This window comes from Equus asinus, chromosome 9 (genome assembly GCF_041296235.1).
Source record: "Equus asinus isolate D_3611 breed Donkey chromosome 9, EquAss-T2T_v2, whole genome shotgun sequence".
In the NCBI taxonomy this organism is placed as follows: Eukaryota; Metazoa; Chordata; class Mammalia; order Perissodactyla; family Equidae; genus Equus; species Equus asinus.
Genome location: NC_091798.1, coordinates 60,123,878 through 60,195,966, shown reverse-complemented (window position 1 = coordinate 60,195,966; position 72,089 = coordinate 60,123,878). Strand labels below are relative to the sequence as shown.

Below are 72,089 nucleotides of genomic sequence, written 5' to 3'. Positions count from 1 at the left end.
GCAGTGAGCCATTATAGAGGCTAAGCAGTCAGGCACACTATTGTATTTCAAGCCTTCCACATTAGCCACATCAGCCACAGCAGACAACAAACCTCGACCTTCCATGACCTTTCACATCCAGGCAGGCAAACAGAGAAGGTGTAGCCATTAGTGACCTGCCTACCCTGATGGATTCGGACTACAAGGAGATGTTAATAGACGACCTTCTTCCCCTCTCTCCTACATCCCACCACCCCAACCTCCAATGACTCAGACTAACGAGCTGTCAATACCGCCACCACCTCTCAGCCTTCCAGTGTACTCGCTGTCTTCCCAATTCTGGTAAGTGAAACTACACTGTACGAACATTATTTCTACTTTATGTAGGCTGTGTGTTTATCATAGCATTCCTGCTTTTACTATACGTTATGTTATTTTAGGTTTTATGTGATTTGGTAGGCTACTTTTCAGGTCTGGGTATGCTCAAAAATTTTTCCCATGTAAAGTAATGGCAATTGCTTCTTCTTTTTACACCATTTCAGTTCACAAAAGTTTTCATAGGAACTTTGATTTTGGTTAGTAGGGGAAACCTGTACACATTTCCTATTTTTGCAGCTCACCCAGAATTCACATTCTCTCAGGACAGCTACTCTCTTAGAAGCTTTAGGAGTGTAGTTCACTTAAAGTAGCCTACTTAAAGCAAGAACCCCTCCTTGGGGTACTAGCATTTTGAAAAGGACACTTGTGAACCCAAATGGATCTTAAAATTGTAGAAGTATGCAGAGCAGAATTCTTTTAGCAGGTAGATTTCTGGGTTCCCCTTGTGTATTTGGTCTAGCCTCTCTTTACTTCCCTAAACAATACAAGATGAGGAGGCAGCAACTAGGTCTTCAAATTCTGATAATTTTCTCACAACCTCCCTCTTTGGTATGGTGTTATCATTTTACTCATCACATTGTCACAAGTTAAAAATCTTATGTCACTGTAAAAGAATCTATTGATTTCCTTTGTTGTCTCATTTCTTGAAGTTGTCAGGGCCCTGACTCTAGCTCTTTAGGAGCAATGGATGAGAAGGATTCTGAAGATTCTTTAAGAATCAGCTTCCACCCATTGGTAGCCTCCCCCATGACATCCCAGCCCAGCCCACTCAAATATTGCCCAGCAATTCTGGCAGAGAAGCCCAATTTCTTGGAGAGATGAGGGTATAATTGGTAACTCAGAGCAGAGAGTCTGTTCTGAGGATTTTTTTGTAGCCTAAAAGAGTTTCCCAGGTGTGGGACAGATGAGGAAGGCCAGAGTCACCCCAGAAATGAGGCCACTGTCAGCAGCACGCTTCTGTCAGCACATCAAGAGCAGCTGGGAATGATCCCTATGTGTTGACAACCTTTGCTGCAGCTTCAGTCTCAGAACTTCTTCCTGCCCTAACCTTTGTCCATGTCTAACTGGCTCCCTACGTGGGTGTCCATTCAGTCAAACCAGGAGTAGCTCCAGCCTCACCAGTAATTCCTTGGCCTCAGCCTCAGTCTGCCTGACAAGTTCAGAGATTATCCAACCTCTACATCTATCCATTTCATCTCATTTTTATCAGTTATTGCACTGTCTGATGACCACATCTCTCCCAAACTCCTTACAATCACATCTAGGCCATCGTGTATATGCCACATTGGGGCAGATTTCATCCAATAGCCATAAGATGAAAAATCCATCTCCACTTGCTGCAGCAGAATGGGCCTCTATATTATTGTTTCTTAGAATATGGCCCACAGATCACAAGAATAAGAACCACCTAGGAAACTTGTTTAAAATGAAGATTCCTGGGACACATTCTCAGAAATTTATGTTCACTAGTTTTGATGTAAAACATAAGAGTCTGCATTTTTAACAAATCCTAGAGGTGATTCTTATGCCCACTAAGTTTGAGAACCATGGTCTTATTGGTCCTTGTCCTCCAACTTTCTAAAGATGAGGTGACATCACAGGTGTGGGTCCCAGCCATGTTTCCTCCAATTATGTTAGTGTCAATTCAGTAGGACACATTGGGCAGAAAACCCAAAACTTATAGAGCTCTTTAGCTCAGGCCTGAGGATATGGCTTTATGGCTGATGGATTACCCTACCAGTGTTGTGAGAATTGCTTTTTGAGAAATTTACCAACCTGGTTTACAGCCTCATGAGCCACATCCTAAGTGAGGGACCTTGGTACTGAGTTCTCTGTCACCACCCAGACTGATGTCAGATAGGCCAGGTTCTTGTCAGTCACAAACATATGAGACTCCACCCAAAGTCTTAGGAGCCATGCTTTATCAGAGAAGGAGCAGTCAGATCGCTTCTAACCCAGTAGTCCATCTGGGTCCCCTATTGCCACCCCAACCTGGGTCTAGAGCCCTCCTACCCCCTCTCCCAGCTCTGGGGACAGTGCCTCAGACACCGTTACAAAGCCCCTGTTGGCCAGGCCCTAATCACCTGAATGATCTTCTGGTGCCTTACTTCTTACAGAGCCCAGGAAAGGAAATTTGCTTTCACAACCTTCACTCCTTTGGTGCTTTCGCATCCTGCCTCAGTTCCAGACTCTACATCAAAGCTGTCTTCTTGGGGCCGGCCCGGTGGAGCAGCGGTTAAGTTCACACGTTCTGCTTCAGCTGCCCTGGGTTCACCGGTTAGGATCCCAGATGTGGACACGGCACCGCTTGTAAAGCCGTGCTATGGTAGGCATCCCACATATAAAGGAGAGGAAGATGGGCATGGATGTTAGCTCAGGGCCAGTCTTCCTCAGCAAAAAGAGGGGGATTGGCGGCAGATGTTAGCTCAGGGCTAATCTTCCTCAAAAAAAAAAAAAGTGTCTTCTCTCACATCCACCTTATATCCCCACACAAGAGCTCCCAGCCACCTCCTTGGGCACTCAGCTTGAAGACCCTCTTCCTACCCTGCATTGGGATGAATTATTATTGATGATTCTATCTCTGGCAAGGTGACCTCAAATTCCCGAGCTGCTTCAACACCTTCGAGGTGTTCACAGCCCTAGGAACCTCATGCCGTCTGTCCTCCCACAGGAATCCACTGTGTCCTAGTGTGGAATTCTGTGAGCTGATTCTGCCCTAGGATCAGCTCCACCTCATTTCTTATCCTGACTTCCTAAGCATCTAGTGACTGTGTCCACTGTCCTGTCTGGCTCTTCTACTGGCGTTATTCTCTGCAACTAAATTAGTTCTTCAAAGCCTGTCCCATACTAATTAGGTAAGTCTCATGCTAAGTCTCAGTCACTCTTCCTGCCCCATGTGGCCAGAGGAGCCCACCATACTTAGAATCCAATTGAGTTACGATTCCTAGTCAGAAGGGGATAAGGCCCTTAGTGTCAGTTTCGTGAGTTCTGAAGTCTTGTGGAGCATGCCTGAGCAACTGTCTGAAGACTTATATTGGTGGTGGATCTGTGTTATAGATGTTAAGGTTCTCTCCTTGAGAAGTATGGATTGAATCCTCAGTAGCGGGCTGGCATTTTTAACATGCCACCCAAAGTCTTGAGCACTGAAGCTGAGTACTGCTGTGCATCCATCCTATTTAGGCTCAGTACAACCAATCGGTTCACCATGATTTTATCTTATTTGGGCTTAAAAATTAGTTTAATACTTTGTTATTTTACCTAAGTGTTTCTCCATGCCTCTTGGATAGGCTTCAATTCCTTAGTCTAGGGCACCTGATCCAAGAACCCCAAAACATCCCTTACTTTCTAGGTTCCTATGCAAAGTAACCCTAATATTGGTCATTTGTGGAGGACAGGCATATTTTATCCATCCATTCATTCATTGATTCATTCAGTCATTCCTTCTTTCAACACATATTTTTTGCCAACTATGTGCTATGCTCAGTGATAAGCCCTGGGAATACAGTGTGTGTGAACAAGATCATGTCATTCGTGTCCTCCTGGAGCATCTGAAGCACCTCATCTGGGCTGGGGAAGGGAGTGGGAGGGGAGGGATTTCCAGAGGCAGTGATGATTAAGCAGAAGTCTGCAGAGTAAGTCGGAGTTTTCACAAGTAAGAGGTAGTATAAACAAAGTTCCAGGCAGAGTGAAAGACTCAGAGGCAAGAGAGGGCCGGGCTGCTGAAGAACTGACAGAAGTTCCACATGGCTGGGAAACAGCCTGAAACAGGGGAGTGGTGAGAAAAGAAGACAAAGAGTTTTGAAGGCATCAGGTCATGGAGCATCTTAGGAAGCCATTTAAGTAATTTGAACTTGATGCTATGACCGTACAGCTTTCCTCAGGTAGAATTCAAACCTGATCAAATGGTGCAGGGCCAGGTCTAGCTTTTGCTAGCCTAAACGGTGCCAAGTAAACATCAACTTCTGCTTTTACTGAGAGCAGGTGGGACATGATGCTGAAAGCTGTCCAGCTAAGTCCCTGGCCCCATAGCCAAAGGGCTATCCCAGTACAAGTCTTTTACCTAGTCTCAGGGTCTGCCTTCTGGATCAGTGAGACAAAAAAGCAATTTGTCCATGTTCCACTTCTCTCCCAACAAACAAACAACAGCACACACCCAAACACTAACCCAGTGCATCTATTCAGTAGGTTCTGGTGCTATAATCTCACATTTTCCCCACCTGGAAGAGCCCCACCTGCTAAAGTTATACCATGTCTGACCTCAGAATAAACAATAATATCCAGGGTGTGTTTTCTGGGTCAAAACCTGTCCTTTAGTTACAATAATGTAACTCATCTCTGAGTCTGACCAAGCTGGACCTTGGGCAGGATGACACAGCCTCTGCCCTAGTTTCCAGACCAAACCAGATACAGGGCACGCAAATCCAAATGTCCTTAGTCTACTCATCAGAATAGCAGGAGCCGCCGACCTCGAGGGAGGGATGTGTGAGCTTAGACCTGAAGGAGGTGTGGAAGTCGTAGCCAGATGCAGAGGAGGGAGAAGAGGTTTCAGGCATATGCAATATCTTATAGAAAGTCCTGAAGGAGAAAAGGGGCATGGCAGTTCAGAGCTCGCACCTGAGGACTCTGGTGCTGACCATGGGTTTCCGATTTCTTCCTCAGTTTCCTTGGTTGCTAATTAGTATTATAATTTGTTGCTGCTGACAATAACAGTGTATTATAATTTGTTGCTGCTGACAATAACAGTGAGCATTTATCTAGTGTTTCTGTGTGCAAGGGGTTGTGCAGAAGAGCTTTAGGGGGCTGGCCAGTGGCGCAGCAGTTAAATTTGCACGTTTTGCTTCGGCGGCCTGGGGTTCACCGGGTGGGATCCCAGGTGCAGACATGACACTGCTTGGCACACCATGCTGTGGCAGGTGTCCTACATATAAAGTGGAGGAAGATGGGCACGGATGTTAGCTCAGGGCCAGTCTTCCTCAGCAAAAAGAGGGGGATTGGCAGCAGATGTTAGCTCAGGGCTAATCTTCCTCAGAAAAAAAAAGAAGAGCTTTAGGATTGTTGTTTTATTGATGTTTCACAGCAAACACTGTAAGAACTAGTACACAGATGGGGAAACTGAGCAATTGGGAAGTTGAGTAACTGGAGCAAAATCACATGGTCACTCAGTGGTAGGTAAAATTGGTATCTAGACTCAAGAACTCAATCTCTTAACGATGGTGCTACACTGCCTCCCCAATGTATTTCCTCAAGTTGGCACTTTCCCTGTCCCCTAGGTCCTTAGGTCCTGGGTTGAGCTCCCTGAAGGACTCTTGCCTCTCTGGAACCTGCCCCACGGCCTTCAGCTAGCAGGCCTACCCCTCCACCACTGGGGAAACACCCCTGAGAACGCATCCTCCACTTTGGTCCTGCTCGTGGTTTATATCCTGAGCTGTTTCCCTTAATTGCTTTCCACCTGCCTTCTTACCATTCCTGACTCTTAGACTCCTGCTCCCAGGATTCACAGCCTATTTCTAGACTTATTTGTCCTTCAGATCTGACATGTGACAATTTGTCACTGGATGTCTGTGGATGGCTCATATTGACTATGGTTTGCACTTAACCCTTTCATTTTGCTATTTCTGTCTTCTTTGAGTAAACACCTCACCCCGGAAATTCTACTCTGAACCTTGCCCTCTATGACTGGTTCCCATTAGGGTGTCCATGCCAGTGTAGAGACTAGATGTCAGGCCTTGGTCTGTGGTCAGGGTAGAATCAGCAACATCTTTGTGCCCAGCTAACTTCACCTACAAGGTAAAAAGGTCCTGGGGTGGCATTACTGAGCCCCAGGGGCCAGATGGCAGAGATCATGGTAGGGGTACTTGACATATTCTGTGCTTTGTTACCCATTCACCAAATCTTTACTGAGCACAGTGCTAGGCATTAGAGATCTAGTCTCTTCTCACATGGAGGGTAATGGACATTCACTGGTTGCCTGCCCGGTAATCGTTCTTCCCTCCCTCTACTCCCTAACAGCACCCAGTCCTCACTATGGAGAATGCTTCTTCTCTCATTTTATATTAGCCTTGAAATTTCAGTGGGGTGGTGGACACCATCCCCACCTCCAGAGGTGGGGGAATGGTGAAGGCCCAGTTGGTCTATGCCAATAAAGGTAGTTACATAACACATTTCTTCTGGTGTGATGTGGTACGCAGATATGAAGTCTGGAAACGCCAGACATTTTGCCATGATAAAGGAAGCCCAATGAGCGCGGAGCTTACACAAAAGAGTGAACCTGGTCAACAGGTCAAGGAGCCTAAATCAAACACTCCCGAAGTTCACTCTACCTCTGGACTTTTCAGTTATATAATTCAATAAATTCCCTTTAAGTTTTAAGCAAATTTAAGTTAAGTGTTTCATTGCTTGAAAACTTGAAACCCAGCTGATACACGGAGCTTAAATCTCAAGGCCCAGTAGCCATTCCCCCTTCTTTGGATAATAGCATTCATTTTCTTTTGGGAGACAACTCTCCTGCCTACTAAGTATACTAAGTTTTCGACCAGCTTATGGAAAAGGCCTGCATGGCAGAGATGTTAGTCGTCCTCTAATATCCATTCACTTTCTTCCTTAGTAACGCAACTCCCAGTTTTAGCTGGGCACAGCTTTCCTTGCAGTTAGGTGTGGCCATGTGATTAAGTTTTGGCCAATGGTATATAAGCAGAGTGTTGTGTTCAATTTCAGGGAAATACTTTTAAGGGGAGATAATGTCCTTCTTCCTCTCATGTCTGGCTGGGATACAGACTGATAGCTAGAGTCGGAGCAGCCATATTGGGCCATTAAGTAGAAGTCATGAACTGAGAAAGAGATAGGTGTTTGGGTCCCTGGCACTGAGAAAGTACATACAAGCCAGAGACCAGTTAATTCTGGATTTCTTTTATCTGAGAGAGAAATAAACTTCTTTCTGTACCACACTTTTATTTTGGAAATCAATTTGGGGACTTTCTGTGGATCTGGTGGTAAAGAGGAACTTTTCCTGCTGGATTTGAAACTGGGAGAATAGGAGCCTAAAGCTACTGGGTGCTACCACCTGAAGTGAGCCTACCAGAGACAGACATGAGCCTACATGAAGGAGACATGGAGAGACACGAAGGCGAGCCTGCTGCCACCATTTAAGCCCCCAGATCCTGCCATTTCAGAAGCCAGATATCCCCCAGCCAGTACCACTGTGCTATGTACCTCCAGACCTGTTGAGTGGTGCTCCCTGGAGTTAGACAACATGCTAACCTGTGCCAGCCTCTCAGGTATGTAAGCCAACACAACCCTCCTCCTACCTCTTTTGTTTTTTGTTTAAGCCAATTTGAGTAGGTTTCATTCATTTGCTATCAAAAGATTTCTTTTTTTTTTTTTTTTTTTGATGAAGATTAGCCCTGAGCTAACTACTGTCAGTCCTCCTCTTTTTTGCTGAGGAAGCCTGGCCCTGAGCTAACATCGTGCCCATCTTCCTCTACTTTACACGTGGGACGCCTACCACAGCATGGCGTGCCAAGCAGCGCCATATCCGCACCCGGGATCCGGGCCGGCAAACCCCGGGCCGCTGAGAAGCAGAACGTGCGAACTTAACCGCGGCGCCACTGGGCCGGCCCCAAAAGATTTCTTAAAAACAGTAATAAATAAACATAATATATATAAATTGAGATAAGCACTAGAAGGAGAAACAGGATGTTCTTGAGAGAGTATGACAGGGGGCCTGACCTATTCTTTTTTTTTTTTTTTTTTTGAGGAAGATTAGCCCTGAGCTAACATATGCTACCAATCTTCCTCTTTTTGCTGAGGAAGGCTGGCCCTGAGCTAATATCCGTGCCCGTCCTCCTCTACTTTATATGTGGGATGCCTACCGCAGCATGGCTTGCCAAGCAGTGCCATGTCCACACCCGGGATCTGAACTGGTGAACCCTGGGCCGCCAAAGCAGAATGTGCAAACTTAACCACTGCACCACCGGGCCAGCCCCTGACCTATTCTTAGGGGTCAGAGTGGGCTGTTCTGAGGAAATGACGTTTGAAGAGAAAACTAGAAGAGGAGCAGTTAACTAGTGGAAATGAGTAGAGCAGGGAGAAAGAGTAGTCCAAATGGAAGTAATCACCATTTACCGAGGGCCCGTTCTGAGGTAAAAAAAAAGAACTTTGCACTTGTGAAAGTAAAAGAAAGCCAACATGTGTGGAATGTAGTGGATGAGAGAACCTGGACTCAACAAGCCCGGAGGCAGGCAAGGGCCAGACCAAGCAGCCCATGGCACTGTGCTCTCATGGGGTATCCAGAGTCACGATGGGTGCAAAGTAGGTTTCACCTGGCGGAGAATGGTGATGAATGTAGTAGCTGTGCTGCCAGGGAGTAGAATAGTTTAAAGACTGTCCTATTAACCCTCCCAGACTGAGGCATTCATCTCCTCACCGATCATCCTACACCTGCTCTTGCCTCCTCCACTTAATTTTCCACTCAGCTACCCAGAGAGAAAGGAACGTACATCATGCTACTCCTCTAAATTCAGTGGCCTCTCACTGCTCTTAGGAAGAAATCTACAAACGTTGATGTGGTTTACAAGGCCTCCAGGATCTGGTCTCCACCCACTCTACATCCTGATTCTTACCATTCTCCTCCTCTGGGTCTTGTCATCCACCATCTTGGTATTGCAGTCTCTGTCACACGCTTGCTCATCTTTTGGCTTCAGGCCTCACACACATTCCTTTCCCAGCTAATGCCTACTTAACCACACCGCCTTTGGGTCTCCACTTAAATGTCTTTTAGGGCCAGCCCAGTGGCGCAGCGGTTAAGTGCACATGTTCCACTTCCGGGCCCTGGGGTTCCAATCCCGGGTGCAGACATGGCACTGCTTGGCAAGCCATGCTGTGGTAGGCATCTCACATATAAAGTAGGGAAAGATAGGCACAGATGTGAGTTCAGGGCCAGTCTTCCTCAGCAAAAAAAAGAAAAGAAAAGAAAAGTCATTCATACTTTCTCTAACCTTGAAGAGTGAGTTGGGTCTCCCTAATACATATTCGCATCAGCCCTTGCTCCTCACTGTTGTCATGCCTTGGTTACTATTTGTTAATCTGTGAACTCCATGGGCTTGTGCCTATCCTTTTCTGTTACCTAGAGCCGAGTAGTAGTGCCATGCAGTAACTCTGTCCAATATTCTGTGTGCTCTGGGAGATAGGTGGGGAGAGGAAGTTAGAGGAAGAAAGAATTTCTACAACAGTTTTCTATGTGTTGTTCATGGAGTCCAGTTTCTCATCATCAACAAGAATTTGCATGAATGAAGAATTTTGAGAATGAATTCTTCTGAAGAGAAAAACATAGGTCATTTCTAGAAGGCCTTCTAATGCTAAAACTCTGCACTCTCTTTGCCTCCAGGCCCTAATTGTGCTACATTTTTGTAATGTTCTTATGGCTGCTAAGCTTAGGGAGTTAGCACATCATGCTAGAGATAGGAGCACAGGCTTTAGAGGCAGACAGTTCAGTTCAACACACATGTATTGCATGCACTAGGTTCAAAATAACACAAGTGGGGCCAGCCCCATGGCCGAGTGGTTAAGTTCACGCACTTGGCTTCAGCGGCCCAGGGTTTCACCGGTTTGGATCCTGGGCGCGGATGTGGCACCGCTCATCAGGCCATGCTGAGGCGGCGTCCCACATGCCACAACCAGAAGGACCTTACAACTAGAATATACAGCTATGTGCTGGGGGGCTTTGGGGAGAAGAAGAATTAAAAAAAAAAAAAAAAGATAGGCAAGAAAAGTAAAATAAGACAGAGTCCCTCTCCTCATGACCTTAGAGTCTGATGTAGGTAACAGACACACAAACAGTTAATTTCAATCTAATGGGCAAGCTATGAGAAAAGTATGCAGAGTGTTACTGAGGCAGCCACCACTTACTAATTTTGTGTCTTTGTGCAAATAGCAACCTCTCTCAGGCCCCAGTCTCCTCAACCATAAAATGGGGCCAAAGTTCCTACTGCCAAAGGATTGCTTTGAGAACTAAGTGAGATAACGTCTATAAAACACGTAACACAGTGTTTTACACACAGAGGCACTCAGTAAATGGTATCCATTGGATTATCTAATAAAGCCAGAACCCAGAGTTCTTGTTCTATCTGTGCTGGCTAAATTTGTATGATTCTTCCACCACAAACTGAATTTTCACATAACCCTATGCACTGTAATAATTGTAACAATAACCTACTGTCATACTTGTCCTTGTTCACAGGAGAGACTGGACAAGAAATGATGACTCTATTAGCACAAATCTGTGACTACTACTTGAAAAACGCCTCAGAGAACATTCTGTGCTGACATTGGGCCCAGACCATTGTTTTAATATGTGAAGAACAAAATGTCCACGTTATCGCTGTAACTTCTTCCCCCATCATCTCCTCACTTCTGTCCACTGGTCCTTTTTTACTCTATTGCCAATGTTATCTCTGGCTGCTATTCCAATGACATTAACTCATCTATTCCCTATATTCAGAAATCTCAAAGATTCCCTCTGAATCAGAATCAGACTCACAATTATGTTCTAGGCTTCACCTACTTGGTGTCCTTACCTTTGCCCCTTTCTGCTATAAATCATTAAACTAAAGATCTCTCTCTTTTGCCCATATTAGCCTTCTCATGACGTTGTCCAAGGCTCCCACCCAGGACAGCCTTGCATGGAAGTGGTCTCCAAGATTGTATAATTGAAATGCAGCTGCCAAAATTCCCCCAAAGAGTCTTCCATATGCTAGTCACCATGCTTTAGATTAGCTCTTGGGGATTTCTTCTTTTTGATTAAAAAGCTGACTAACCAGCTGGGGGCCCTGCCATGGCCTCTGTCATGCTGTAATCTGCACTAGTCAAGGGAGTTGTAGGAAGAACCCAGGGGGGCCCAAGAAACCTAGAAATGAACTCAGTGGCCATTGAGGGTGTCGCTGTGAACTACACCTTGGAAGAGGGGGCTTTACTGGATCCTTCACGGAAGAAACTCTACAGAGACGTGATGTGGGAAACCTTTAAGAACCTGTCCTCAATGGAAGTCATGTGGTAGACAGACTTCATGAAGGGAAAGAGAGTAGTCAACATGGAGAGAACTTCAGCCTTATTACAGATCACAATCTGAAAAATAAAACTGTTGGAGTGGATCTAAGTGAATGCAGTGCACGTGGAAAAGTCTTCATGCATCATTCATCCCTTAATAGGGATGTAAACAGCATGGAAAAGACTTCAATTGGCCCACATCCTAAAATGTGAAAAATCCCACTGAAAAGAAATATAAATGTAAGTACTATGAGACAGCTTGGTGGAGCCTAGTTTCATGTGAATTATTATTTTCATATTTGGGCCTTTGCTTGTTGTCCATCCTTCTGACTGGTATTTGGTGAATAGACTTTGAACTAAGAAGAGAGACCTGTGATAGGACAACAAAATACAGAGTTGGAGACAGCCTCCCCATGAATAATGTTAGGAACTAGGTTTTCCATTATCTATGCCCTTTATGGTCCCATGTTAAAATTTACCAATAGCTTCACTTGCATGAGCTTGGGAAGGCAGTGGCAAAAACACATTGGTCATATTTTGGAACCACCATACAGAGAGAGAGACAGATACATAGGAGCTTTGAGGATACCATCTTTCAGCCCACTTTCTGGATTCTTACCCTTCCAATCAAGAGCATCCTCAAAACTACCACCAACTATTTGGTTACCATTTTCTTAGAGGTTGAGGTTTCCACTGATGTCTTCACAAGATCCACATCAAAGATCCACCAGAGTTTAGATATTTATGTAGGCCTTCTTGTGTCCACCAGGAAATTAATTCAGACTTTCATGCTTGGGAGTATTCTCTGATACCCCTCTTCTCTAGATTATATCCATATAAGGTCTAATTTGTATAGTAATCATCTTATGCTGTGAATAGTGCTAGTGAGTGTGTTTTCCTAATTCATCATGACATCTACAATGGTGCAGTCAAAAAGACGTCATGACACCATGTCTTCTCAGACAAGGGAAACAAAAGAAAGAATAAACAAGTGGGACTTCATGAGACTAAAGAGCTTCTACAAGGCAAGGGAAAACAGGATTGAGATGAAAAGACAACCCACCAACTGGGAAAAAATATTTGCAAATCATATATCTGACAAAGGGTTAATCTCCTTAATATAGAAAGAACTCACACAACTCAACAACAAAAAATCAAACAACCCGATCTAAAAATGGGCAGAGATATGAACAGACATTTCTCCAAATAAGATATACAGATGGCCAATAGACACATGAAAAGATGCTCAACATCACTGATCATCAGGGAAATGCAAATCAAAACTACACTAAGCTATCACCTTATACCTGTTAGAATGGCTATAATAACCAAGACAAAAAGTAACAAATATTGGAGAGGTTGTGGAGAAAAAGAAACCCTTATACACTGCTGGTGGGAATGCAAACTAGTTCAGCCACTATGGAAAACAGTATGGGGATTTCTCAAAAAACTAAAAATAGAAATACCATATGACCCAGCCATCCCACTACTAAGTGTCTATCCAAAGAACTTGAAATCAGCAATTCAAAGAGACTTTTGCACCCTTATGTTCATTGCAGGATTGTTCACAATAGCCAAGATGTAGAAGCAATCGAAGTGCCCATTGACTGGTGACTGGATAAAGAAGATATGGTATATATACACAATGGAATACTACTCAGCCATAAAAAGAGACAAAATCGTCCCATTCACAACAACATGGATGGACCTTGAGGGTATTATGTTAAGTGAAATAAGCCAGACAGAGAAAGACAAACTGTATGACTCCACTCATAGGTGGAAGATGAACAAACACATGGATAAAGAGAACTATTCAATGGTTACCAGGGGGAAGGGGGTGGGGGTGGGCACAAAGGGTGAAGGGGTGCACCTATAACATGACTGACAATAATATATGACTGAAATTTCACAAGGTTGTAAACTATCATAACCTCAATAAAAAATTAATTAATTTGAAAAAAAAAAGATATCATGAGAGTCATGGAAGCTTGTTTCTCCGCTGCACTGTACAGTGGCTGCCTTGACCCAGGCCTTCCATGACCTTCCTCATGACAGGAAGACTGCGAATGTTCCCTGTTGCTTGTAGCTGAATGTAAACCCTCAATATGTTTTCAATTACATTTGATTGTATGTGATTAAAAGTATGTTCACTTTGGGGTGAAAAAAAAAATAGAAGAAGTTGACTACCCAAATGCAAATCAGATTTGGTTGGCTTTTTCTCATTGATGAGATTTGTCTATTCTAGAGAAACCTCAACTTAAAGAAATGCTAGTGGAATTTGTTTAAAGCATTCACTGTGAACTTTTTTCTCAGTTCTTTGATTTCTTCATACTTCATCATTGAGATAATCATCTTTCAGATGACCATTCCCAATGGATTCTCCTTACTTCTAGATGCCATCATCTTATGAGTATGAGCTCACTGCTGGGGAAATGACCCATGATCTGATATATAGTGGTTAATATCTTTGTGCTTAAAAATTGGGGTGCCATTTTATTAGCTTTATAAACATTTGGGTTGTGCTTATTCTGCTATGAATTTCTCAAGATACCTGAAATGTTGACACGTGGGCTACACAAAAATTAACATCTTTGCTCTGGTAGCATTATTCTAAGAATGAGCCCCAAGGACCCTCATCCAGAAGGCAGAACCAAGAGCCTGGAGGGAAAAACCTAGAGTTCAGACGGTGAAGCAAAGAGTGAGGGAGAATTATTCCCAAGCCTTGAAACCTATTGAACTTGGTCCAGCTGGATGTCAAAACTGCTTTGGACTGATAATTCCTTTGCACCTTCCATTTACCCCCTCTTTGAACTGAAATGCCTGTAACTTATCTTCTGCCTGTCCCACCGTGTATGTTGGGAATGGGGCACAGATAAGTTGTCTTTTTAGTTTCACAGGTCCACAAATACAGAGAAATTGTGCCCAGAATTAATTAGACCCAAGAGCATCAGAAGCACATAATTTAGATGGTATTTTGGACTTTTGAGCTGACTAAGATGAGATGTTTTACTTCAAACTGATGCTGTAAAGTGATAAGGCCCTTGGGAACCCTTGGAGGAGGTGCATGTATTTTGCATGTGGGACAGACATAGATGATTGGGGGCCAGAGGGTGGACCAAAGTAGTCAGATTCTACCCCAAAGTCCCTCAGTCTTGTATAATCACCTCCCCTTTGAGCGTGAGTGGAACCTATGAATATGATGAAATATCACTCCCAGGATTATGTTATGTTAAATGTCAAAGAGAGATTATTCAGGTAGGCCTAATCTAATTGTATGAGCCCTTTAAAAACGGGTGGAAGCAGAAGTCAGAGAGATTCAAAGCATGAGAGGATTTACCGTGTGGAAGATTCTCGTGCTGGCCTTGAAGGATTCTCTTGCTGTGATGTTGTGAGAGACCCTGTGAAAAGGAATGCCAGCAGCCTCTGGGAGTGGAGAGTGGTCCCCAACTGACAGTCAGCAAGAAAGCAAGGACGTCATTCCTACAGTCACAAGGAACTATCTTCTGCCAACAACCTGAATGAGCTTGGAAGCAGATTCTTCCTAAGTCAAGCTTCCAGAGGAGAATGCAGCCAGCTGACATTCTTATTTCAGCCCTGAGCAGCTCCTAACTGTGAGCCCAGCTCTGCTCTCCAGACTTCTGACACACAGACCTGTGAGCTAATAAATGGGTGTTACTTTAAGACACTAAGTTTGTAGCATTTTATTACATAGCAAGAGAAAACTAATACAATTCTTACATACGTATTGACTGTTCGATATAAGTTTGTCTTTGTATAATTGAAGTCATTTGTTAATCAAATCATCAATTGCTCATTGTCCTGTTAGTTACAATGACTCAACCGCTAACAATCACATATCCCTGCTTTCAAACTCAATCAAATCACACGTTTCTATTTCCCTTAAATCCCCAAGGGAAATTCTAATTCATTATATCATTACAGCAGTGGAGCTGAACTCAATCAGAATTCTATAGGTGAGGAGTTTCATGAGGGACTTGGGTGATAACAGAACGTGGCAGGCCAAGAATGGTTGATGCAGACAAAAGAGGGGTTGGCAGGTGCTCCAAGTCATGTGAGTGTGGGAGGCAGGCTGGAGATAAGGCCAAGAGAATATGTTTCAAGGATCCAGAGCCCAGGCTAAGATTAGAGAAGCAAAGGGTCAGGGACATGAGCAAAGAGTCTGCAAAACTGGTCAGGAACCAGCCTAAGAAGACTGGAATCCAAGATTTAGGCTCTAGACAAGTGGTCCAGGAAACAGACTCAGTGACTAGCCAGAAGAGGAGACTTGAGTGTAGGCCACCCCAAACTGATCTCAGTGTGTTGAAAGGTTAGATCTGAAAGGAGGAGCATATAACCCATACAGCTGAGGGTTCAACAGATAGACATTTACCAACAGAGTAAAAGTTTTTAAAGTGTTCCTGTATCAGCAGTATCAGCATCACCTGGGAACTCGTTGGAAATACAAATTCTCTAACCATCCCTGAGACCTAAGTAATCAGAAACTCTTGGGGGCAAGGCTCAGCAACTGGTGTTTTAACACACTCTCTGGGTCATTTTAATGTGCAATAAAGTTTGAGAACCACAGCAATAGTGTCTTCACCCTTACCTTCCACTGACAAGCATCTTGAGATCTGCACAGCCAAGCTATTAGCCTAGCTTCCTCTTTCCTCATTAGCTGGCTTCCTCTATTTTCCTAGTAGAGCCTTTCTGACAGGACATGTGGAAGGAGAGCAGCAGTCAAAATGCAGTTCCTTTGCTTTTCATCTTGGGTATATCATAAAGCAGATTATTGTTGAGATGAATATATGCGTATTAATTCAAGACAGCTTTATAGTAGATTATAAATTATTGCTGTGGGAAGAAGTCTGGAACGTGATCCAGAGGAGAAGGGGGAAAAAACCAATCAGTAACTTACTATAGCCAAACACATAAGAACAAAAGTAGTGAGCAAGCTCAAAGGGAATCCTTACCTGTGAGATCACTTACATGAAAAAGAAAAAGAATTTACAATATGGGTGCTTATATAGCTTTTCTGAGTGAAGAAATTGGTTTTGAACAAAAATAAAATAAGAAATAAAATTCTGTCTAAGTTAAAATCACATATTATTAGGAGTGTTGTGAGAGAGAGCAACATAGAGTTTTATGCCTATTTTGGGTCAGTAGTTGAACATCTATTCTCTTCATTATCCAAATACTATGTTTAAAAATTTTTTTCAGAAATGACATTTACTAATATACTTTTATTGTCTCCTTGACTTTTTCCTATGTAAAGTATTTTTCAATTTGTAATCCAGGATCTAATTGCAGCTTTTATCATTATTCCTATCCCCATGTCCTCTTGATTTATTATCAGTTTGCAACTGACCACACAATTACAGGTTTGTCTTTTTTTCCTCATAAACAACAGAACTTTATTTCTCATGGTCATGGAAGCTAGATGTCTGAGATCGCAGTGCCAGCAAGGTCGAGTTCAGGTGAGAGCCCTCTTCCGAGCTGCAGACTGATGATCTCCTGTATCCTCGCATGATGCAGAGCAGAGCTACAGGTGTGTTCTTGACCGTCAATTGTATGCTATTTTAATTTTAAAAAATGAAAGCCTCTTTAATGAGGATGCCTATGATCCATTAATGCAAGTTATAGAATGGATCTGGAAAGCAATTCATGATTGATCCAGAAGCTCATCTAACAGTTCAATGCTTTGTGCCAACTCATCTAGTTGTTACTTTGCACTATCCTTGAGAAGTCAAACAGCATCGACTACATGGTTTGTATGTTATTTATACACGTAGATTTGGTCAATTTAGAAATGATTATTAAAAAAGAAAGAAAAGAAAACTCCACATCTTGTTAATGATCAAAAGCTACAAAATAAAAATTATACTTAGATAACTTTGACCAAGAAGATTATGACAGCCTCTATTATTCAGCACTTACTATATACAATTTAGCTCACCTAAAACTCAACAAATTTGGAGTGTCTGTGAGTAACAGAATGTACAATTAAAAGTGGTTTAACTAGTGAAGAAAATTTCCCATCTCTCATAGCGCAATGACGTTAACAAGGACTCCCGTGCTTCCCATCTTCCTGAAGCCATCCTCAGTGTGTCCACGGCATCTCTCTTTTTGACTGCAAGTTGGCTAGAGTAGTATCAGCTTCACACCACAGGAAATGGAAGTGGCTTCCTAGCATTCATTTTTATTAGAGAGAAAATGTTGCTCCCACTGATTTCCCCCTCAGGTCCCGTTGACCAGGACTTGGTCATGTGTCCAGGCCCTAGGTATAAAGGCAACTGAGAACATGAGTGTCTGGAATTTTCAGCCTCAGTAATTAGAGATGGGCTCCATCAGCAAGGAAGAAAGAGAAAAGGAAGGGTAGCTATTAAAGGATGCAGACAGCGTTGTTCACAGGTGTTATTGTTAGCCCCATTTTACAAAGAAGAAAACTGAAGCTTAAAGAGATGAAGTGGGGCCAGCCCCGTGGCCAAGTGGTTAATTTCACACGGTGTGCTTCGGCAGCGTGGGGTTCACCAGTTCAGATCCTGGGAGCCGACCTACACCCTGCTCATCAAGCCATGCTGAGGTGTCATCCCACATAGAGGAACTAGAAGGACTTACAACTACGTCCTGGGCCTTTGGGGGAAAAAAAAATAGAGGAAGATTGGCAACAGATGTTAGCTCAGGGCCAATATCTCCTTACCAAAAACAAAAGGGTGAAGTAATTTACCAACACTCACCCAGAACGTGCAGTGCAGAATTCAAATCCAGCTCTGTAGAATTTCAATGCCCAAACTCTTTAAGGGCTTAGACTCCAAATCTGACAGACCCAGATTTGTACCTCAACTCTGCCCCTTTCCATTGGTGACCTTGTTTCCTCATTTGTAAAAAGAAACTATTGTGCTGCCTACTTCACTGGACTCTGGTAAGGACTAAATAGGTAATGTAAATATAAGGTACCAAGCACAGTGCCTGGTTCTGGCATCACTGCCATCTTCATCATCAATCAGCAGCAGCATTATTACCCCATTCCACTGAGGATGCAACCCACTGGGTGAAATTTCTAGGTGGTTGCTCAGAGCCATGTGCCTTTCTCCTGTCTTTCACAATACCTGGTATGTGGAGGTTACTCTAAATACTTCTTAGGACCAGAGGCCACATCTTATTTATCTTTGTATAGTCAGCCTCTTGCACAATGTATGGTGCATGGTATGTGCTCAATAAAAGAATTTGAATGAAGGTGTAGCTGAGGGTAGGAATAGCTCTATGCTGCAACAATTGGGAACTATGAGTCCCATTTCTCACCCTTAGAAAAACCATCACTTCCTAGGAAGACATTTGGTAACAAATATCTTACATGGGAAGGTCTAAATGACAGGCTCAACACTGAATAAAAACCACATATTTTCAAAGAAAATTTTTATTCTCCCCAATCCCCAAAACAAAGAGTTACTATTATACAAATCTTCTTTCATTTTAAACCTTACTGTACTTTCATTGCCTAAAATTTATAGTAACGTGACAACAAAATTTCAGCTCAAAGTACTTAATCATCCAAGTCTCCAGAAAAATCCATGTGTGTTATAAATTGAAGTTCTTAGAAAATTCAGGAATAACATTTAAAAACTCAGCAATAAAATGCTTTTTGGAAGAAAGAAAATGCATTCTAGAAATATTTCAAGTAAAACCAACTTCAGAGAAATGGTCATTTCTTAAAGTTGATTTCAAGTTCTCCCCTTTTGCTGTGTGTGGGGGTGGTAAACATAACTCATCTGCACAGGCTCAGCAGCAGACAGTCTACGACACTCACCCTGAGAGCGCGTAAACACACCTCGGGCCGCAGATGCTGCTCTCCATGAAATAGATGTTTCAACGGTGTTAAAAACAGGGCAGACATACGGGCGTCCTCACCCGCTCAGGGTCCACATCACAATCATATAATTAGCCTTTTTTTCTTCTTGCTGATTTATATACAGTTAAAATTTTCTTTTGACAACAAAATTGGAACAATGGTTGATTTTCTTTATTGTTTTGTTTACAAGAAGTATGCAGTCAAGCTACTGGCATATAATAAAATTGTTCAATGATCATTTTTCATTCTAATTATGCACATTTAATTTGACTATTGTGTTTCCTTAAAAAATTTTTTCTACAAGCCACTATTTTCTTTTTTTGAGGAAGATTAGTCCTGAGCTAATGTCCACCGTTGATCCTCCTCTTTTTTGCTGAGGAAGATTGGCCCTGAGCTAACATCCGTGCCCATCTTCCTCTACTTTATATGTGGGGTGCCTACCACAGCATGGCTTGATAAGCGGTGCCGTGTCTGCACCTGGGATCCAAACCTGCAAACCCTGAGCTGCCAAAGTGAAGTGTGTGAACCTAACCACTAAGCAACCAGGCTGGCCCCAACAGTCACCTTTTTTTTTTTTTGAGGAAGATTAGCCCTGAGCTAACATCTGCTGCCAATCTTCCTCTTTTTGCTGAAGAAGACTTGCCCTGGGCTAACATCCATGTCCATCTTCCTCCACTTTATACGTGGAACACCTACCACAGCATGGCTTGACAAGCAGTGAGTAGGTCCACACCTGGGATCCAAACCAGCGAACCCCGGGCTACAAAAGCGGAACATGTGAACTTAACAATTGCGCCACTGGGCCAGCCCCCAAGCCACCATTTTTAAAGCTATATTTTTATATATCGGCCATCCACTAATGGAACCATGATTTCAATAAGAATTCCTTCAGGAAGGGCAACTATGTCATTTAAAAAATGGGGGAACATTCAGCATTTATAGGCTGCTCTGATTTTGGAAAGTATTTTTCAACCACTAATATACCTCCTATGCCTGTTATTCAACCACAACCTTGTTATGCAAACTACTTAAGATTTTCATTAAGAATTACATTATTATAAAATCATAATGCTTCTTGTAGAAAAGTTGCAAGATACAATAAAACACAAAGAAAAAAATTAAAATTACTGACAATCCAACTCTGTAGATGGCTAATGCTAACATCTTGGTTTACTGCCTTCTTGTCTTTTTCCAAAGCATACATAATATGTACACATTCTACTTTTAAAAACAAATTACAGCCACACTAAATATACTTTTGGTTTCTTGCTTTTTCACTTAAAATTATAACTGGAATTTTATGGTAATACATATTTCTGAAAAGAGAAGTTTTGAATAACTGAATGGTATTTCAAGATAAGGATTACCATAATTCTATCAAACCTCTACTGGTGTGTATTTACATCATTTCCAATTTTTGTTATTATAAAAAATGCAAAAATAGACATTCTTATATACACCATTTTCTACATATCTCTATTTTCTTGCTTTGAAACATGATTATTAGAATATGAGTTTTTAAGCTTATTAATACATATCTTTAAGTTAAAAATGCTTACTATTAATTTTAGAGACATAACCACAACACAGAGAGTTGAAATATTTTGCCCAAGTCATAAAGTAAAAATTATTGGTACACTAATGTAAGGCCTGTTTTAAACCCTTGACACACATGGTGCATACAAAATCTTGGCTTTTTGTTTTTAAAGATTTTATTTTTTTCCTTTTTCTCCCCAAAGCTCCCTGGTATATAGTTGTATATTCTTCGTTGTGGGTCCTTCCAGCTGTGGCATGTGGGACGCCGCCTCAGCGTGGCTTGATGGCTTGATGAGCGGTGCCAGGATTTGAACCAATGAAACACTGGGCCACCTGCAGGGGAGCCGGCGAACTTAACCACTCAGCCATGGGACCGGCCCCTAATCTTGGCATTTTTGTTAAAAGCTCCCAGGATGGCACATCCATGTTGCTCTTTGGCATAAGATGTTCTTAGATGGTGAGAGACGTGTTATTAAGATATCAAATCTCCTTAAACTAAGCCATAAATGTAATGCAGTCCTAATAAAAGCTAAAAAAGGATTTTTGTTGGAATCTAAGCATATTTTACCATCAATATATTGAAATTAATGTTTCACATTCACATAAAATAGTAAACAAGCATAGGAAAAGAAAATTCTGAAAATGAAGAGTAATAAGGATTGATTAGCTTTCTCAGAAATTAAAGCATATTATAAAGTGACCAATAATTAAAACAGCATGATAAGGACGCATGAATAGATTGGCAGATTAACAGGAAATACTATGGAGTCCAGGAATAGGCCCCAAATACATATATAAACACTTAATAATTCATTAGTGTTGAACCAGAATGATGAAGGTGGCATTTGAAATTATCGGGGAAAGCTAGATTATCACAAAAGGGTGTTGAGCAACTGGAAAAAAAAGTAATTACACCAACATTTCATACCTTATACCAAAATAATTCCACAACGGTTAAAGACTTTCATGTGAACAATAAAACCACAAAGGTACTAGAAGAAGTTCTACTTCTAGGGAACTATTATTACCGGGGAAGAACTACTAGGAAAGTTCTATCTAAGCTTGAAAAAAACTAACTAGAAAAAAAACTCAGATAAAACAAAAAACCAATAAACTCTATTATTTACAAATAAAAAATATTTACTTGGGAAAAAAATTACCATAAGCAAAATTGAAATCTACACTGAGAAAAATATTTGCAACTTAAATCACAGACAAGGCTAATTTATCCAACACATAAAGAGCTCCTACAAATCCACATGAAAAGACCAATAATCCAATAGAAACTTGGACAAAGACTGTACATAGATAATTCACAGAAAAGGGAATACCAAAGGCTCTGAAGTGTATGAAAAGATGTTCAACTTCACTTTTTAAAAAAAAGCCAATTAAAATTTCGATGAGATACTATTTTTTGAGATGCTGCTTTTTACCTATTAGATTGGTAAAGATCAAAAAATTTGTTGACACACTCTTGGAAGGATCTGGGGAAACAGGCACTCATATAATATAGGTGGGAGTATAAATTGATCAACTTTGTGGAGAGCACTTTGGCAGTATCTATAAAACTTTCATATGCATATGCTCATAAACCCAGCAAGTCCACTACTAGGCTTTTATCTTACCCAACACTCATTCATACATGTGCAAAATTTCATACATATAAGGCTGTTTCTAGGAGCATCGTAATAGCAAAAGATTGAAAACAACCTAAAAGCCCATAAATAGGGACTGGTTAAAATAAATTATGGTACATTAAAACAATGAAGAATTAGATACTTAACTAGAAGAAGGAAATGAGGAAACTCTTCATGTATTGATATGGGATGACCTCTGAGATAGATTGATTGATAGGTATGGATAGATTAATATATATGTACATATGTACATGACTTATTGATTGTGTATACATAGAGTATCTTTGGAAGAACACACAAGGAGCTGGTAATATTAATTGGCTTTGAGAATGGAAACTCGATTGCTTCATTGTAGTCTTTGAATTTGGAAGCGTTTGAATGCATTATGTATTTTAAAAATTAAATAGGACTAAATTAAATCTTTTAAGTTGAGCAGGCATTTGTAACCACAGAAAATAGCCTGGGTCCTAACGAGGCAGTCCAAAAAAAATAAAAGAAATATCTCAGCAAAAGGATAATAACCAGGACCTATTGTTCCCCTAAGTTCTCAATTGTTGGGTAGTCTGAACTACCTACTCTCCATGCTAACCTTCTAGCAGAGCACTAGGCAATGCCAGAATTTCCCAGGTGGCTGAAATCAGGCCTAGAGTTGCTCTCACCTTCCTCTCCTCACTTGCTAGCAATGGATGAAGCTACTAGAGCACACGCTTAGACTGGCCAATGAGTGAATGGCTAGGAGCCTTCCAGTTGTTTAGCAAATATAAAACGCAGTGAAACAAAGACAGTACTGAAGTCACCGGGGTCAGTGACTGCTGATTCTTATGTCACCTCCCCTTTACAGCACAGGCTCTGAGTTCCCTCCCTTGCCTCTGCTCCAGTGACTGGATGTCTGACTGCCTCACCCTGCCACCCATGGCTAGAAGGAGGCGGTGTAGATGAGGCCCACCACGAGTCGGAGCTTATCTTTACAGACGTCTTTCCTTTTTTTTTAAGTTAAAAGCAATAAATCTGTTCTTGTTTAAGTGGCAGATGAATTGTTCCCTGGCTTTAGGCAAATTTATCAGAAGAAAGTGAACCCATATCGTCTGGAAGGGATAAAATAGGGTAACTCTGAAGGTCTGGATCTAATTGCTTAGCTAACTGCTTAGCAGTCAGCTGTGAATAATAGGCAAGGTCAGGATGAAAGTGACTTCCTAGAATGCCTTACTCCTCCTGTCTTAGGCACTTTACCTGTATTAACTCATCTACTTTTCACAACAACTCTAAGAGGTAGTCGTTACTATGATTTCCGTTTTGCAAATGAGGCAAGTGAAGCACGGAAAGTTCAACTAATTTGCCCAAAGTTAGCCAAGGAGTAAATGGTAGATAGGATTGAACCTGGATACCATGGCTTCACAGGCTGCACTCTCATCAAAACACACGGCATTCTGTGTCATAGTAATTTTACCTTTAGTATGATCTAAACATGAAAAATAATAATTTTTGTTAGAACTAGGCCCTCCTGAAACTCATAGATCAGAGTGTATGTGAAAGTCTGTATTTGTTTCCTTTAGTCACCGTTTCATACATTGCTGAGCCATCTTTTTGTTCTAAAGACACAAAAAGACAGTTATATGTATCCAGGAGCTTTGCAACACTGATTTTCTCGAAATAAACACGATTTCCACTTATTCTGCCCCTCTCATTTTTCTTCTTCACTCTAAATCAGAGCATTTAACATATGTGTCACCTAGTGTGAGCGAAGAAAGCAAATAAAACAAAGCAAAACAAAATAGGAGTCTTAAGCCAAATTTAGGACAAAACTTCAGTCCTGAAGGCTGAAGACTGGAAAGGTTAGCTAGACAGTGGCACAGTGGACTTAGGACAGGTATCTCCCGACTCCCAGTCATGAGTCATTCATACCAGGCAAAGAAGACTCAAAATAGGGCACCTTGCCATGCTGTGTCTTGCTTTTAGTTAGAAATTGCTATGGTTTTCTCTTTGTACTACTGACTGCTCCTAAGATTCTCCACCGTAAGAAAACAGATCCACTGAAAGGTGGCATCGTGGAGCCAAAGAACCACCAGGCTTTGGAGCCAGATGACTCAATATTCCAATGACTCCATCACCTACCAGCCTGTGATCTTGAGCTTATTACTTATGTCTCCAGCTTCTTTCCTAGGACTTATATGCGACATAATAAGACTAACCATGTGGAAACTGGGGAATATTGGAGATAATGTAAGTTAAGTGCCTGACACAGTACGTGACAAAAAAATGAAAGCTATTTTTACCAGCATATATTTCTCTATGTATCTGTTGAGACTTCCTCTCTTTTTCATTACTCAAATCATCATACGTGTAAGGAAATTCTACAGCACTTAACATGGCATGTGTGTGCTAACTTAAAAAATAATTATTAATTATTTCAAATATAAAGGAAAGCATGGAAAATAATATACCATCACCTATGTGTGTATCCATTAAAAAACAGTGCTGTCTTATATGTTGCTCCACCCTGCCCAGCATTGTTTCTGAGATTTATCCATGTTGATACATGTAGCTTTATTATTGTAAACGCTCTGTACTATTCAATTGTATGAACCTTCCATAATGTATTTCTGCATTCTCCTACTGATAGATATTTAGATTGTTTCCAGTTTTTCACTACCACAAAGAATATTGCAATAAACATCCTCCGTACACATACTTCTTTGGGTACCTGTGGGAGAGTTTCAATTCAGAGGAGGAATGGCTAGGTTCACATTTTCAACATTGCTAGCTATTGCCAAATTGTGTTCCAAATCACTATAGCATTTTGTTGTTGCAAGTTGTGGAGTTTTTTGTTTTGTTTTTTCATTCTTTATTGATATCTTTCACTTGCTACAAAATTTACCCATTTAAAGTGTACAATTCAACAGCTTTTAGTATATTTACAGAATTGTGCACCCATCACAATATAATATTAGATTCATGTCATGGTGTTTTTATTTATAAACATACTTAAGAAATCTGTAAAGTTGGTTATGTGTCCTGTCCAGTGCGTCTATGGAAATCCCCTGGGAGGAGCCAGTTTGTAGAGATATGCTTGTTTTAAACCTGTTGTTTGAGCAGGTAGCTGGAAGGAACATTCCTAATTAGATTACGAAACTGCTTAAAGGCAGGTTCCTGTTATTTCCTAAAAAAAAAAAAAAAGGCATTTCTATTTATTCACCTCAAAGAGTAAAGTGACTCAGAATTAATTCTGATTGAAGAGAATGGGAGGAGCGCTATACCAAATGAAGCAGTTACTTTCTCCAGAACAATTCTTGCTCATGCCAGAAAGGGGGCGGTGTAAACGTGCATAGAGTTTGGAGTAAACAGTTGTGAAAGCCGGTGCACTGGCAGAGGAGAGAGAGCAAGTGTCTTTTTTTTTTTTTGCCTACAGGTTAACTTGTTGAGCGTTTAATCAAATAATTTTCATGCCGAGTTATCAATTAATGGCACTTTCAAGTACTATTTACTCCAATTCAAACAATGTGTTAATTGACAACGAGGATTGCCAAATATGACTTAGAAAAAAAATTTATAAAGGATGTTGTTCTTATCCAGCCACTAAATGTTCAAAATCTAATTCATTTTTCTACTTGGAATCTCCTCGGAAACATCAGGTTCATGGACAGCAACTGCAGTTTTGCTGTATTAATTCATTCCCTTTAGCCACTGGCTTAAGGACATCAATTTTCAGATGCTATGGTTTTGTTTCCTCAGGCGCTTGGCAGCTTTCTGAAATTTCCTCCTTGCCCTTCAGACTTTCCCACAAGTATAGAGGGTACAGGCACATATTGGGACAGTCCAGCAGGTACTGGACATTAAGACTGGGCAATGTAAGACTGTGATAGGAGGAAAGACACAGACACAGGGCTGACTGCCCAGGGCAAACACACTAAGTCTCACCTCACCAGCAGTGCGGCCACGGCCACAGCTGCTCACAAGTCCTGGGCCAGCCCCACTCCAGCCATGGATGAACAGGTTTACCTAAAGTAGGAAATAGCCTGACTCAACAGAGAAGTGCGACATGTGGTTTCTTGACCTGCACTGAGACGATTCTCCTGAATTGGCTATTTATACTGAGCCACCCTACATCCTTGGCAACTTGGGTCCCAACTCAGATTTCCTCACAGAGAGTCTATGAAAATCATAGTGACCTCTTTCTTGGAGGGTCCTCTGCTGAGCAGAGAGATGGCTCTGCAAAATCTCGTCTACATGTGAATTTATTATTTACCACCTGGGATTAAGGGGTTGGGTTTTTTCAGGCTTTGGAACAATACTCAATTAGCAACCAGGCTTGGGGTTTGAGAATGAGCTGCAGTCAAGGAGAGGACCCACGGAAGCTATTTCTGTGGCTAGTTGTGTCACTCCCTATGCATTGAGGCCTAGGGCCCTTACAGGAGGTTTTGGGTCCCCTCTAAGGCCCAACTAATGCCTCAGGCTCTGCCAAGGTGAAGGACAAGGACCTGAGGTGGAGAACATCCGTGACTTGCACTAGAAGGGCTTAAGCCCAGCAGGCAACATTGTCCTCCAGTCTGTAAGGACAGGAAGGAGTAAAGCAGATGAGTGCTTTTCTCACCCCACCCTGCCCACCCCAAGAGAAAACAGTCTAACTAAACTTCATCCAACCCGTACCCCCAAATGATGCAAAATCATCTGGGAATTGCTCAGCCCCAAAAAAGGGCTGAGTTATAAGGGCTATCTCCCTCCTTCCCCTAAGTCAAATGTGTACAAGATTTAAAATACAGCTGAGGCACCCACACTGGCCATTCCCCAGAACTGCCTTCAGAGATGGCCCTCCTAGGCTCCACTGCCTGCTTTTCTAGTTTCAGACCCAACTTTGCTAACTTGTTACAGTCACAGGCCAAGCTCTTGCATCCTCCCTGCCCCGGGCTCCCTCCACATCCACAGCTACCATTAACAGCTCTCACATCTCTTGCTGATCAGGGGGCTCCTCTCAGTTTTCTGTGCCCGGATGGGAACTGTACTGCACACGGAAACAAGGCTCAGCATCTTTCTATTTGAAACCTATTCCTTATAAAGTGCAAGGGTTCCAAGAATAGGAACGTGGGTAGTTATAAACGCGTATTTGCCCTCTCCCCCATCCCATGTTTCAGAGTTAATGTTTAGGCAACAATAATAGTTCTAGTTGCATAGAACTGGTATGCTAGCTACGTGTGAGGCACTCTCTGAGTGTGTCATATGTATTATTTCATTTAGTCCTCAAATAACCCTACCAGGGAGATATCTTTATTTTTGGATGAGGACATCGAGACCCAGAAAGGCTAGGTGTCTTGCTCAAGATCACAATTTACAGAGGACAAGGGTGGGACTCAATCCCAGGTGGTGTGACTCCATAATGGTGGTGCTCGAGGGTGTGGGAGGAGGCGGCGGTGGGAGACGACCACCTGGGTGCAGGTGGAGAGAATTTAAAAATAACAATAAAACTAGAAGTCAGACGGCTTGTTATCATCACCAGGCATAAGCAATTTTCAATAGTTCAGTAATGAAATACTTTTCCTCACTAGGGTAGACCGTTCCCATCATCTCATTAGTCTGGATGCTCCCATGTCTGTATATGGTGCCTGACGTGAGCAGCCATGGTACAACCCTGAAAGGAGCTCAACTAAGGATGGTGGAGCAAAAAGATGGAAAGAACCTGGGTTTTAAAAACATTATGATTGTGAGAAATATACATAAGATTTACCATTTTAACCATACAATTCAGTGGTATCAAGTACATTCACAATGTTGTACAACCATCACTGCTATCCATTTCCAGAAATTTTTCATCATCCTAAACAGAAACTCCACATCCATTAAATGTAGCTCCTTCTTCTTCCCTCCCCAGCCCCTGGTCACTTCTATTCTTTCTGTCTCTATGAATTTTCCTAGTCTAGGAACCTCATATAAGTGGAATCATACAATATTTGTCTTTTTGCCTCTGGCTTTTTTCACTTAGCATGATGTTTTCAAAATTTGATGTATGTCATAGCATGTGTCAGAATTTTATGTTTTAAGGTGTGATAATATTCCACTGTATGGAAGAGTTGGGTTTTTAGTGACACTTTTGAGGCACCATACTGTAGGGGACCTCTTGTTAAGATGGATGATAACATGTTTACATCATGCTGTAGGTCAGGTGGCATTGGATTTTCTGTTTTTTACCGCTGAAAAAATCCTGATACCTAAGGCACAACTCAGATTCTCCTGTGAAGCTCCAAGGTGGGCAATAACGCCCGCAGAGCACTCAGGATGGAAGCTCTCCAGCATGTGGCAACATTTTCCATAATTTCCCGGTGTGTAAATCTGAATCTATACACTTGTACATATGTACACACAAACACACAACTAAGGCCACACCTTTGCCTATATTCATCCTCAGTTTAGCTATTTTTGATAATCCCTTGTTACAACTGTTAATTTCAACATATACAGTTATTCAGTACTTAACATTTTTCTTCATCATAAAAAAATATATTGAACTCCAAATTGAGTAAGACATTGTGCCTAGCACTCTATGGAGGAGTACAAATTGATGCATCTTTCTAAAACACTTTTCCACAATCTTCACTGGAGTTAGAAATAATCAAGTTTAGTCAAGGGTAAAGAATAAAAACATTTATTTTAAAAATACCATTCAGCATCAATCGCTCCAGGTTTGGCAGGTATGAAGGGTAGGTGGCTAATGTTTTATTAGCATATGAAATTTGAGATACAGGAAGCAGTATGGCAAAAAAGATGAATACTTATCAAAACTGAAAAAGTGAATAGTAAGCTACTAAGATAGAAAGGGACTTTAGGTTAAGAAAATGTCACCGCACAATGAAAACAACCTCTTCCTTTAATAAGTACTGATAGAGTAGGATTATGCGGGAATGTTCCCCATGGAACCTTCTGGTTCACGGCTATGAAGAGGTGGACTGCAGAAAGATGTGAGCAGACCCCAGTACTAGTCGGAGATTTGGAAAAGTGGGGATAAGGATGAAGCACAATTAGGCAGAATGTTTTTGCTCAAGCGTCCCTATAAAAAATGTATTTTGAAAGAATTTGAGCAAGCAAGTATTATCATTCTTTTTTTGTGACTATAAAAATGTAATGCACAGCACTGGAAATCAATTATGCTGTAAACATATCCTTTCACTGCAAGCATATATAAAGCCTCCTGCAACTATTATATTACACATCACATTGTAAAATTCTATTTTTTTGCTTGTTCATTTTTCTGGTCCCCAGATGTTCACATTCTGGGAGAGGACAAAGGCCTTTAGAGATCCATCAATCCAATCCTTTCATTTCACAGATAAAGGAGGGTGAGCAGCTTGCCCACGGTCACATTCAGCCTCAGTGGCAGAGATTGGACTAGAACCTGACACCCCGTCAGGTGCTCTTCTCCTTACAACGCGATGTGATTCATCCTGTCTGTACGACGCTTCTCCCTCATCTCAACTGTGGCAGAAGGGCTGTGAGGAAAAGGACGAGGTCTGTTTGAGGTTTCTCTAGCTTGCTATGAGTGTGGGACACTAGAAGAGAAAGTGATAAAACACATCTACTTCTACCCCAAGTCCAAAAATAATCTACAAAATACATACGCACAGTCAGGCTACTCTGACGACCTAGCAGAGAAATACTTCCTGGATAGAGCGTTGTGTGTGAGAGGAATTTTCAAAGGCTGCCATAAAAGAGGTCATTGATTTTACAACAGAACATCTGGCCAACGACACATACTCCTCTCAGCAGTTCTCCAAATAAAGCCCCCGTTACAGACGATGACTAACACGGTGAGCTTTAGGCTCCAGGGGACACCTCAACACCACTCCGTGGTGTCCCTAACCACCGCACTATCAAATGGGCTGCTAGTCAGTGGGGGGAACTGCCTCCAAATATGCAAATTCCAGCAGAGAGGAAAACACAGTTGACTGGATTCTTTTAAAAAGCCCCAACATTCTCACATCTATTTCTAATTTCATATTTATCAGCACTCAACATTCTAAATGTTCCATTCTGGCTATCCATATTTCTGGGTGACAATACCAGGACTGCTTTATTGCAACATTCATGAGGGGTGCCTCAAGAGAGAGGGTGATCAGATCTCTAGGGGCCATTTTCTTCTGCATGTCCTTTTTTTTTTTTAGGAAGAGTAGCCCTGAGCTAACATCCACTGACAATTTTCTTCTTTTTTGCTGAAGAAAACTGGCCCTGAACTAACATCTGTGCCCATCCTCCTCTACTTTATATGTGGGATGCCTGCCACAGCATGGCTTGACAAATGGTGTGTAGGTCCGTACCTGGGATCTGAACCTTTGAACCCCAAGTCGCTGAAATGGAAGGTGTGAACTTAACCATTGCACCACTGGGCTGGCCCCTCTTCTGCATGTCCTTTGAGAACAAAATTTAGAGAACGAAAGTGTTCCTGTATTTTTTAAATGTCTATTGTAAAAGTTTCTTTTCAAGGTTCAATACAAGGAAAATGAGTTGAGAATAACCTTTGTCATATGCATGAACTACGAAAACCGTGAGAGGAAAGTTCGTCAAATTCTGACAATCTCGAGTTTATCAAAACATCAAAAAGTACCACAATTTTATCTATTGTCCTGCAGAAATTTATCCTTCTTGTGCTCCAGAGGTTTCTGTAAGAGTAAGGTTCTCCTTTATTTAAACTTTTCCTAGACATTGCTTTCTCAAGTGAAGATAAAGGATTTGTTTTACAAAACAAGAGATGGCTGTGCATTGAGTATTCCATCTCAGGCAATCAATTGCCTTTGTACCATGTTTCTTGTCTCTTTCCAGATAGCTTGTTGTATCTTATACACGGACTCCTGAAAAATTCTTTCTACTTGTGTAGGAAAGCCACGACTGTCTTCCTCTAGGGCATTGATAGTTCGCAGAGCAAAGGGAGTCCTTTCTCGAGGCAGTGGATTGTTCAGTGGCCGCATGGGGATAACAGAATTGTATTTGTGCTGCCTGTTAACGGAGTTCATTAGGGACGTATAGAACTGGAACTTGCACCAAGTATCTCTTAAAAAGTTTTCAGTCAACAATAAGATTGTCCATGCAGACCCATTCACCGCATCATCTAAATTCTGTAAATGCTGTCTGCCACATGGCATCTCAGCAAAGATTATTCCAGGTTTGATGCCGAAGTCATTTTCTAGCAGACTCTGGACTCTGAGGGCTTCGTCTGTGTCATCCTCTGCATGCAATATCACAAATTTGAGGAACACTTCTTCTTCTGCTTCCTCTTCAGGCATCTTTACCCCTCCTTCAGCTTTCTCCTGCTTTTCTGGTGGCATCTCTGTCACATATCTATGCTCAGCAGCATCACGCAGGGAGATTTCCTCAGATTTCTTGGAGTCTGACTCATGATGTCTTTGACTTGTATCCATACTGTGGCTTTTACTCCAAGAGAGAGAAAGAGAGCAGGGATCTGTTTTAGACTTCCCGATACCCATTATAAACATCCAAGTCAGAGGAGAAAAGCTTTATTTATTCCTCAGCATTTCTTTTCATCCTAAAAGAAGAAATAACAAAGCAGAATATTGTAAATTTAATCAAAATATTAAAAATGAAAACTTTCATTCAACTTGAAAAGCTCAAAAAGATTATATTTAGGTCCCAAGAAAGAAATCCCAAACAGATCATTGGAAACAAAATCACCTGTCTTTTTTTTTCTGCTTTATCTTCCTAAACCCCCCATACATAGTTGTATATCTTAGTTGCAGGTCCTTCTAATTGTGGGATGTGGGACGCTGCCTCAACGTGGCCTGATAAGAGGTGCCATGTCCGCACCCAGGATCCAAACCCTGGGCCGCTGCAGCGGAGCCGGTGAATTTAACCACTCAGCCACGGAGCCAGCCCCTCACCTGTCTTTTGTGAGCTTCACAAGGGCTACCACAGGTCATCAAGGGTAGGTTAAACAGAGGGTCCTCTTTAATATAAGAGGAAACATTTGGAATTTTAAATGGTATTATAGCACTATTATAAATCATTAGATTAAAATAAATTACTTTGGGTATTTTAGTAAAAAGGTACCATGCCACTCTATTCATATGGAGTTTAAATCCATCTTCTCCATTATCAAATTATTGCGTAAACTAGAAATAGGAAAATCTAAAGAATATGAAAATATTAAATACAGAATTTGTTTTTGTATCAAACACAAATACAAAACAAAATACAAATACCCTAAAGATGGCTAGCAGGCAGCTCTACTGACGCAGCATAAAGAGAAGATCTGAAATGTCAAATGAAATGATGTCCAGCATTCACTGTTCAGAGCTTTTTTGTTTGTCTAGGGTCAGGCCTTGCTGTTTTAGTGGGGCTGGTGGAGAAATTATCATAAGGGTTGTGAAAAGTAAGGAATACTTAAAAAAACATTTATTCATGTAGGGAAAAATTAACATTTGGTTTGGAAGTGAAATCTGGAAACAAAGACTTGTGATTTTCTCCAGTGAAATCAACAAAGAATCATTATGGTCTATACTCATCCTTTTATTTTAAAAATTCTAAATTCAGACTGGAAGAATGAGATCAGCTGTGAAAGAAAAGTACTCCATGTAAATCGAATTTAAATAAATCTTCAGATAATGTTGGCAATGTTATTAATATAACCCCCGAAATAGGCAGTTTCAAGGGGGAATCTTTTATCAAAAGACAGAAAATTTAGAATAGAAAAATATAGGTTCCATATTTTCAAATATGGGCCCAGGGGCTATATTCCAGAGCATTTTTATTTATTGTTCACGGGCAAAGACCAGAGTTTGAGAAGAAATTAGAATTACATTCATAATAACATCTACATATACCAAAATAATTCAGGTTTATAAGAAACCGTCCAGCAAAAATGGTGGAAAGTTGTTATGGGAAGAAAAGACAGGAAAAAACACAGAGAATTTCTTCCTAATGTATATAACGAGTGAAAGAGTTTGCCACAGCCTCTGAATAGTGCATGAATTGCTGGCTACTGCCCATCGTTTATGATGCCTGCGCTTTAGGTTCTGACTTTACAGTATGTTGTGCCAGCTACCACAAGGTATTCCAACACATAACAACTCTAAAATGCTACATACATACATCTCAAATAATAAAGCTAAATGAATTTGGACCCTCTTCATTGGTCAGGATTAACTGCTGACATTACTGTATTATGAAAAAAGGTTTTACCACACAAAGTTGCAGAAAGAAGTTTCCCCTGCATAAAAAAAACAATTGTTAAACCATTCAGAGGCATCTATTTACTATGTCAATTAAAATGATCTTCACTTTTTCGCTGAGATAGCTTTGTTAAAGCAACTTATCATTATCTTAATCACTAGCTGATGCAGATAACTGCTGTTGAAGTATATAACAGATATTCATTAAAAGTGTCAAAAATTTCTAAGGTAAAATGGTGTGTCAAGCCAGATCACAAAATCTTTTTAAATACATAAAAATCAACAACAACGACAAAAAGAATTACAACTTTATGTCTTATTTTTCTTAAATACCAGTCAGCAAAAAGGAGCAAAAGACTCCAGAAATCTATGATGTGCTGTTCCAACTTCCAAGCATTCCTACCCACCCCGCCCTAAGCAGACCAGAGAGGAGAAAGTTAATGACAATGTCTGAAAAACTGCACTATAACCTTCTGATCTAGGGGGAGAGAGGAAGGAGAAAGCCAGAGGAAAAAGCTGTGGGAAGCTGTGTGCTAGAGATCTTTCCCACCACAGTGATTCAGAGATGGGGAAATGGTCTGGATTCATCACTGCGGTTCTCAAGGCTGGAAGGAAAAGAGAGGGCCTCACTGTGCTCCCTCTGAGCCAATTAACTCCATCAATAAGGAAGGCTTTATTAGATCAGAAGGAATGCTGAAGGAAATAGGGGAGGGGAGAAGGCTGGCAAAAAGAATCCTGGAAACTCCTCCTCCCCTGGATGGTCAGCACCTGGGTTCAAACATTTAGGTTTCACCTCCTTCCTCTCAGCTAAGTGGGAGGAGAGTGAGGGTGGCTGCTGGGGAGATGCACGTGGGATCATCGTTCACAAGAATAAAAACATGTGTGTGTGTGTATTCACTCTTTTAGAAAAGGAAGTGATTAAAACACCTCATGACTTTGAAAACATTTATGTTGAAAAGTCGCACCCCCAACCGTGTCCTCCTTATCCATGCTGTTACCCCACTGGCTTCCTACTGGTGACCAATTTTATTAGTTTCTCCTATGTCCTTCCACTATTTCTTCATGAATATATATTCTTTTTGTCCTATGCTTTTTTCAAAAAAAGTATCGTAATTTATATATACACACACACACATACACACACGCAGACATACTGTGAAAGGGGGGAGGGGGAGGAGGAGGGAGAGACTGCTTTTCCCCTTAATACCATAACCTCAGAGCTTTCCAGATCACCACATACAGAGCTTCCTCACTCTATTTACAATGACATAATCATCGAGCATGTGAATGTACCATAATTGTCCCTTGTTCTTGGATATGTGAGTTGTTTCCACTCTACTACTATTATGAACAATGCTGCAATGAACAGTTTTGTACAAAAATCATTTCATATGTGTGCAAGTTCATCTGCAGAATAATTCTCCCAAATGGGATTTCTATATCCAAAGACAACGGCATTTGCAATACTGATAGATTTGGCTAAATTGTTCTCTGTAAGACTGAACATTTTTTTGCTTTTAACTTGAGAGAATGACATCCCTCACCTCCACCCCTTGCCTCAGAAGACCAAACCCACCAACTACTATTGACTAGAGCCCACCTGAGCTAATCACATCCCCTTGGGCAAGAGAAGTGTAGAAAAATATAACCCATCAGAATGAAGGCCTTCAAGTGAAATTCTAAAGGGAAGATCAACAGGTCTGAGATAAGAAGGAGGGAGAGTCCACTTCATATTCACTTTATATCCATTTTATATCTAGGCCAAAGAGGGTCCCAATAGAATCCCCCACATTATATAGGAGTAAGATGAAAAGAACAGCATGGCAAATATGCATACTTGGCAAGTAGGCAAAAATATTACAGTAAATAAAAAAGAATGCAAAGAAGAATCATAGCAGACAAAAGACAATTAAAAATGGCATTGTCATTAAGACTATGTGCTCTAGAATCAGATTGCCTGAGTGTACATTCCAGCCCTGTGACAGAAAAACCATGAGACTTTGTACAAGTTACTTGATATCTTTGTGCGTTGATTTCACCATGTGTAAAATGGTGATGATTATAGTACCTATCGCTAGAGTTTTTATGGAGATCAAAATGGCTTACAACAGTGCTCCATAAATGTTAGGAATTTTTACTGATATTAAAACAAAGAAGCTAAAGAAAAATTTACACAACAAAGGCATACGCTCTAGGACAGTGCCACTCAGAGTGTAGTCCATGGATAAGCTGCTAGTCCCTGAACTGTTTGGTGCCAATCTATGACAGGATAAGGAGATTGTGCCAGTATGTAAATCAACTACATCAGTTAAGTCTGCTGTTTAGTTCAGCTGACTTTTTTTATAGCAAGACATTCTCAATGAAGAAAGCAAGATGGTTTACATTCTGTGCATGCTTCTTCTATCACCACAGACAAGTGCTGTGAGCATCACTGCTCTAGGAGACACCAAAAAGAATATGTAATCACTGAAACAAAAATATTAAAGATGAGAAAATGGAATTAGATGAAAAGCAAGAATGTAGACAAATCAAAGACACAACACCATTAGGAAAAAATAGAAATGGCAAAGAATGGAATAAATATGACTCAAAACCATGTCAGTTAAACATGGTGGAAAGCTTGAAAAAAAAAATCACAGAATATGGAAAGAAAACAAAAGACAATAAAAGTAAAGCAATTTGTACTGTCAATGAAAATAATCCATAACCAATCTATAAATGAAAATTTGGGATGATTTATTCTGAGCTAAAATGTGAGGACCATGGCCCGGGGCCTTTCTTCCTTTGGGAAGGAAGAAAGGGCACCAAAGAAGTGAGGTACCCAGAGTGGTTATATACCCCCAAAGAGGATGCTTTACATATGATTGAAATGTCCCTCCCATAGTAGTCACAAGATTGCCCCGTCAGCACAAGGCTTGATGGACACAGCAGGTAGTGGGTCTGCCATCTTGGCTGGCATAGCAGGAGGCAAGACTATTGTCTCGAGCTGGGTGGTCACAGGTAAGCCCAGCAATCAGTTCCTAGCCTAAGGAAAGATGCTTAATCCTTAAGGAAATGCCAACTCTGGGAGGGGGAGGGAAGTTGCACCTTTATCTCAAGGGCCTTTGTTCTTGCCATAGGGAATCTCTAAAGCAGATATACAATGCATGCTCAATGGCCTCGGTCAGGCCCTTTTGGAAAGACAAGGTCAGGCCAAATTAGGTTTACACCAAATGGCTTCCTCATATACTCCAATATATCCTATTACTTGCCATTTTTATTTGTCAGTAAAAAAATATAACTATGGAGATTTTTTTTTTAATCTTTTTTTTTTAAGATTGGCACCTCGGCTAACAACTGTTGCCAATCTTCCTTTGTTTTTTGTTTTTTTTTCTTAAGGATTGGCACTGGGCTTACAACTGTTGCCAATCTTTTTTTTTTTTTCTGCTTTGTTTCCCAACACCCCCCCCCCCAACCCCCCCCCCCCCCCCCAGCACACAACTGTATATCTTAGCTGCAGGTCCTTCTAGTTGTGGGATGTGGGACGCTGCCTCAATGTGGCCTGACGAGTGGTGCCACGTCAGCGCCCAGGATCTGAACCCTGGGCCGCCGCAGCAGAGCTTGCGAACTCAACCACTCGGCCATGGAGCCAGCCCTGAGATTTTTTTTAAAAAGCAACCAGTATAATGAAAACCAATGCATCTGAAATAGAAAACCCAATGAACCTAACAGAAAAATTCAAAGATATAGCAGATTCATCACCCTAATTCAAGTGCTCATTCTTACTGATCACAAACAGACATTAAGTGCCTCCTGATATAATCCAATATGATGCACACAGCACAATGTACAACAAGATTTGCTGATGATGTTGAGTGGGCATGCAATATAGAGTCTGGAGTTTGGGGGAAAGGTCCAGCCAGGAGATGTATATTTGGCATTTATCTGTGGAGAGATTATATTTAAAACCTATAAACTTTATGAGATTATTAAGGGTGTATAGATAGAAAAAGGAAGTGGATTTCAGACTTGCCAGACCCACAATCACATGCGCCAATTCCTTAAAATAAATCTCCCTCCTCTCTCTCTCTAACCTATCGGTCCTGTTTCTCTGGAGAACCCCAACACAATCTTCCTTAAAAGTTTGTTGCCCTAGAATTAAGAGTTAATGTCTGCATTTTTAAAACATTATGACCACTTACAAAGAGAGGCTCCCAAACAGCAGTAAGTAAAATAATGATCAGTAATAATTGGATAAAATATACACATATATACAATTTTAAATCTGTCCATGTGTTTACCACAGAAAAAGCTTGTGTTTAAATCACTGCCTCCGAAATCTAACACGTTTAAAATTAAGGCACCCAGGACTTCAATCCTTCAGCCTGGGAGAGCCTTTTTCTTTACTATCTGAACAGCACCATCTTGTGGAAAATATATGTAAAATCAATAGTTTCTTCACTTGAGTTAATAATTAAATTTTGATGTTATTAATAAATAGGTGTTGTTGAAAACTTACTGTGCATCAAGACCTGCCGGATTTCAGGGATGTGAAGCCAGGACCAGTAGACTATTAGGACTCAGTGCACTGGTGCCTCATTCTGGATAACAGGTGCCGGGAAAACACTCGGGAGGGACACCTGCAGCAGGGAACGCTCCGCATTAGTAAGGATGAGAGAGGTAGACGTTTTCCACACAGTGGGAGCAGTATTTGCAAAAACACTGAGGCACCAGAGGGCAAATTATGTTAGGATTCTTTTGCACCACGTGTTTATATGGCTCAAGTCCCTGTGTGTGGGGGTGGGTGGAGTGGGGGTAATGAGAGAGAAGGATGGAGAGATAAACAGGATTAGAGAACATAAGGGATCTAACATATTATGTTCAGGACTTTGAATTTGAGCATGTTGGCAGACAGAGAGCCCTTGGTAGGTGTTAAGTAGGGGAGTGCCATGATCTGACTTGTTTTAGACAGTTTACAATAGCTTTAGTAAGGAGTCTAGGCTAGAAGACTATGAGGCCTTAGACTGGGAGAACAATCCGCTGAGAGGCCGTCACAATAACCTAGGTGAGAAAGCAGAGCCCTGAACTATGAAAGTGATACTGGAGACAAAGATATGTAGGCAGTAATGAAGTGGAGTGGGTGACAGAGAAAGCAGAAGCAACTGTTCCTCCCAAGCCTGCACTTCTCCTAACTTGGTGGGTGGCCAATAGCAACAAATGAACATAGGGTCAGGAGAGGATTTCATTAAGAGAAGAGATACTCAGAATACTTAGAAACTAGGGAACTGCTAGTAGAAAGAGGGTGAAAAATATGGATGGGAGCTTCTCAGAGCTGAGCGGTATCCTCTTGGTCAATGGGCAGCTCTGTCTCTCTCCCACCTACCATTTCCCTGGGAAAGCAGAGAGGCCACTTAACTCCTGAGTGTGCTAGGTCCCAGGATAGCGTCTGTGAAGAGTACTGCAGATCATGCGGTGACCTAAGGGATTTGGATTTTTGCCTTCTGGGGAGAAGGTGAGTGCGCCTTTGTTTTGATGCGGGATAGTCGCATTGTCCAGGGAGAGAGCGTACTGTTATTGCTATTGTTCTTGTCTAAAACTTTAGGTGTGGAAAGAAGAGGGGTATGGATGTTAGTAGCCAAAGCGGTGTCCTATAGCAGATCTGCACACCCCAAATTTATTCCACTTCCCTTTTAGTGTACTTTCCTATACCACAAGTATTAATAACTATATTTCTGAGACTTCCTTGAAGCTAGGGTTTCAGATGCCATGTAAGTTCCACCAATCAGATGTCTAAGTTAAATAAGGAGGGAGGAAGAGCATGAGGCACCCATTTTGCTGGTTAAGACTCTAGCAGAATGGATGTGATTCAGAAGCTGGCAGCTTCCTGATTTGGCAGGTTTCCTGGTCATGGCAAAAGCACCAGTAACCCTAGACCAATTCTGATAGGTGGTGCTATGAGGTGTTCCTAGAAACTCAATCTACAGTCTAGCCTTTCAACCTTCCCAATGATACTGTAAATCTTGTAATACCCTCTAATGTATACCTTTCTGCTTAAACTAGCTAGAGTAGATTCTGTTCTCAGAAGCCAAACTGTGACTGGTACAAGATCCAAAGTCAGGACAAGGAACCATACAGCAGAGGTTAGCAGCAAAACACGGCCTGCCACCTGTTTTTATAAAGCTTTATTGAAAGATAACCATGCCTGGCTAATTTCATGCTACAGAGGCAGAGTTGAGTAGTTTCAACAGAAACCATATGGTCCAGAAAGCCTACAGTATTTACTATCTGGACGTTTCCAGAAAAAGTTTGCCAACCCCTGGATTACAGCATGGAAGTGCCAAGCTCTGCCAGGATGCCAGGACACAACAGAACAGACCTGTGCTAGCCAGATGAGGAACGTGTGGACTTTTCTTTGACTTTTTCACATTGGAAATATTTTCAAAAGCCCAACTAGGGTAATCAATACTTTCAGGAATAGGATGGGTAAGAATTTGAATCCATCTTGATTTTATACTGTGAAAACATTATTTAGAATCAGCTGTCATTTTTAAAATTTTCTTCTTTTGGAGATTGCACAGAATCCATAAGGATGGCAAAGGCCCAGTAAAAATAAAAGGATTAATTATCAAATAGTACCTATTGATACTTATTCCCAGACAACATAAACCAGTACCTGTATTTTTCATATTAGGTTACCAAAGCTTGCATTAGAACGGTTAGAGCTCTGGGCTCCATAGGAGTCTAGCACCCTATATCTTTCCTTCATGGCACTAAGCATGACCACGATTAATTAATTACATGTATGATTCATCATCATCATTCCCACTAGACTGTAAACTCTATCAGAACAATGACCAAATCTGTCTTGTTCACTGCTGTATCTCCAGAATCTTGCACATAGTCAGCATTCAAGAATATCTTTTGAATGAATGAATGAATTAGACAACACTAAATATAAGACTAACACAGTTTTTAGGTTCAGAGAGACAGCCAGATAGCTCTTTATCCCCCCTCATCATATAAATTACTGACTCAGTTAGAATAGGGACTAGCTAATCCAAATATATCTTGTGTGATTTTTAATGAGCAATTATGTTAGATTTTCAAAAACTATGTGAATAAAAATATGGTACATTCATTTCAAGACACAGCTCAAGGATCATATTTGGTAGAAAGCACTTCCTTTTATCTCCAGGTTGAGTTAAGCACTTCTCCTCTGGACACCCGTAATATCCTGTTTACAAGTCTTATAATATGCATCACACAGCACTCTTTCTTGCTGGCCAGGGAGGTAGCTTCCACCTCACTTTCCCAGACTTCTCCATCAAGGCAAATGGCGCCATCTTTTGCCCAGTTACGACAGCCAGAAACCTGAGGCATCGTTGACGCTTCCCCCTTCCTCTCTTACACTTTCACTTCCAAGCTGTCACCAAGTCCTATCCGATGTACAAAATACACCTCAAACTGTTCCACTTTCCCTCTCCACCTCATTCTCACTCTCGAACAACAGAGCTCCCCTAGTCTACTGCACTCTTTCCTAGTCTCCTGTGTCCACTCTTGGTCAGTCTAATACATTTTCCACTCAGCAGCCATAACGATCTTTTTAAACACTTACATCTGATCAAGTTCTCATGTATAACCCTGCAATGGCTTCCTACTGTGCTTAGAATCAAAATTTCCGAATACGGCACATGACGCCCTGCGTAATCTGGCTCCTTCAACTCCAGCCTCATCTCACGCCTGTCTCCTCTTTGTTCCTCAGCTCCCTGCACAGGGGTCTTCTTTTTCAGTTTCTCAAACTTCCTCATCTTTCTTCTGTTACAGGATCTATGGAGACATTTTATTGCAATTTTGAGGTATGGGTTATATGACTATATTTTCTTATCATTAGAGAACTTGTACACAGTATCAGAGGCTGGCCAATATTCTACTGGCGGTAAACAATCAAAACGTCCAAAACCTGGGGCATGACAACATAGACTATGTCATATTATTCATATAACTGAATTATATTAAATCATTAAAAATGCTTATGAATGTTATGAATAATTTTAATGATATGAGAAAATGTTTCCATAATAATAAGTGAAAAAAGTAGACTATAAAATAGCACATACAGGAGGATCTCAGCTTTGTAAAACTAGAGAAAACAGATTGGAAAGAAGTACACCAATAGGGTAACATTGGTTACCTGTGTTTGGTAGATGTGCGAACATACATATATCTGTGTGTATAGCTATACACATATCCCTCTTCTACAATGATAATGCAATCGGAAAAAAGTGGTTTTTTAGTAAACAAAAAAACTGTTTTCGGGGCTGGTCCCGTGACCGAGTGGTTAAGTTTGCACGCTCTGCTTCAGCGGCCCAGAGTTTCGTGGGTTCGGATCCTGGGTGTGGACATGGCACTGCTCATCAGGCCATGGTGAGGCGGCATCCCACATGCCACAACTAGAAGCACCCACAACTAAAGTATATAACTATATACTGGGGGGATTTGGGGAGGGAAAAAAAAGGAGAAAAAAAAAGATTGGCAACAGTTGTTAGCTCAGGTGCCAATCTTAAAAAAAAAAAATCATTTTCTAGGTTTTGTATTTTTAAAGAAAGCTCATGTTAACTTGACGCCCCGACAGTATACTCCTTATGTGCCATATCTGCACAATCCAGATGGGTTTAGCCCATCTCCAGGTTTCTATTTGGTCTCCTATTTTTTATCTATACACAAATTTTCCAAGAGTCTGGGCTTGCTAGCTCTAAACCGAACAGAGCTCCTCCAAAATTCTACTCAAATTAAGCACTAGAAGGCAGAATATTCAACTCCAGACTACCTAAAACAGATCATTGAGCAAGTAAATGTTTAATTACTTTAAAAAAAAAACTGCTTCTATCAAGCAGAAAAGCAAAAACACACAAACTGACCTTCCGCTGTGTACCTGCTTTTTCATCTTGTGGACCCTGTCTTTTGATTCAGCTGCTAGGAATGCAGGTGGACGAGCGTTCTCGAGCCAACATCCAGCAGCTGCGGCAGATGCTTTGATTCTAACTCCACTCCTGCCTTCCCCTGTACCCTCCTACCCTTCTCTTTCTGTTTGATATTCCAAATACACTTATGATTTTTACATTTTATTTAATCTTCTATTGTCCATATTTATTCAAGCATCTCAATTCTGAAAGGAGAAAAATTTTTTCTTCTAAAAGAGGGGAAGGTAGTACATATGCTACTGACATCATGGACTAGTTCCTTAGGATTAAAATGAGAAATAAGCATTATGAATTAAGAATGACTTTTTATTCCTCCAACAGCTTCTCCTAAAGATGAAAATATTGTTTTTCATTTCTATTCCTACATATTTTTAAAAGAGAACTGAATTATGCTATAAAATCTTGACATTCTGATATCAGCTTAGTCACAACGAAACTTAAAAACTTGTGCAATATTCTCTGAACAACCGCCTTCACTTTTCTGAAATAACAAGTATTGGAGAGGATCGGGAGAAAAGGGAACTCTCATGCACTGCTGGTGGGAGTGCAAACTGGTGCAGCCACTATGGAAAACAGTATGGAGTATCCTCAAAAAATTAAGAATAGAACTACCATATGATCCAGCTTTTCCACCACTGGGTATTTATCCAAAGAATATGAAAACACAAATGCATAAAGATATGAGCACCCCTATGTTCATCACAGCATTATTCACAATAGCCAAGACTTGGAAGCAACCTAAGTGCCCATCAAAGGATGAATGGACAAAGAAGATGTGGTATAAATACACAACGGAATACTACTCAGCCATAAAAAAGACGAAATCATGCCATTTGCAATAACATGGATGGACCTTGAGGTTATTATGCTAAGTGAAATAAGTCAGAGGGAGAAAGTCAAATACTGTCTGATCTCACTCATAAATAGAAGATAAAAATAACAACAACAACAACAAACAAACACATAGATACAGAGACTAGATTGGTGGTTACCAGAGGGAAAGGGGAGAAGGAGGAAGCCAAAAGAGGTGATTAGGCTCATGTGTGTAGTGATGGATGTAATTAGTCTTTGGGTGGTGAACATGATTTAATCTACACAGAAATCGAAATATAATGATGTACACCTGAAATTTATATAAACCAATGTTACTTCAACCAAAAAAAAAGTCTCCAAGTCAGAGAATATTACTTCCTACTCAAGCAAAGGAATTGGCAAGAAAAATCATTGCACATTCTTTTCGGTAAACTAGATGATATTTTTATTTCATTTTCTATATTTAAAAATGAGAACTGGCATTAAAGGACCAGTCTTCTCCAAACCAGGAAGAACATTTTATAAAAACACAGAATTTAAGGGTAAACTGTACATCTAATCAAAATTTGGCTCAAGAGAAAGACGGTTGTGCATTTTAATACTTGAGAGCCCACTATCCAACAATATTCTAAAGGTGCCATAAGCTTCCCGGAATACTAGAGAATAGCATTCAGTGTCCAATAGTAACCCACCCTGAGGGTCAGCAGTAAAAGGATGTTGCAGCAGGACTACGGCAGTAACCCCTGAGATGGAGCATTTGAACAGTGAAGTGAGGGAAGTGAAGGCATACAGCCCGTGATGGTCCAGCAGAGGCCCACTGCAGGCAAAGGCAGCAGCAACAACATTAACGTCCCTCCAGTGGGGTAAGCAAGAGGGGAGGTAGGAGATGAGATCAGACAAGTAGTCAGGGATTAGATCACACAGGGCTTTGAAGCCATTATAAGAGTTTGGTTTTCATGATTCTGATGAGAAGCCACCAGAAGGTTTTAAAGGGAAGTGAAAGTTCCGATTAATTTTGGGGGGAAAAATCACTACTCTTTGGAGAAAGACTGTAGAAGAGCAAAGGCAGAAGCAGGAAGACCAAATCAGAGACTTCAAAGTCACGCAGGTGAGAAACAATTGTGGTTTGTTTAGACAGGGAGTGAGATGTGGTCAGATTAAATTGTCAAGGCAGAGTCAACAGAATTTGCTGGATGCTTGCATGTGAGCTCTGAGTTAAAAAGGAAGAGTCAGGGGTGATTCCTAGAGTTTCAGCCTAGTTGAATGGCAACAACATTTCCCTAGATAAGGAAGGTAGCTGATGGGGAAGCAGAAATGAGGACTGGGTGGGTGCGGTATCAATAACTCTGTTTGGACATCCTAATTTAAATGCCTATTAGACTTTCCAAGTAGAGATGTTGAGTAAACAGCTGGATATATGCATCTGGAGCTCAGGAGAAGTAAAGCTAGAGATAAAAATTGGGAATTCATCAGCTTATAGATGCTATTTATAATAAAGCCAAGGATTTATTGGCTTTGGGATGGAAATAATTTTTTTTTTAATTTATGGCTTGGGATAGAAATTGCCTTAGGAGGAAATATGGCTAGAAAGAAAACAAGGCCAACAACTGAGCGCTGTGGTACTCTAATATTTAGTAGCTGAGAAAACGAGAAGCCTGGAGACACAGGAGGAGTGACCAGTGAGGTGGAAGGAGAATGCACGAGACTGGTATCCTGGAAACCAAACGAAGAAAGAATATCAAGCAGGAGGGAGCCATCAACTGTGTCACGAGGTGAAAACTATGCACAGACACTGGATTTCGCAAGTGACATGGGGGTGGTTTCATAGGTGACAGGGGGTGATCGAGGCAAAAAGCCTGAGATGAGAGGGTGGAGGAGGAAATAGGAGGAGTGGAAATAGAAACTTGGAGGCAAGTCTTTCAAAGAGCTTTTAAAAAAAATTAAAAGGAGCAAAGAAATGGGTGAGACGTAGAAAGGGATGTTTGGTCCAGGGAGGACGACTTAAAGACGAGATTCATCAGCAGACATTTGTTAAACGGATAAATAAAACAGACCATGAGGAGCAAAGGATTCAACAGTATAAACGTGGTTTATACTTCAAGTTTCATACAGTTGCACATATAAGTAACATTTACTTTACTTCAAAAGGAGGTAAGGGGGCCAGTCCGGTGGCACAGCAGCTAAATTCGCACGTTCTGCTTTGGCGGTCTAGGGTTGGCGGGTTCGGATCCCAGTGAGGACATGGCACCGCTTGGCAAGCCATGCTATGGCAGGTGTCCCATATATAACAAAGTAGAGGAAGATGGGCACGGATGTTAGCTCAGGGCCAGTCTTCCTGAGCAAAAAGAGGGAGATTGGCAGCAGATGTTAGCTCAGGGCTAATCTTCCTCAAAAAAAAGGAGGCAAGGCATTATTTTATACCTGCTCATCTACTTTCTGATGTAAATGACATGTAAAATTGAGTTACTTAACTCCATTTATAACCAACGTGCTATTTAGCGCGTTAAAATGTATCATATTTGAAAGACTTTTTAAGTTTACCGCCATGAAAACTGGGGAGGCCCTAACTCATGTGAAACTGAAAACTAGCTCACGGCTGCCAGCCCAAATGAGGTTTTGGACAAGAAGCCAAATAAGAAAAACAAAACCAAAACCTTCAGCCTGGACTCAGTGTGCCTGGCTGAGGCTCACGCCGAACCATTAAGCCATTTAAGAAGCTGAGCTACTTGCTTATGGTTCTGAGGTTTCCTTATAAAGCAAGTTTTCTGGTCAAAGTGAAACTGACAAGACAGCAGAAAGTGGCTCGGGTTTTCCCTGCAGAGTAAGGCAGCCGTGTGACCGCGGGCCGGCGCCGGACCGCCCGGGCCCCCGAGTCCGCCGCCGCGGCCCGCACCCCGGGCCGGATGCGCTGGGGGAGAGCGCGGCGCTGCGGCCCCGAGCCCGGCCCGGCGGCTCCCGCCCGGGCGCCCAGTACTTGCCTGGAGGGCGGCGCCGCGGCCAGCCCGCGACCTTCCCGTCTTCCTCTCCCACTGAGCGGCCCCAGCCGGTGTGCGACTTCCCCGAGGTGGCGGGAGGGAGAGGCGTCCACAAACCCAGTCCCCGCGACCGCCGCCCGCCGCCGCGCCGGGACGCGCGGAAGTCTGGCCGCGGAGTCCCCACCCCTCGGAGCCGCGCCCACAAGTACCCCTGGAGGACGGCCTCGCCGGCCCGCCGGGCGAGTCAGGGGTTAACCCGCCTGGCTCACCGCGCAGAAGGAAGAAGCGGACCCAGAGGGGCGGAGAGGGGCGAATAGCGCCGGGGAATTGTCGCCGAGGGAAAATATGGACTCTCTCTGCGCTGCTGCTGCTTTTTAAAAATGTCCCTATAGGGGCTGGCCCTGTGGCCGAGTGGCTGAGTTCGGGCGCTCCGCTGCAGGCGGCCCAGTGTTTCGTTGGTTCGAATCCTGGGCGCGGACATGGCACTGCTCGTCAAACCACGCTGAGGGGGCATCCCACATGCCACAACTGGAAGGACCCACAACGAAGAATATACAACTATGTACCCGGGGGCTTTGGGGAGAACAAGAAAAAAAAAATAAAATCTTTAAAAATGTCCCTATAAGCCCCGACTTCGAGGCCGGCGAGGCCGGCGGGTGGGGATCCGCTGTGTCCGCTCCTTAGACAGACCTGGCTGCTGGGATGGGGGCTGCGGGCCCTGCCTCCGCGCTACCGGGGGAGCCTCAACCCGGAGCCCGCCCCTGAGTCCGGGCCCCGCAGATAGGAGCCCCTGAACTCTAAGGGAAGGACACAGCCGGTCTTACCCAAACAACCCGAGGCCCCTCCCGAGGTGCAGCGATTCTCTCGCTCCTCCGAGCTGGGCCCTTGGCTTTTCCCTTTCCTTTGGGGCTCCCTCACCCACTGTTGCTGCTGTCAACCACACGCCTGACCAGGGATGCGCGACTCATCACCCCCTCCCCAAAAAAGCCAGCCTGAGACACTCCTTTCTCAGGTTCCTTTCCACAACCGAAACAGATTGGAACTCCACTGAACATTAAGGAAGAACAAAAAACCAATCAAGTAAAAGAAGCGTATGAAGCAAATACATACTTGATCCTACCGTATCTACCTCAGCCTCCCAATTCTAGTCATACCCTAAGAACCCGATTCAGAAACCACCCACCCCCCCCGCCCCATCTCTTTTAATTCTCAGGCAATCCTTACTTCCTGCCAAAAGAGGGGGACCCAGATACCAAGCTTCAGAGGAGACAAAGAATAGTAAATTGGGGTTGCAGGTCCATACCTGGGTCTCAGAGGCTTACAACAGGTGGGGCTAAGAGTTATTTTCTCCTCCTCTCCCGGCACCTAACAACAGCAGGATGCGCCGTGGAAGGCAGGTGCTGGCAGAGAGAAATTACTTGGTGAAATGCTCTGTTAAGCACTCTGTCAACACAATTCATTGTCCACTGACAGCTGGTTTCTTCTCCTCACTCCACCTCCCAACAATTCTATTTCAACTTTTGAGTAAACAGTGGCCTTGTTACTAAAGCCAATTGATACTTTTGTTGCCTGCGTTTTCCTGAGAGTTTCTCTTTAGTAATTTACAAAGTTAACTATTGTCTCATCCAAATACTCTTATTTCCTTGATCTTACAAACCCACGTGGCCTTTATGCTCATCAACCTTGTTAAAAATTCTTCTCTTTCAGTCTGCTCTGCCTGTTCTTCCTCTGACAACCTTTTCAAAGTTTTTCATTGAAATACCACTAATAACAAATGCGATCGATAAACATTTATCTCCCCATTCACACCCACATCGCATGCATAAATGAATCTAAAGTCGTTAATGTCAAGGGCAAATTCACTTGCTTTGCATTTTATGTTTTAAATTGCTCAAAATTTTGCATTATTCTTCATAAATATTCACGTGTATTAAGAAAATATTTTAAATTGGTTGAGTTTAAGTACTTCAACTTTCTTTCCAAGTTATCAAATGTATCAAGCATACATTTCAAGAAAATGCACCCGTCATTTATGCCACAAATATTTAGTGTCTTCTATGTGCTGGGCACTAGGGATAAAGTGTGAACAAGACAGACACAGTCCCAGTCCTCATGGTGATTTTGCCTTCTAGTTCAAGAGACAGACAATAGACATGTAAACAAACAAGACAATTTCAGATCCATTCATCTTAACGAGTGAATGAATGAAATAAAGCAGAGTAAAAGAGAGAGGAGTGCTAATTAAATCAGAGAAGAGATGATTTCTCTAATATGTAAAATGTTTTTCCTGTGGCTTCACACGCCTGAAACCCTTGGCATTAAATGCTGGTGTTTTCAAGGGCTTGATCATCTGTCCTCTTTAGCTTACTCTACCATTTTCCTGAATATCTTACATATGCTCAGCAGACTGACACATAAATTAGTAAGGATATAAATGATTTGAACATGATTAATGAACCTGACCTGATTGACTATGTGGATTATGGCACCTAACACAATTTCAGAATACCACTCTTTTCAACTACACATGGAACATTAACAAAATCAGACATTAACAAAATTAGACCATATTTTTGGCAATAGGGCAAGTTTCAACAAAGCAAAACCAAAACAAATCAAAAGATTGAAATAATACAGAATATCTTCTCTGACCACCTAGATATTAGTCTGAATACCAAAAACAAAAGATAACTCAAAAAGCTTCTATATATTTGGAAATGAAAAGACACATTTTGAAATAATCCACGGGTGAAAAATTGAACCACAACAGAAATCACAAAATATTTTGATCTGAATGTTACTAAAAATACTACATATCAAAACTTGCAAGACATAGCTAAAATATAATGAAGGAGATTTCTAGTCTTAAATGTACATATCAGAAAACAAAGCCAGAGAATCAACTATCTAAACATCTATATCAAGAAATTAGAAAAAGAAAATAAAATCCACATAAAGAAAATGATGGAAATAAAAATAAGACCAGAAATTAAAGATATAGAAAAAAAAAATCACACAGGATCAACAAGAGAAAAAGATGGTTCTTTGAAAAGACTAATTAACTACTGGTATAACTACTCAGAAAAAAAAAGAGAGAAGACACAAATAAGAATACTAGAAATAAAAAGGAAACATCACTACAGATCCTAAGACATTTAAAACACGAAAGATATTATTAACAGCTTTATTCTAATAAATTATTTAGATGAAATGAGCTGGGAGAGACAGTTGTCCATGTGGCTCTTGTGTTCCTGTAAGTCTTGCCGGATATGCCAAGAACGCAAGACCCTGACTACTCATTACCTGAGCCATTGCTCAGGGTAGTGTTTATGGCAGGCAACCTTGAGATACGAGGTCATGTCTCCTTCAGGACAAAGAACAGCCTGGCTATACTGCTTGCTATAAAGATGGTGGATTCCTCAAGCTCAGTGTTCCTCAGATGTGACACAAGCCCACTGCATGTGTAGCATCCACTTGGGCGTCTTCATGTCACCTCCATGGGACTTGTAAGCAAGAGGAACCAATGCAAATATGCTGATGGTAGTGCTGTGCCATGAGTAACAAAGTCCTTTATCTCTGGTCCAGGAGTTTTTTGTCCTCTGCCAGCAGCTATGAAACAGTAACAGGCTAACTTAGATTGTAAGTAGGGTAAAATTAAATCCCAGACCTGACAAAATGAGTAGGTGGGACTTCTGCGGATGGTGGAGTCATCAAAGTTTCTCCCCCCCAAAAAAATATAAACTGGACAAAACTGTCAAAAACAATCATTTGAGGGCTCTGGAAGTTAATCAAAGGCAAACAACAAATTGAGAATCATTTCTTCATTTTTAAAACCCCTGCTGAATTTTGGGTGGGAGTAGTGGGAGGGGATTTGGAGATCATTTTCACAAAATCTGTTAGATTTTTCTTACATCAGTCCTTCCGAAGTCAAAACCATATTTTAAACAGAAAACATGACCAAGAATTGTTTATGTAAATTCACACCTGCAGTGCTGGATTCTGATAGACTGAGGCATTCTTGCCAGAAAACTGCTGTCATCTCCCAAAGCCTACATCCTCCCCAGCTCAGTTGGCACAACGGCGCTACCAGGGTAAAGCCGACAATAAAGGCCAGGAGCTCCACTGCTCGGGGGAGCTAACTTTACTTGGAGTGGATGGCAGAAAGTCCATACCTAGTGGTGCTGTTGATAAAAATCACAAACTTGGGAGGAAATAAATGGGGAAAGCCCACAGTTCTGTCCGCCTGAAGTTGTGGTCTCACATGAGGTGAGCAGTAGACCAGTGGACTAGCCAGAAATTTAACAGGGAGATCCCAGAAATGAGGGAGCCATTGAGGGTCAAGATAAGCTCTTCACATATCTCTGTATGACTGGGAGGCTACATGTGACAGGGGAAACACAAACCTGCTCCTGCAGATGTTTGTGTTTGAACACTGGTTCTAGCACTAATTGTGTGACCTTGGGCTTAACTGTTAACTGTTCTGTGCTTCAGTTTCTTGATCTGTAAAATGGGAAAAAAGCATTGTTGAGAGGAGTAAATAAATTATATAGCATGAATGTAGAACACAGTATATTAATGTTACATAAGTGTTTACTATTATTATTTCTCAAAATGTGGCAAAACAATATTTGCATCAGGATCCTTGGGGGGATTTCCAAGATTCACTCCAGATCTACCGAATCAAACTCTCCGAGTCAGGGGAAGGAGCCTGAGAAAGATCTCTTTTACAGGTAGACTAGGTGATTCTTATACCACCACCATTTGAGAACTACTACTTTCAGGAGAGATATTATAATTTTCTGTTTGGGGTCTGTGTCCAGATGCCTTGAGGGTAGAAACTATCATATTTACTTCAGTCTCCCCAGTGCCTAGCACACGGAAGACAGTTAGTCAAGCATCCATTGAATAGTAGAAAGTTTTATTTAAAGCTAATCAACATCCAACCCTCCAATTCCCACAATGCAGAATAAATAACAATTGAGGCTTAGACTTTAAAGCTTTATATTAATATGAAAAAGCTAAAATTACTCTAATATCATCCAGAGCAGTGATTCTTTAAAACTTTTTGAGTCACGGACTCCTTGGAGAATGTGATGAAAACTACAGATTCTTTCTCAGAAGACTGAAAATAGATGTAAAATCTTGCAAATAATTTTAAGAGTTAAAAGCCTCTCCTATGACAACTGGCTTATCAATCTGCTACAACAAAACAGTAAGTTCTTGTTTATCACTGAATCCCTATTCCTAGCAAAAGGGTGGAACATACTTGACACTAAATAAATATTTGCTGAATGAATGAATGAGTCACTGATAAAAAGGATCGCATCTGGGGGTTATCTGGAACTCCTTGAATCACCTGGGAGTGATATAGAGAAGGAAAGCACAAATGTTGCACATTTTATTCATGACCGTGACGTGACCTTGAATTTCTAGAGACAGATAATTAGAAAACAGGTCATTTGGACCAATGTCCCCACTGAAGATGAAACATGAGGAAACACAATAAGCATTTTGTTTCTTTTTTTTTTTTTTTTTGAGGAAGACTAGCCCTGAGCTAACTACTGCCAATCCTCCTCTTTTTGCTGAGGAAGACTGGCCCTGAGCTAACATCCATGCCCATCTTCCTCTACTTTATATGTGGGATGCCTGCCACAGCATGGCTTGCCAAGTGGTGCCATGTCCGCACCTGGGATCTGAACTGGCAAACCCAGGGCCTCCGAAGCGGAACGTGCGAACTTAACCGCTGTGCCACCAGGTCGGCCCCTAAGCATTTCCTTGAAGACGTAAAAGATAGAAGTTAGCTGGTCAAATTCAGAGAGAGAATTAAAGCTGAGGAAACAGTGCCAGAGCTACTTTTGCCCTTGAGGTGAAATACGAATCTAGAGGAAGTATTGAGAGGCAGAGTTGTATTTTCATCAACAACCAGAGTTGGAAAGACAAGAGTTGGGTTTGGTATCCACCACAAGCTGAAACACTCCTTGCTCTAGCCTGGAGCCCAAGGGCTGTACCCGGGAGTGGGGTTACAAACTGCAGTGCAGTGGGTCATCTGGAGGGGCATAGAAAATCTAAAGCCTAACTTTCAGACTGCTAATGACCTCAGGCACTTGGCAGAAGGAAACAAAAACCTCTTCAGGAAGATATAATCATCCAGATCTTAAATAATTTCTGTATTTTTTTTCAGGTTTTTCAAGTAAACAAAGATAATGAGGTACAAGGATAACCAAAATGACATTAACTAGAAACAACAGGAACTACAGACAGCAGAAACAGCATCATAGCAGGCTGTAGATATTGGAATTATCAGTCACAAAGGATAATCCATGGAAATAAAATTTTTACTTAAAAATTCAGTAAGGAACTGGATACCATAAAAAGTAACAGAGCAGATAAAAAAAAAGAAACTAACATAAAAATAGAATTTAAAAATATAAAAACAGAGTCCTGCCCAGTGGCACAGCAGTTAAGTTTGCACATTCTGCTCCGGGTGGGCCAGGGTTCGCCGGTTCGAATCCCAGGCGTGTACCTATGCACCACCTGTCAAGCCATGCTGTGGCAGTTGTCCCACATATAAAGTAGAAGAAGATGAGCACGTATATTAGCTCAGGGCCAGTCTTCCTCAGCAAAAAGAGGAGGATTGGCAGTGGATGTTAGCTCAGGGCTAATATTCCTCAAAAAAAATAAATAAAAACAGAAATTATGAACTCAGTGAATGCATCTCATGGCAAATTAAAAACAGCTGAAGGGCCGGCCCGGTGGCGCAGCAGTTAAGTTTGCATGTTCTGCTTCTTAGTGGCCTGGGTTCTGCCAGTTTGGATCCTGGGTGCCGACGTGGCACCACTTGGCACGCCATGCTGAGGTAGGCGTCCCACATGTAAAGTAGAGGAAGACGGGCATGGATGTTAGCTTGGGGGCAGTCTTCCTCAGCAAAAAGAGGAGGATTGGCAGCTATTAGCTCAGGGCTAGTCTTCCTCAAAAAAAAAATAAATAAATAATAAAAAATAAAAACAGCTGAAAAGTAAATTCGTGATTTACAAGATATAAAAGAAGAAACTATCTAGGATGATGCAGAAAAAATAAATACAAAACATACAGAAGAAAAATGAACAGATATAGGAAATACACCAAGAAGGTCTAACATATGGTTATTTGGAGCCTGAGAAGGTAAGGAGAGAGAATTTTGGGCAGGGGCAATATTAAAAGAGGTTCGAGCTGAGAATTTCCAGAACTGATATATCAATCCACAGATCCAAGATGCCAAATAAAACCCAAGTGGGAAAATACAATAAAATCCTCACTTATACACAGCATAATGAAACTGCAGAAAATCAAATACAAAATCTTGAAAGCAGTCAGAGGAAAAGACTGATTAATTTCAACGGAGCGAAAGACCGATGGCTGATTTCTTCATAGCAACAAAATGAAAGCCAGAAGACAATGGGAAGATTTCTTCAAGATAATCACCCAAAGAGGATTCTATGCCCAGCAAAAATCTCCTTTAAGGGGCCGGCCCGGTGGCGCAGCGGTTACGTTTGCACGTTCCCCTTCCGCAGCCCGGGGTTCCCGGTTCAGATCCCGGGTGCAGACCTACTCACTGCTTGTCAAGCCATGCTGTGGCAGGTGTCCCACATATAAAGTAGAGGAAGATGGGCATGGATGTTAGCTCAGGGCCAGTCTTCCTCAGCAAAAAGACGAGGATTGGTGGCAGATGTTAGCTCAGGGCTAATCTTCCTCAAAAAAAAATCTCCTTCAAGATGAAGGCAAAATATATTTTCAAAAAGAACGAAGTGAATTTGCTACCAGCTGACCTGCACTAAAGGAAATTCTAAATGCATTCTTCAGGCAGAAAAACGATTCTAGATGAAAGCTCAAAGATGCAGCAAGAAACGGAGAGCAAAGAAGGTGGCAAATATATGGGTAAAACTAAATGAATATTGACTATATAAAACAACAGTAAGGACGTCATATTTAAAGACAGACAAAATGTGACAACATAGAAATTGAGAGGGAGGTAAATGGAGTCATAATGCAATTGTCAACAAGTTTCAAAGAATTTAAATCATACAGAAAATATATTCCCTGATCACAATGCAATTATGTTAGAAATCAATAATAAAGGAGAACTTAAATACCTATGTTTGGAAATTAAAAATTATAGTTCCAAATAATATCTATAGGTCAAGTTGGAAATAGTAATGAAATCGGGAAATTCTCTGAAATTAATGAATAACTAAAATAGGTATCAAGACTCATAGAATGGAGTTCATGGTAGGCAGAAGTCTAAGACGGCCCCCTGAAATCTCTCCTCATCTCCACCTTCGTGTGGGCAGAACCTCTAACTTGCTTCCTACCAACAGAATATGGCAAAGGTGAAAACGTTTTGGAGATGCAAAGGTCCCTATTCAGTTGACTCTGAGGTCATCAAAAGGGAGATTATTCCAGGTAGCTTTGACCTAATAGGTGAATCCTGTCAGGCCTCCCCTGAAAGAGGAGACTCAAAACAGCTGACTCTCTCCTGCTGGCCTTAAGCAGCCAATAGTCATGACGTGAACTGCTTATGAGGAGGGGCAGCCTCAAGTGGCTGAGGGCTTCAGTCCTACAGCTGCACGGAACTGAATTTTGTCAACAACCCGATGAGTTTGGAAGAGGACCCCCAAGCTCCAGATGGGAATGCAGTCTAGGTGACTACTTGATTGCAGCCTTGTGAGAGGCTGAGCAGAGGACTCAGCTAAGGTGTGCCCGGAAAACTGACCCATAGATATTTCGAGATAATAAAAGTATGCTGTTTTAAACTAGTAAGTTTGCGGTAATTTGTTACGTAGCATAGAAAGGTAACATAGAGCTAAAGCAGCATTTAGTTTTAAATATATGTTAGACTAGAAAGTTGAAATTTGAGCTAAATATCCATTAGAAGAATACAGAAAAATGACAACCTAGAAAAATCATAAAAAGCTAAACTCAATGAAAGAGACAACAAATGTATAACAAGAAAAACCACCAAAGTATTGGCTCTTTGAAAAAAACACAACAAAAGTGATAAGCCTCTGGCAAGACTAGTCAAGTAAAAAAGAAAGAAGATACAAATAATCTTATACAATAAACAGTAGTATAAATTTGTATACTACAAATAACAGTATCAGGAATGAAAAGCGGGACATTACAGATCCGGCATATGTTAAAAAGATAAAGAGGACAGGAATAACATTGTGCTAATTGGAAAATGTAGATGAAATGGACAGATTCTCATATTCAATTTAATAATACTACACGGGAAGAAATACTCTAATAAAAAAATTGAAGAATCAGTATCCCACAAAGATGATGCCAGGCTCCAAACACACTTCACCTGTTCTTTTTGGAAGATTAGCTCTGAGCTAACATCTGCTGCCAATCCTCCACTTTTTGCTGAGGAAGACTGGCCCTGAGCTAACATCCATGCTCATCTTCCTCTATTTTATGTGGGATGCCTACCACAGCATGGCTTGACAAGCAGTGCATAGCTCTGCACCTGGGATCCAAACCTGTGAATCCCGGGCTGCCGAAGCAGAACGTGTACACTTAACCACTGTGCCACTGGGCCGACCCCTCACCTAAGATTTCTAATCAACATTTAAGGAAGTGGTAATGCAAATCTTATAGAAGCTCTTCGAGAAAATAACGAAAGAGAACCACTCTCCAACTCATTTTATAAGGCCATATAATCTTGATATTAAGCAAAAATTTTAACCAAATCCAGCTCCTAAAAGCAAACAAGAGCCAGCCCTGACAGCCTAGCAGTTAAAGTTTGGCAGGCTCCAGTTTGGTGGCCCGGGTTTGGTTCCCGGGTGCAGAACCACACCATTCATGTGTCACTTGCCATGCTGTGGTGGCACTCACACAGAAGAACTTACAACTATACACAACTATGTACTGGGGCTTCGGGGAGGAAAAAGAAGAAAAAAGGAAGAAGATTGGTAGTGGATGTTAGCTTAGGGCAAATCGCCCCCTGTGGGGAAAAAAAAAGCAAACAAGTCACATCATGGTCAGGTTGGTTTTACCTCAGGAAAAGAAGGTTGGTTTAACAATAGGAAACCAATCCATGTAACTGACCACAATAACACAATAAAGGCAGAAAATGACTTTTCTCAATAAAAACAGAAAAGACTTTTGATAAAATTCAACATGATTTATGATTATAAAAAAACTCTCAGCAAACTATGAATAGAAGGGAAATTTCTAAATTTAATAAAAATACCATAGACTGCTTACAGGAGACCTTCAAAGCATTTCCAGAACAGGAACAAAAGAAGACTGCCTGTTATGACCACTTCTATTCAACACTGTACTAGAGTCTCTGCAAATGTCATTAGACAAGAAAAAGGCGTGAGGAACGGAAGACAGACAAATCTGTCCTGACTTGTAGATGATACAACTGTATACACGGAAAGTTCAAAAGAATCTACAGATAAATTACTAGAACTGATAATTTAGTAAGGTTACTGAATAGAAAAATCGATTTAAAAATTGTATTTCCATGTATCAGCAACAAACAAGAAAATAAAAAATTTAAAGATATCATTTATAATAGCACCAAAAAATAAAAAAGAAAACAAGATTAACAGAACGTATGGAATACTTATATGAAGAAAATTACAAAACTTTATCAAAAGATCTAAGAAAACCTTAACAATGGAAAGATATGTTCATTCACTGGAAAATGCACTTTTTTTTTTTTGAGGAAGATTAGTCCTGAGCTAACTGCTGCCAATCCTCCTCTGTTTGCTGAGGAAGACTGGCTCTGAGCTAACATCCATGCCCATCTTCCTCTACTTTATATGTGGGACGCCTACCACAGCATGGCTTGCCAAGCGGTGCCATGTCCACACCTGAGATCCGAACCGGCCAACCCTGGGCCACCAAAGTGGAACATGCGCACTTAACCACTGCACCACCAGGCCAGCCCCGTGGAAAATGCACTATTATACAGAGGAAACTGTTCACAGATTAAATGTAATTCCAATCAAGGTCCTGACAGATTTATTTTTTTTGTTGAAACTTGTGCTAATTCTAAACTTTATACAAAAATGCAAAGGACAGATGATAGCCACACTCTTGAAGAACAAGGTATAAAGATTTGTTTTTATCAAATAGCAAAAACTTAAAAAGCTTTAGTAATTAAGACAGTATGTCACTGGTGTATGGACAAACTGATCAATAGACTAGAACAGAGAGCCCAGAAACAGACTCATGTAAATATGGGCATTTAATAGATTACAGAATTGGCATGGCAAATCAATAAAGATGAGTTTTCAAGAAATTTTAAAAAAGAATGTGGTTACCTACCTCATCCCAAACACAAAATTCAAGTAGAAGACAAAATTATAAATATTTTAGAACATAGTACAGGAGAAGATATTCATGACCTCAGGATAGAAAAGTATTTCTTAAACGACATAAAAAACCAACAATACAGGAAAAGACTGACATATTTATTTCACTAGGAGCAGAAGGATAAACACAAACTGAGAAGATATTTGAAATAGAACCAAAGGATTAGTTTCCTGAATATATAAAGCAATCCTGTTAACCAAAATATGTCAAACAATCCAATTTTTTTGCGTGTGAGGAAGATTGGCCTTGAGCTAACATCTGTTGCCAATCTTCCTCTTTGTGCTTGAGGAAGGTTGTTGCTGAGCTAACATTTGTGCCAATCTTCCTCTATTTTATGTGGGATGCAGCCATAGCATGGCTTGACGAGCAGTGCTAGGTCTGTGCCTGGGATCTGAACCTGTGAGCTCCAGGCCGAGTACACGAACTTAACCACTACGCCACTGGGCTGGCCCCAAACAATCCAATTTTTAAAAATAGGCAAATGATTTGCACAGGGACTTCACAAAAAAGGAAATCCAAATGGTAAATAAACCTGTGAGAAAAAAACACTTAACCATATGGAAATGCAAGTTAAGCAAGTGAGGTATAAGACCACCTTCTTTAAAAATATATACATGTATCTATAAAAATAACTGAAATTTATCAAAGTGGATAATGGGATTATATGTAGATTTTATTCTTCAAATCATTATTTCTCAAATTCTTGTGTTGCCTTTTCTTTTTAAGGTAACACTGATCACTAGTAATTATCAGCACTAAAAACAGATTGTATACCAGATCAGTGTAAAACTTCTAGTATATCTTGATTTCAGTAAGCAATGTGATCATTCCTAACTGTATCTTCTGGATAAAATGGAGAAATGCAGACTAAAACCTAGCACATTTGGTGGTTTAGGGATAACATCCCTGCACTTTCCTCCAGAACCTGGAAACAACTGAGATGAAGTTATGAGATCAAACCTCACCTTTATTATTAACAGAGTTAAAGATCATGTTTTTCCATCTGTAGCAATGGGGCTGGCTAATAGTCCATATGCCTGAATTACAGATTAATCCACTCAACTGCTGGCCTAGCTAGACGACCTCAGCCTCCCGTGGCGAGAGAAAGTTAAATTCCTTGGGGAATAAGTCTTCATCTAGATATTCTTTTATCTCCAGCACCCTTATGTCTGAAGACTCTTCAAGTCCATTCTGCTTCATTACTTATGTAACATTACTTGCTCATTTGGCTATTCTGTCTCCCCAAACTAAATTATGTTCCTGGAGATCAAACTATATTATCCATTTCTGAAACTTCTAGCAGACTATTACGTACATGATAAACACTTTCATGTTTGTGTTACATATTAAGAGCTATATGAGTAGAGGCCACACTAAGAACTTTATAAAGTAAACATCAAGAGATCAGAACTGGACCAATGATAAAAATATAGCTACTATTTATTAAGCGCTTGTATATGATATGCACTGATCCTAAGTGTGTTATAAACACCTCATTACATTCTCATTATAGTAGATACGACCTTAGTAATAGATGAAGAAAACAGAAATATACAAAGTTAATAAAATCATTTGTGTGAGGTCACACAACCATGATTTGAGCTTGGCTTTGACGCCAAAGCCAAAGCACTGCACTGCTACTGAGCCATACCGAAATCCAGATAGTTAAGCTTTCAGAGATCTATTCAAATTGGTGTTTGTAAGGCAATACTGCAGTGGTTGAGGAAGAGGGCTCTGGAGCCAGACTGCCACAGTTCATATTCAGACTCTGCAAGTTACTAACTGATACAGGCAGGCTTCTTAACCTCTCTATGCCTGTTTCCTTATCTATAACATGGGAATAATATCCTTAGTTCACAGGAATATTGCAAAGATGAAATGTATCAATACAAGTAAAATACTTAGCACAGCACCTGGCACAGGGTAAGCATTCAATACATGTTAACCTATGTTTACTGTTAATTCTCTGCTACTTTCATAGATTTGTGCCCAGGAACCAGAGTATTCCCTGACTATACTATGGAGGGAAAGAAAGAAATTGAGGGAAATCTGTATTATACAACCTAAGGTTAACTTACTCAAAAACTAAGAGCTTTTTAGGGAACTGAAAGCTTAACTGTCTTTCACCCAAAGTTTCAGTAAGAAATGCAAAAAGGTTCAAAATGAGGCAGTTTAGAGGTGGTATTTCTCTTCTTTAACTTTCTTTCTTGTCCAGTCCCTAGTTTCTCTGAAATACCAAATAAATAATCACTCTCTCGCTACAATACCATGAGCCAAGCTACAAGTTCATAAGGAGCTTTAAAAAGATTTAAATCCTGACAGAAACAAGTGAAGTCAGTTTGTTGAAAGATTTTTTTATTCTAGAAGAATTGATGGTGCAATCCTGCAGAACCAATATGTTTAACTTAGAGAAATCTCTTTTTCTTTTCAAAAGTAAATGAGAAACTCCTTTGAATTATTTATATATTACCTTAATTTTTGAAAACAGTAGTCATCAAATCTGCTTTGTCCTATTTAACTATAAATGTTACACATTTACAAACTGAAGCAAAAATGGATAGTACAGAGATTTAAACGAAATCTTTCAAAGAATAAAAACGCTTTTCAGTGCACTGTATTTTCAAAGTTGATTATCACCAACCCAGGATGAAAGTTGTGAACGACAAACCATTTGTTTCTTTAATAGAAAAAAAGAATGTCTAGATTATTAGCAAAGTAATATCTTAAAATGTATCTTCACACAGTTGAAATTTTAGTATAAACTTGTATATCAACTCCCTTTCCATTATTTATTCTACTTTAAAAATATATTCAGCTAATGATGTTTAAATATGTATTCTGAGCCATACGTCCAAACATATTTGGGAAATTCAAACTGTTGCAACAAGTTATGAAAAGATTAAAGAGAAAAGATGAGCTACAAATTATATAGTAGGAGGAAGAAAAGTTCTTACTTAACATTTACATCTGGATAGGTATGTATTTTCTAATTTATACACACCCAGTTGAGTATACACAGCCATCAAACTTTAATCGGTTACATACAGACTAGACCAAGCCTGTACTATTTTCCACAACAGGTAAGAGTGATGATTTCAAAAATTTTAATATATCTCAATAGTTTCATCAAGTTACTGTGGTAATAGTCTAATATCATGAAGTTTGGATAGGCATAGATTAAATAACTGCATTATCTATGCCGAACTCCAAACACTGATGATACCCGACTCTGCTTAATTATGGCAGAAGTATCTGAGCACAACTGAGCAGACAACCAGAAAAGGACATTTAACATGTCTGTGCTTATCAATCATATTAACATTAGTGTTTAAAATTTTCAAATCTAAATAGAGAAAGACACTTATAAAGCTGCAGGACAACTCCAAGAACCTAAACAGATAAAGCTGCAAAATCTTAAACTTCAGTTCTTTATCCACTGATAAATATTATTTAAAAGTAGCTATTTGGTCTTCAAAAATTTTAGAATTAAAGGGTTGAAAACATGGTCATCTCTTGCTACATTGTAGCATTTGAAATTAGCAAGCACAACAACTTGAATTCATTTTGATTTACATGCAGAAGTGTATATATTCATCTTAAGATAGCTTAGAATTAAGAGTTAGCTTCCAGTCAGTAGTGGTAAGTGACTAGCATTGCTATCCAATCAGTATTCCATGGTACCGCATAAAGTCTCCATAATACAACTGTCTTGTTCAGTACTCATCACTTTGGGTGGGGGAAGGAGGTACAGCAAAACGCAGTTGCAATTTTTTTTTAAGCAGTAAAAGAGCTTTAAACATCTATACAATTTTGCATCATATTGTATTCTGTTCTAGAATACTTGGAACAAAATCTTATGTCAATCAACCCAATCCATACAAGTCATAAAATACAAACACAGTCTAAACCCTTTAGGTGCACAGAATATGCACTATTTAATACTCATTAAATGCAGTACAATCAATAAAGATTATCAAGTAAGAAACACACACACAGCATTCTAAATTTTTAAATCATTTTACGGCTGCTAATCAGAGATTGTACAAATTATAGGTGTGAGACAAAAAAAAGAAAGAAAAAAACCACCAAGGAAACTTACTTCTCAGTGCATCACACCCACCAGGATAAAATGTACGGCACTTTTACAATCATATTACAACTGTCAATTTAAGACTCAAAGACATTAAAGCCAAATAAGGGCAAGAACCAGCCAATTAAAATGTTAAAATGAAACAGATCACCTTTTTTCTTTGTAAAAGCACTGAAAATGCAATGTGTGCAGATAACTCACTAAAAATTTTCTCATTTCATTTGCCCTCCACTATAGTGTCTTCAATTATTCTGTAATTATTTTATCTTTTTATAACAGTCTAATTTTTAAGACCTGTATAAACTCTATTATGTTATTGAAACATACTATTTTCTGTGTGGTAAGAATGTCTTTTTCAAAAAAATAACATCTGGTTATAAATCATAGAATAAACCAAGAAACAAAAATCTGACATTTTCCGAGCTAGTGAGAAATAAATTATACCATGATGTATCAACTTAAAATTATATCAATATTAACAAACATTTCTACGGTAGTTTTTCCCCCCCATATTAAACAGTGCAGAATAGGCTTGGGCTACTGTTAACCACATTTAGTTTTCTTAAAAACAAAACTTTATTTACTATAAACAATTAAAAGACAATTTTCTTCCTCCACAATACATGTAGACATTAAATTGAAGGTTTTTACAATATCCACTACCAATAAGAAAAGTACTTTTAAATGGCTAAAAGGAATCAAAATACCAAAGTTTAGTGCGCGAAGAGAAGATATAAACAACCAAGAAAAGAGTAGATCATTGGTGTTGAATATTTAACATGAATAGCCCAAAATAAGTTCCAAAGTTTTTCTACCTTTACAAATAAAAAAAGGTGTCCTTTCGACAGTTTGGGGATATGCATTGTACATCCCCCCCAACAAGTGTATGAGTAAGGTTTTAAAAATGTTGCCAATAATAAGTTCTTCGGTACCTAAAATTAATTAGAGGACAGCAATATTACAGTGGCAATGGTGCATCAATTCTCAAAACGTAGTTATGATCCGACACGAGTTGTGGTGGTTCTTTTATCTGAGAAAAAGCTTTTCAGAAGAAACACCTGCCCTATGCTAACCACCAGAAGAATAAGGGCTTCTCCTACTGACCAATAGGCCACTCTTGTATTTAGATCCTCTGCTCGGCTTCGGCCTTGAGCTTCTCTCAAACGGAAATGAGTCTGATAGTCGATGACAGACTTCAGAGCTTCATGAATTGAAACACAGGCAGATTCCATCTAAAGAGAAAAATTTCCAGTTAGTACATTTAATACTTTCTGTACAACACATCTAGCATACTCATCTTTTCTTTCAACTTGATCTCACTTTCTCATTTGATTAACATTCTACTAAACTGGCACTCATTCACTCACTCATTTATGCCAGTGGTCCTGGCAATGCAAGTCATTCCCACAAGGACAACTGGTAAGGCTAGAGATCCCATGAAATAGCTATTTGTCTCAAAATGGAATGTCACAGCTGTGGCATCAGTAAGGTGGTAGATGAAACATTAAGCTAACCGTAGCAGAAATACTTCTCAGTTAGGGTTGGTGGCTACAGAATTTCAAGCCAGCTTCCTCAAAGAGGAAGAATTAGGAGGAAGAGAATGGCACATCAGTAAATTTGACCAATTAAAAGAATATAAATCAAAGTCCAAATGTATACAAGAATAAGCCAGATATGGCATAAAAATAGATTGAATTAGTCAAGGTTATTTTAAGTATTTTAAAAACAGCTGAATTGGGGCTGGCCCTGTGGTCTCATCGTTAAGCGCTCTGCTTCAGCAGCCCAGATCTGGTTCCTGGGCATGGACCTACACCACTCCCACTCATCAGCGGCCCATGCTGTGGCAGCGACTCACATACAAAAACGAGGAAGACTGGCACAGATGTTTTAGCTCAGTGATAATCTTCCTCAAGCAAAAAGAGGAAGACTGGCAATAGATGTTAGCCCAGGGCCAATCTTCCTCCCTCACCAAAAAATAATGGTGATTTAGTAAAACTCTATCATTTATTCTATATTTACTAGTTGGTAATTTTTTCAATTTTAAAGTATGAACAGCTAGCTGCTTTAGAAGTATCCCTATTATATGAGAGACTTATTAGCTTTCTGAAAGTAGAAAAATCAAACTTAAGAAAAGATTAAAAATGTGATACAAATAAAGTGGTACTAATTGCTTTATTACCACTCATTTTTTATATTTATCTACTTAGGGTTTTAGAGTAAGCTACCTTTTTATACAAAATTAAAATTCATGAATGTTAAGTTATAAACAATGGCCCCAAAGAAAAATCTTTTTACAAAGCAAAGTGCCATTCATACAGGATGCTAAAATAAAGAGGTCATTTCTAAAAACAAGAGCATTTGAATACATCTTGTTAATGCTTGCAATAGGTTTATGAATTAAGGCTCTGACACATTCTTTAAAACTGCCTGTATCATCACATGACTTTGGCCAAGAGACTAACTGGAATCAGTGGACAATGAAATACCAGTTTAAGGTTTGAACAAGTAGGGGTAAATAATTCCTTTGGATACCTAATTGAGTATCTTTTAGATATAATCTAAGCTCATATGGTATTTGAACTAGAAATAAAATAGTCCTTCTCATCGCCTGAGCAGTATCTGCTCACTAACTTTAAATTTCTTCTGCTATCTTTCTTTCATTAAGCTCTTCTTCAAAATAAATGTCAATTTACCTTCCTTAACTATTTTTGTTAGATGACTTACCATTAATCTGTAATATTTACCTTAAGCTACAGCAAGTTATTGTAATAGCAACTTCAGTAACACTAAACATTGGTATAAAACTACTTCGTGGTATATTTATATATTTATAAATGTACAATATAATATATATTTATAAATATAATATATTTATATTAATTAAGGCATCATTTTGCTTCCAGTTATACCAACCTCCATGGTAGCACGATGCCTCCATGAATTACAGAAAATGCTTCAGAATACCGGAGCACTGTTTAGCATTCCTAAATTGCCTTTGCCACTGATGTTTCTACCTAAGTGATCCTATTTTAATACTTATTTTCTTTACACTTAAAAGTTCATAAAATCCTTTAACATTGGACTTCACTAAAAAGGCTTAAAATCTCTGCAAAATGCCTTATATATTCTAAGAATTAAGATAGGTCTTAAAGACTGTTAAAATCTCAAAATTCCGTGTTCATCAGTGAGTTAATGCACATTAAATTATGTTTTCCCCCCTTTAAACATACTATCAATATATTACTGACTTTATATTTACCTGGGTAAGAGCACTGACTCGGTTCTCACTAGGAAACAAAGGTGGGTCTTCTCCAACTTGAAAATCAAAATACACGGTTTTATGTGTGAAAGTAGAAAATTCATTGCTGAAGCAAAATTTGTATGTCCCATTTTTGGAGGCTGTGAAGGTAAAACTATCATACTGTTTCTTCATCTCTTTGTATAACACATTACCATCAGGATCTTCTAATCGACAATCAACATCATAGTGACCACCAGTAATGACCTATAAACAGAAAAAAAAATTGAAGTGATCACTGCAACTAGCAAGTTTAAGAAATTAGCCAGGTTGCCTGTTAAAATGGCAATAAGGTTATAGGCAAAGGACTTTTACTATCACAGGCAACTTTACACTCTTTGATTTTCACCAGTGGATGGGAACTTGGGAGGCAGATTTCAGTTCAACTAAAGCTTTAGAGAAACTGGACAAATTTCCACGTGACAGGTAAGAGTAAACTAGCTAACTAGCCAGACAACTGTTCTAGTTAATGTAGATCTCTTATATCACTTAATTCTCCCAACAACCCTACAAGAGAGGGGTTTTTCCCTCCCATTTGACAAACAGAGAAACTGAGTTAAGATAAGCAACCCACCCAAGATTGCTCATCTAGTAAGAGGCAGAGGCAGAAGTTGAACTCCAGAGTCATACTCTTGATCCTTAAGCTTACTGCCACATAATTTTTCCTTCTCCAAATTTTCTCCCCCAGTTTCCTATTAGCATCATTCAAGCACACACATGGGTAGTGTAGGGAGGTAGTAAAGTAGGGCAGTCCTCAGCAGAACACCCAAAGCATACTTCAACCATAGAACTTAAACTCGTTTGACTGCCAAATTACAAATAGGTTGTTTCTTAAGTTCTTTATAGGTCAGTTATATGGAATTTGATGCATATTTTGTTTTGAACTACATTACGAACTGAATAGACCTGTGGGCGGCGTTCTAAGAGTATATCATCATTTACAAACTTGTTTCTAGGAAAAACATAAATGATTAAACTATATTGTTTACACACTTGTGATTAAAGCAAAAACAAAACAGAACAATACAAAAGCAACTGAATCTTTTGTTTATCTGGAAAGCTTGTATTTAAGGGCAAGCATATTGAAAAGAAAGCCAGGGGGTAGATGAAACACTTTTGAAGAGGATTTTGGAGCTATTTTCAAAGGCTTATGCTTAATCAGTTATAATTTGGGCCATCTGGGCTGTACAAAGATAGGAAGAAGAGATTTTTCTGAGGTAACTGGACAAGCATAAAAAAAGAAAAAAGGGGAAATTATTAAAAAAGAGAAAGGCCTCCATATACAAGAAAGAATTGATGGGAAGAAAGAGGGAGAGGAGCCTGGAGAAGAAACATAGGGTGTATGTATCCACTTGAGAAAGAACTGATGAAGAAGAGACACTGGGTTTGAAGGTTCCCAACCAAGAGATTGGCTGGCACAAGTCTCTCTTTCCAAGCTTAAACCCTCTTGGTTAGCACAATATTGACATTCGAGATTTGAGAACAGACAGACCAAACTTTGGACTTCAAAGAAGGATTGGTTACTTATGTGACCTTTTGTCACTTAAGAGATATGATGAATAACTGAACTATGTTACAAGATCATTTTGATAATTAAATGAAATAAAATTATGCACTTAGGAAACTGTAAAAATATGTAAATATTAATATACAGATACAATGTTTTGATCTAAAAACAGTTTCTTATCATTTTGGCATTTACTCCTCCTCTTCCTCAACAACTTTTCCTCTAGGTGAAATAATGACTTCATTTTTATATACCCAATTACTCATTCTTGACTGTTGTACTTTGAATAATCAAATACATATACAAACTGAACAGGACCAGAACTGATCATCACACCACTTTTCTTCCAACAAACTTTAAGACAAGTAATCTTATTTCAGATAAAAGTACCCCTTTACAACCTGTCTGGTCACGTAAGATAGAAACTGGGAATCATCTCAAATTAAGTGTCCCTACCTGTCCAGTTAATCACAGAAATCTCTTGATGGTATTGCCTCTCTCAAATTCATCCCATCTCTTCCATTCTTAATCCACAATCCAAACAGGACTATTGCCACAACTTCCTAAAAGGTATTCCCACAACCCAATTTCCTCCCTCTAATCCAGGGTTTCTCAATTTTGGTTAGATAATTTGGCTGGATAATTCTTTGTTGTAGGGGGCTGTGTTGCCCTGCGCATTATAGCACGTTTAGCAGCATCTTGGGTCTCTTATCCACTAAATGCCAGTAGAACCCTCCCTCCCCACATCTCCTGGGTGGGGGGCAACCTCCCTATCCTTCCCCATACCCCGTTCACTTAAAACCTTTTGATAATTCCCTGTGGCCTAGGGAAAAATCCAAACCAACTGTTAACAATGACATACCACTCCCCCGTACCTCCTCAACGTACCCTTAGCATCTCTTTTATACCCTTTCTCATTCTGTGTTCTAAAAATACCAGACTGCAAGAAATCCTCTGAACCAGTCTTTGCTTTACATCTACAATAACAGTAGCAAGTTAAACAGGTTTTCTTTGAATCACAGGACCCTAAATAACAATGCTTACAAATCTACAGTTTATTACAAGAAAAGAACACAATATAAAACATTACAGCCAAAAGCTGTCTCATAGGAAGAGGTCAGCAGAGGTCAGGGGTGGGCTCCTTTGTCCTCCCTCTGTGGGCAGGGGCAGCCATACACTCACTCTCAGATCAGGAACCACCCAAGTGTGCAAGGAACACTCTGGAACCAGTGAGCCCAAAACAAAGTCTTGGCTGGGTTTTTTTTTAAATATTTTGCTGGTCACACAGCCATATTCCTGCTATGTAACCAGCCTCAATAGCAGAGCCTTTGGGGGGGGAGGGCCTCACTGAGACCAGGTGCAACTCATCAATCTCACTGTTATCAATAAACAATGCTGACAAACTGGTCCAACTGCCCCTAAAGCTCTTGGACCCACAGTTACAAAGCAACACTACTACTTGTGTATTTCAGTGCCAGCTCAGGCTAATTTCAGGAATTAGGTCTCACAAACATACCTGCCTAGGATGTCCTTTTCCCTTCTGCCACCTTGTAGAGTAACTCCTATTTCTCCTTCTAGACTCAGGTCAACATCAGTCCTTCAGCTAAATTTCCCCTGATGATTCCTCCCCCTTTCTCAGCACTATACCTAGAGTGTACTTTCACTGTTGCATTTAACATTATATGACTGTATTTGTCTATGCAGGCTGCCTGAGGTCAAAGTCAGTCTTATTTAACTTTGAGAGGTAGTATAACAAAGTAGTTAAGAATTTAACCTGGGACTGCCTACTGATTATGCTACTAGCTAAGTTTTGTGACCTTGAGTATTAACCTCAAAGCCTTAGTTTTTTCCATCAATAAAAAAGGAATAAGAACTATACTTATTTCACATCGAATTGTCCTGAGAATTAATACACCTGAAATGCTTCTCATACTGTCTGCCACATAACAGATGCTCATTTTTTAGCCCACTAAGAGTAGCAGTCACAGTATTCTCAGCACCAAGCAGTGTCTGCACATAAAAGAATTCAAAAAACGTTTGTTAAATTCCAACAGAACTTTACATTACAATTCCTATTTTCTTTTCTGTCCCCTGATCCTAATCCATGTAGTTAAGCAAGTCTAAGGGTCATCTTTAGCCTCCCCTCCCTCACTCCCTATAGCTAAATCCTCATCAAGTCCTGTTGATTTTACCCACTAAATTCTCTCCAATCCTTTCCCTCTTCTCCTTTTCCACTGCTCCCACCCTAGTCTAAGCCTGGACCACTACAATAGCCTCCTAGTCAGTCTTCTGTATCCATTCTGCAACATTCTGTCATACTTTCTCTACCTGTGCAATAATCAGACAGCTATCATGAATATCTGGACCGTGTCACTGCACTGCTTACAACTCTCTGATGGCTTCCCAGTTTCTTATGAAAAACTAAAATCTCTAACACGGCTGGCAAGGTACTACATGGTCTGGCCCCTGCTGACCTCCCTTCCTCTGGCACGGACCTTGCAAAAGCTATTCCCTCTTCCTCCTTACCAAAGTATTTGCAACTCATCCTGTACAACTCAACTTAAAATCATTTCCTACAGGAAGCCTTCATAGATACTGAAGACCAGACAATATATCTCCTACTTTCTGCTCTTAAAGCACAGTGTTGATGAATGAGCAGGTCCTAACTAAGAAGGGCAGGATGGGTGACAGCAGCGACCTATCTGTTTTGATCACGTCTGCATCACCAGCACCTAGCAATCAACAGCTGCTCAAATAAGTTAAATAAATCTACTAACAAAAATAGAAACAGAGTAAAGATGGTTCTAACCAACTTAAGAAACTACATTCTGTTAAATAAGGTTTCTTTTTTAGATAATCCCAAAGATGAGAAGGGGCTTCTCATTTATCACACCAGTTTTATTTCTGTAACACCTTTGGTAAATGCTCCTCCGGCCTCGAATGGAGCTGTTCCCATGACAGAGACAGCACTAATGTTAATGGAGAAACTGAAAAGTAATGGAGTTAAGATACTGGCAGTACTTTGATTAAAGTGGAGGCGCGGGTCAGAGGGTAGGGGATGGACACTGGGCACTACAGAACAGGAATAACTTTTCAAAAGGAAAGTCTTTTAAGGAAGCAAGTTCAATAGGCCTTAAAATGAAGGACATTAGAGAAGGAAGGAAAAGCCACAGCTACAGGAAGCATTTCTGGAATTCCTGTATCTTAGTATCTGCTCTTTAATGTCTCACCCAAGATTTGGAAGAGGAAAGCCAAATGCCCTGCACCAGCTACCTAGAGGTGACTCCTGAATCAGCCAAATGGAGAAAAACGGACAGGAAGGGGGCACCCTGCAGGTGATAGCCCAGACCCCGGAACTTCCGGAGCCCGCAGTACCTGGAACTCGAGGGTGCACTTGGTGCCCTGCGTGATGTCCTCGTAGAAACACTGCTTGGCGTTGTCGGGCAGCTCGAAGGTGATCTCAGACGCGCCGCCGGGACCCGGCACCAGCAGCAGCAGCGCGAGCAGCCTGCAGCTCCAACGGCCCGCGGCGGCCAACCAGCGCCGCGCGGACCCCGGCCGCAGCATCTCGAGGCGACGGCGACGGCCTCACCGGAGCTGCGCGGAGACGCGGGGTCAGGTCTGAGAGGACGCACCGCCCGCGGCAGGCCTCAGCCCGGCCGCCCCGCAAAGACGCACGGCAGAGTCGCTCCGAGCCTCACAGAGATTCGGGATAGGAGGCGACCGCTGGGCGCGAGCGCGGGGTGCTGAGGGAACGGGGCCGGGGGCCGGGGGCCGGGGGCCGGGGGCCGGGAGAGACTTGGGGAACAGAGAAAAACCGGCAGAGAACAGGCGGAAAAGGCCTGAGGTGGCCGGAAGTGGGGCGAGCGCTCGGGAGGAAGGGGAGGGGCCTCAGGCACCTGCTTCAGCGACCCGGATGTTCTTTACCCGGGCTGCGGGCAGAGGCGTTGGAGCGCGTACGTGGAAGCTCGCGAGGCGTCCGCTTGGCCTCTGCCGCCGCCTGAGGGGCGGGGCCAGCGTACTGAGCGTGACGGGGCGGGGCCAAAAGAAGGGGTGCGGTTTGCGAGTGCGTCGTTGGGGCGTGCGGCTGTCCCAGCCAGGAGCCAGTGCTTCCCGGGCTTACGTCGATGCGTGCTCCCGTCGCTGGGGGAGCTCCCAGGAAGTTGTGAAGACCTCATTTTGTGCTAGGGGGCTAATCACCGGTGGTAGAGCGTTTTGCAGTTTGCTGAGAATTACATCATAAATAATAAAAAAGTATTTGGGGAGAGCAATTTAGCAAGGAGGGCGAATTCTGGGACCATCACACTGCAGGAGTTTTAATTCCTGCTCTGCTACTTAGTGGCTATGTGACCTTGGGCCACTTGCTTAACCTCTCTGCCTTAGTCTTTGCATCTGTAAAATGAGGATCATAGTACCTAACCCGGATGATTATTTCAAGTCTTCAATATTTGGAAAAAGTGCTTAGAAGAGTGGTTGTCATATAGTAAACACTAGGTAAGCTTTTGTTAGATAAACATCTATTGAGTGCTCCTGATCAGTGACATATGTCTTTCAATCCTTCAAACAACCCAATATGGTAGATATTATTATGCCTATTTTACTGATAAGGTAATTGATCCAAAAAGTTGAATAACTTGCATATGATCACATCGCTGGTTTGTGTTAGAGTGCTTAAAAAATAATAGTGGATAATGTGAATAGTAGCTAGTAGTTGTTGGTTTCTTAAATTATAGATATTCTCGTGCATATAAACGCGAATTAGGTATTAATCCCTTTTTTATAAAGGACCTTGGTGAGGCTTATACACTTTAAGATGGTCAACAGAGGCTGAATAGAGGGTTTTGTAAGAAGGAACTAGAGTCAGGTGGGTAGGAGCCAGGCAGGGAAGTGAGGGGAGGTTTGGGGGGGGCGGTTGTTGATGACAGGGGAGCTGCAGGACCTCTAGCAGCCTGGGTGCCCAAGCTTCTGCCATGGGGAAAGGAGTCCTTAGGAAATGAGATTGGGGGGAGATTGCACCTTCCTGAGATCTGGGTCAGACACAGAAGCATTATCTGTGCGTGAGTGAAAAGAAGAATGAATTTCAAAACAGAAAATGTGATTTTGTCACTGACTAGTTACCCCAAGGAACTGAAGGGTGGGTTTGGATATTTTAGCTGTTTTTCCAAATTGTTGTTTTTCCTTTTGTTGTGTTAAGGAGATGCAATCACCAACCTCCTGAACCAAACCAACCCTCACCACAAGAGCTATGCCTATGACCTTTGCGTTATTTTTAGTGCTAAGATCTCTCCAGGAGGAGCTTAGGCCTTGTTACCATAACCTGCAGTGTGTGTGGAAGCATGTTTTCCAGCTGAGCCTGTGCAAGCGAATACCCACCTCTCTCTTTTGAATATATTCATCCCCCATCCAAGATAAATGTCCTTGCTTCCCTTTGTTCGCGGATGCCATGACTTTGGAAATGATTCCTCATTGTCTCCTATTTGCTGCAACTATACTTTACTTTG

General features: G+C 40.8%; 2 protein-coding genes across 3 annotated transcripts; both read right to left on the bottom strand.

The window, feature by feature from the left end:
- Nucleotides 1–29,019: 29,019 nt before the first annotated feature.
- Nucleotides 29,020–46,469, bottom strand: TICAM2 (TIR domain containing adaptor molecule 2). Of its 2 annotated transcripts, XM_070517564.1 has the most exons (3): nt 46,330–46,469; nt 38,077–38,197; nt 29,020–31,936 (listed from the first exon to the last, which is right to left on the bottom strand). In XM_070517564.1, exon 3 carries the CDS (start codon nt 31,884–31,886, stop codon nt 31,170–31,172), a length of 717 nt encoding a protein of 238 aa, XP_070373665.1. In that variant the 5' UTR covers nt 31,887–31,936; nt 38,077–38,197; nt 46,330–46,469; the 3' UTR covers nt 29,020–31,169. The 2 variants fall into 2 exon arrangements, with proteins under 2 accessions (XP_070373665.1, XP_070373666.1); XM_070517565.1 differs by lacking the exon at nt 38,077–38,197 and having other exon boundaries at nt 46,330–46,466.
- A 13,562-nt stretch (nt 46,470–60,031) lies between these two features.
- Nucleotides 60,032–70,597, bottom strand: TMED7 (transmembrane p24 trafficking protein 7). Its single transcript, XM_014841715.3, has 3 exons — nt 69,964–70,597; nt 65,043–65,288; nt 60,032–63,015 (listed from the first exon to the last, which is right to left on the bottom strand). Exons 1-3 carry the CDS (start codon nt 70,153–70,155, stop codon nt 62,779–62,781), a joined length of 675 nt encoding a protein of 224 aa, XP_014697201.1. The 5' UTR covers nt 70,156–70,597; the 3' UTR covers nt 60,032–62,778.
- Between the last annotated feature and the right edge of the window lie 1,492 nt (nt 70,598–72,089).

Excerpts from the sequence above, each read along its gene's own strand:
- TICAM2 (XM_070517564.1), bottom strand. The coding sequence starts at position 31,886 with ATGTTTATAATGGGTATCGGGAAGTCTAAAACAGATCCCTGCTCTCTT.
- TMED7 (XM_014841715.3), bottom strand. The coding sequence starts at position 70,155 with ATGCTGCGGCCGGGGTCCGCGCGGCGCTGGTTGGCCGCCGCGGGCCGT. Across the intron at positions 65,289-69,963 it reads AGTGCACCCTCGAGTTCCAG|GTCATTACTGGTGGTCACTA; the intron begins GTACTGCGGGCT and ends TTCTGTTTATAG. Across the intron at positions 63,016-65,042 it reads GAGTCAGTGCTCTTACCCAG|ATGGAATCTGCCTGTGTTTC; the intron begins GTAAATATAAAG and ends TTTTCTCTTTAG.